This window comes from Grampus griseus, assembly GCF_964374135.1.
Source record: "Grampus griseus genome assembly, chromosome: 1".
NCBI classification, from domain to species: domain Eukaryota; kingdom Metazoa; phylum Chordata; class Mammalia; order Artiodactyla; family Delphinidae; genus Grampus; species Grampus griseus.
Window position 1 is genome coordinate 38,925,328 of NC_139017.1, and position 72,089 is coordinate 38,997,416.

Consider the following 72,089-nt stretch of genomic DNA (forward strand, 5'->3'; position numbering starts at 1 on the left):
AGAGTTTTACTTTTTCTTTTCCAAATTGTATTACTTTTATTTCTTTTTCTTCTCTGATTGCCTTGACCAGGACTTCCAAAACTGTGTTGAATAATAGTGGTGAGAGTGGACATCCTTGTCTTGTTCCTGATCGTAGAGGAAATGCTTCCAGTTTTTCACCATTGATAATGATGTTTGCTGTAGGTTTGTCATATATGGCCTTTATTACTGAGGTATGTTCCCTCTATGCCCAGTTTCTGGAGAATTTTTATCATGAATGGGTTTTGAATTTTGTCAAAAGCTTTTTCTGCATCTATTGAGATGATCATATGGTTTTTATTCTTCAATTTGTTAATATGGTGTATCACATTGATTGATTGGCATATATTGAGGAATCCTTGCATCCTTGGGATAAAGCCCACTTGATCAGGGTGTATGATCTTTTAATATGTTGTTGGATTCTGTTTGCTAGTATTTTGTTGAGGATTTTTGCATCTATATTCATCAGTGATATTTGTCTGTAATTTTCTTTTTTTGGAGTATCTTTGTTTTGTTTTGGTATCAGGGTGATGGTGGATTCATGAGTTTGGGAGTGTTCTTTCCTCTGCAATTTTTGGAAGACTTTGAGAAGGATGGGCATTAGCTCTTCTCTAAATGTTTGATAGAATTCACCTGTGAAACCATCTAGTCCTGGACTTTTGTTTGTTGGAAGATTTTTAATCCCAGTTTCAATTTCATTACTTGTGATTGGTCTGTTCATATTTTCTATTTCTTTCTGGTTCAGTCTTGGAAGGTTATACCTTTCTAAGAATTTGTCCATTTCTTCCAGGTTGTCCATTTATTGGCCTAGAGTTGCTTGTAGTAGTGTCTTAGGATGCTTTGCATTTCTGTGGTGTATGTTGGAACTTCTCCTTTTTCATTTCTAATTTTATTGATTTTGGGCCTCTCCCTCTTGATGAGTCTGGCTAATGGTTTATCAACTTTGTTTATCTTCTCAAAGAACCAGATTTTAGTTTTATTGATCTTTGCTGTTGTTTTCTTTGTTTCTATGTCATTTATTTCTGCTCTGAGCTTTATGATTTCTTTCCTTCTGCTAACTTTGGGTTTTGTTTGTTCTTCTTTCTCTAGTTCCTTTAGGTGTAAGGTTAGATTGTTTATTTGAGATTTTTCTTGTTTCTTGAAGTAGGCTTGTATAGCTATAAACTTCCCTCTTAGAACTGCTTTTGCTGCATTGCATAGATTTTGGATCATCATGTTTTCATTGGCACTTGTCCCTAGGTATTTTTTGATCTTTGATTTCTTAGTGATCTCTTGGTTATTTAGTAGCGTATTGTTTAGCCTCCATGTGTTTGTGTTTTTTACTTATTTTTTTTCCCTGTAATTGATTTCTAATCTCTTAGCATTGTGGTCAGAAAAGATGCTTGGTATGATTCCAATTTTCTTAAATTTACTGAGGCTTGATTTGTGACCCAAGATGCGACGTATCCTGGAGAATATTCCATGCTCATTTGAGAAGAAAGTGTAATCTGTTTCTGGATAGAATGTCCTATAAATATCAATTAATGTATCTGGTCTATTATGACATTTAAAGCTTGTGTTTCCTTATTAATTTTCTGTTTGGATGATCTTTCCATTGGTGTAAGTGAGGTGTTAAAATCCCCGACTCTTACTGTGTTACTGTCAATTTCCTCTTACAGCTGTTTGCATTTGCCTTATGTACTGAGGTGCTCCTATGTTGGGTGCATATATATTTATAACTGTTATATCTTCTTCTTGGATTGATCCCTGGATCATTATGTAGTGTCCTTCCTTGTCTCTTGTAACATTCATTTTAAAGTCTATTTTACCTGATATGAGTATTGCTACTCCAGCTTTCTTTTGATTTCCATTTGCATGGAATATCTTTTACCATCCCCTCACTTTCAGTCTGTATGTGTCCATAGGTCTGAAGTGGGTCTCTTGTAGACAACATATATATGGGTCTTGTTTTTGTATCCATTCAGCGAGCCTATGTCTTGTGTTTGGAGCATTTAATCCATTCATGTTTAAGGTAGTTATCAATATGTATGTTCCTATTACCATTTTCTTAATTGTTTTGGATTGATTTTTGTAGGTCCTTTTCTTCTCTTGTGTTTCCCACTTAGAGAAGTTCCTTTAGCATTTGTTGTAGAGCTGGTTTGGTGGTGCTGAATTCTCTTAGCTTTTCTTCTTTGTAAAGGTTTTAATTTCTCCATGGAATCTGAATGAGATCCTTGCTGGGTAAAGTAATCTTGGTTGTAGGTTCTTCCCTTTCATCACTTTAAGTATATCATGCCACTCCCTTCTGGCTTGTAGAGTTTCTGCTGAGATACCAGCTGTTAACCTTACGGAAGTTCCCTTGTATGTTATTTGTCATTTTTCCCTTGCTGCTTTCAATAACTTTTGTCTTTAGTTTTTGCCAATTTGATTACTACGTGTCTTGGTGTGTTTCTCCTTGGGTTTATCCTGTATGGGACTCTCTGCACTTACTGGACTTGGGTGGCTATTTCCTTTCCCATGTTAGGGAAGTTTTCAATTAGAATCACTTCATATATTTCCTTGGGTCCTTTCTCTCTCTCTTCTCCTTCTGGTACCCCTATAATGCTAATGTTGTTGCATTTAATGTTGTCCCACAAGTCTCTTAGGCTGTCTTCATTTCTTTTCATTCTTTTTTCTTTATTCTGTTCCAAAGCAGTGACTTCCACCATTCTGTCTTCCAGGTCACTTATCTGTTCTTCTGCCTCAGTTATTCTGCTATTGATTCCTTCTAGTGTATTTTTTTCATTTCAGTTATTGTATTGTTCATCTCTGTTTGTTTGTTCTTTAATTCTTCTAGATCTTTGTTAAACATTTCTTGTATCTTCTCGATCTTTGCCTCCATTCTTTTTCTGAGGTCCTGGATCATCTTCACTATCATTATTCTGAATTCTTTTTCTGGAAGGTTGCCTATCTACATTTAGTTGTTTTACTGGGATTTTTTCTTGTTCTTTTATCTGGTACATAGCCCTCTGCCTTTTCCTCTTGTCTGTCTTTCTGTGAATGTGGTTGTTGTTCCACAGCCGGCAGGGATGTAGTTCTTCTTCCTTCTGCTATCTGCCCTCTGGTGGATGAGGCTATCTAAGAGGCTTGTGCAAGTTTTCTGATGGGAGGGACTGGTGGTGGGAAGAGGTGGCTGTTGCTGTGGTGGGCAGAGCTCAGTAAAACTTTAATCCACTTCTCTGCTGATAGTTGGGGCTGGGTTCCCTCCCTGTTGGTTGTTTGGCCTAAAGTGACCCAACACTGGAGCCTACCCGGCCTGTTTGGTGGGGCTAATGGCAGACTCGACTCTGGGAGGGCTCACACCGAGGAGTACTTCCCAGAACTTCTGCTGCCAGTGTCCTTGTCCTCACGGTGAGACACAGCCACCCCCCACCTCTGCAGGAGACCCTCCAACACTAGCAGTTAGGTCTGGTTCAGTCCTCTATGGGGTCACTTCTCCTTCCTCTGGGTCCCAATATGCACACTACTTTGTGAGTGCTCTCCAAGAGTGGAGTCCCTGTTTTCCCCAGTCCTGTCGAAATCCTGCAATCAAATCCCTCTAGCCTTCAAAGTCTGATTCTCTAGGAATTCCTCCTCCCGTTGCCGGACCTCCAGGTTGGGAAGCCTGACGTGGGGCTCAGAACCTTCACTCCAGTGGGTGGACTTCTGTGACATAAGTGTTCTCCAGTTTGTGTCACCCACCCAGCAGTTATGGGATTTGATTTTATTGTGATTGTGCCCCTCCTACCTTCTCATTGTGGCTTCTCCTTTGTCTTTGGATGTGGGATATCTGTTTTGGTGAGTTCCAGTGTCTTCCTGTCAATGATTGTTCAGTAGTTAGTTGTGATTCCAGTGTTCCTGCAGGAGGGAGTGAGAGCATGTCCTTCTACTCCGCCATCTTGAACCAATCTGCTGGATATATATTTTGACTGTCCGTGTTTTCATGGGTGCATACATCTTTCAAAACTTATCTGATTGTACAATGTAAATGGATTCAGTTTATTGTATGGAAATTATACCCCAATAAAATTGAATTTAAAGTGATAAAATAGGTGGCTAAACACATACTGAAACCTCATTCATGGTTAAAAAAAGTGAAGTTCAAAAACAAGAAAAGAGAGTCTTCTTATATTAGAAATGGAGAAATCTAAACAACAGACAAATAAAACCAGGACAGAAACAGCTGGAACCCATAATGGTAATCAACCGACAAGGACAGTGGTTCAAAGCCAGCAGGAACCTATACTTGATGAATGCCAGTCATGTAACATCAGCAGTCACTCTTCCTAGGCTGAGAATCAGTTGAAGTGTGAATTTGTAACAGCACGTGAAAAGGAGCCAGCAGTAGTTACCTGGGAACAACCACACCCAGCTACTCAAGTTTGCAGCAAGATATAAGGCTCCATTGTACTGCAGGGAGCAGGAGCGGTATCACCTCTGCCTAAGTGGGACTTGGGGCTGTGCTGCAGGTGCAGGTGTAGGACCCAGAATTGCATCGCCAGCAAGGAGCTAGCACTGTAAGCATGGGTACCCAGAACATGTCTGGTTTGGATCAGTGTCCCAAGCAGACTACAAGACCCACTTATAGGACAGCTACAAATGTGGAGGGGATTTCCAAAATAACTATAATTTTTAAAGGTACAGAATGAAAGTACACAAGACTACCCCTAGGTATAGGGATGGTAATGAAGTGGATCCCTTAAAGAAGAGGAAGAAATGACCTTCCAAAATTATGGAGGAAATGAAAGTACTAATGAGTTAAAAATAAACTAAAGAGAGAATTTGTTAAGAAAGAAAAGACTGGCCAGATATTCATGTTTTCCTGGACTCAGAATTGAGTAATTTTCTGTATCTAATATCCATCTATAAGGTATGTTCTCTATTAATATATCTTTATTACCATCTGCATAATGAGGATGTACATATACATAAATTTATATATATATATATGTTTATATATAAGTAAATTCCCATATTTATATCTGGCTTTTCCTCTGAGCACCAGACATTATTTCTGACTGCTGACCTGTGAAGTACATGTGGATATCCTAGAGATGTTTCAAACTTGCTATGTTCAAGACTAAACACTTGAGTCCTCCTACCACCATTACCCCCACCATTCTTGCCCTTCCCTATCTTAGCATGTCACCACCACTTACAAGTTTTGGAGCCCAAAATGTAAGTGTCCTCCTTGATTCACCTCTTCATTTCACCACCACCGCTACATTAATTCAACCATAAGTGATTTGAATCTATCTGCAAAATGCATCCACATTCATCCATCTCCACTGCCATGACCTGTTTTAAGCCACCATCTCTTGACTTGACTCTTAGTCTTCTCACTAGTCTTCCAGTTTCCACTCTTGTATCCTACAATTCTCAACACAGCAGCCAGAGAGGCCCTTTAACAACATTAATCAGATATTCTCTCTTTCAGGCATATGATCCTGTCTTATTTAGTGAACATTTCCTATGGAGAAGTAATTCATTTTGAGTGTAGGAAGGTACTAACTAGCTCTCAGAAGATGAAACAAAGTAAAATTATACAAAGTAAATCCATTAGATTGAACTCAAGACTTTGAAGTAATATTCTAAAATAGCCATTTTTATATGTATGAATAGCAGTTTGGGGTTATGTGAGGTAACCAGTAGAATAGCTTTTTCTGCTGTCTCTTTTGGGATTTTGGACAGGACAGGGTGGTGGGGGTGGGGGTCGTATTACTACCATTGAAAGCCCAAGTTAGAGAGTGTAGGTGGCGGTTGATTTCCCGTTTTCACTTGGCGCCAAATTCCTCTGGGTTTGATTCGATCAAAAGGGCAAGTAACTTCAGTTGAGTGATAAGGTTAGCTGAGCAGGAAAGAGAAAAGGGAAGGTAGAGGTACCATCAACTTGTGTGTTTTTGGTTTTCTGGCAAATATAGCTGTCAGAATATTTATTAGACTAAATGTTTTATTTTTGGTGTTCTTAGTATTTGTAGTGGCTCCATTAGATTCGCTCAGATCTCTGGAATTTTGTGAGAGCTTTTAGTTGTGATTTACTTCTTTACAAGTTCAAGAGTGATAGGTCAATATGTCATAAAGCAGAAGACAGTTTGGTCGAATTATTCACTTTTTGTGTTGTGACATAAGAAAAGTGTCATTTAGGGGCAGTTCATTATCCAGGAGATGCTGTTATAGGAGATTGAAGGGGAAAAAAACTAAGTGTGGTGAACTGATTGCAATAAAGGCTTCAGGATTTTAACTCCCCTTGCCCTTCGGCAGCACCCTCCTATAATGACTTATGTGACTTGTTTTGACCAATGGGACAGTAGAAAGTATGACACAAAAAAAGACTTGAAAAACACAGCCTTGCCGTTCTTAAATCCTGCCACCATATGAGCATGCCCAGGTTAGCTTCCTGGAGATCAAGAGATCTTGTGAAGGAGATTCCAAGTGCCCTACCCAACAATTAGCCAGCCTCCAGCCTAACCAGAAACTAACAGCTGACTGCAAACACATGAGTGACTTAGATCGGCAAAATTGCAGAGCTGACCCCATCCCAAATTGTTGATCTGTGGAACTGTGCATGATGATAAATAGATGGTTTAGCTGTTTCTATTTAATCTGGGGTGGTTTTTTATGTAGCAAAAACTAGCTATTACACTAAGATAAAGATAACAGATTCATTCTAAGGAGAGGAAAAGAAACCAAGATCCATAGAATGTTTCATCTGATATTGCAAACCGTCAGATTAGTAGCCATCCTGTGAATTGGGAACCAGATTTGTCTTTAAGAACATTTCAGTGCTTAGGTATTATTGTACTTCCTTCTGCAGGAGTGCTCACTAAACACCTGTTATTGACTGTGCCTGATGCAAAGGAGCAGGATAATTTCAAGGCTGTTTTAATTAAAGTGTCTTTGTTCTTTTGAAGTTTAGTGGAAGGCTATTTACTACCACCAGGCTCTTTCCATTGTGATGTAATTCTTGTGTGGCCTATTTTCCATAACAGTATTAGAAAGACTCCCTAGGAGACCCACTACAGATTGCAGAGATAGCTTCTACTGAGAAGAGGAATTGTTGAATTATAGCTTAGAATTTGCTGCAGTATTTACCAAGGGCCATCACTTTGTGTGTGTGTGTGTGTGTGTGGTACACGGGCCTCTCACTGTTGTGGCCTCTCCCGTTGCGGAGCACAGGCTCCGGACGCGCAGGCTCAGCGGCCATGGCTCATGGGCCCAGCTGCTCCACGGCTCCCGGACCAGGGCACGAACCCATGTCCCCCGCATCGGCAGGCGGACTCTCAACCACTGAGCTACCAGGGAAGCCCCATCACATTTTTTTAAGTTCAAGAAGCCAGGTATGAGGTTATGAAGATAACTGGAGCCTAGAAAGAAAATTTTATTGCCTTTTTGAAATTGCAAGTACCTTGAAGCGTGCCTTCTGACAACACAGCAGAGTAAGGACTGCTGGGAGAAAATGGGCTGACAGATCAGCCTGGCACCCAATAAAAAGGAATCCCACAAAAAGGAAGTAATATTCCTGAGGAAGCACTTTGGGCGAGCCACAGTAATTTTGTTTTCCCGTGGAATAAAATATAATAAAAAGTTTTAAAAGAGTTGTAAAATTCATTTAATGGCATCACACCCAAGAGAGATGTTGGAGACATAAGACGCTATACAGCATACACTTTACACAGTGCATAGAAGGTAATCCGGAAGTGACTAATGGTTAGTATCCATTAACCCCAAAACAGAGCCTAAGAGAAGATCAAAATAGCAGAAGGCACTGCAATAGCATCTGCTGTACAAAACACAGAACTAAACGTATGTGAGCCCATGAGCCTTTTCATCCACATCTGCATACACTGACTGGGTAAAAGAAAAATGTGTTAGGAAATTCAGATAATTATTCAGATAATTATTCTATCTGGCAACTGTCTAGATGGTGAGTAATATGATACAGGAAATGGTGCAACTATCTTATAGTCAACCTTTCTGTGGAATGATTCTTCAAATCCAGACTTTTATGTTGAAAAGCTTCAGTTTCAGAGATACCGTAATGATGCAAATCATGTCTATCCTTCTTTCAGGGCATAAAAAATCGCTAGGATTCATTGCGTTCATACCATTTGTTTAGGTGTTGTTTTAAGCCTCATGTGTGAAGCGAATAATACACTTTAAAGAGCGATGCCATCCACACTGTTAACCACTGAGCATTTCATTTTTAGTATTCCTTTTTCTTTAGGTGAGTTTTATTTTTCCAAACAATTTCTCAGCTGTTGTTGTTTACTTTTGCTGTCTTTTGTTTTAATAATGCAGAATAGAGAGAATGGACAAAAAGAGGGTAGAAAACAGTAGTGCTTATCCTTGTTTGCTTACTGGATTAGATCTAAAGCCCTCTCTCTCTCTCTCTCTCTCTCTCTCTCTCAATAACTGTAGGCCCTGATTGAGTTTATAATTTGATTATTTAACCCAGTAAACTATTAACATACTCCCTGGAGCACAAAACAAATTAATTCCTAATCTCAGATAAGAAGGAATATATGACAGTGAATTTACCCCAGTCAAGTCTATGTTCTGTCTCCACTGGCTTAACCCCATTGAAATTGGAATCCACTTTCACACATGCTCATCAGGTACTTGCTGACATAGATTGGTAATGTCTTGTAGTCATATTGATGTAAAGATTGTTTCCTTCTAAAATAGGCCTATCACTCAGTCTGGGCTATGTCTTATAGATTAGAGGCAATGAAAGGTGTTAAGATGTGCCCAGACGAGAACAGGCATCAACTTGAGAGTCAACCATTCAGATATTATTTTTTTCAGAGGAGGACAGTTGGGAGAGAATTTCTTTACTGGCAAAGGATATTAAGAGAAATTTTGAAGTTCAAATTTCTCAGTCTCAACTTCTGGTCATGATGGGGTAACAGTGATTGTATTTATCCACCAGCTAAAAACTGGACAAAGTTATGAAACCATGGTTTTCAAGATATTGTACATCAGAAAGCAACTGGGATTGTTGAGATGAGAAACAAATAAAGTGAGTCCTATGATTGCCCAGTGTATTGCCTAGAGAATGTTTCCAGCCCAGATGTGTGGGAAAAGACCCCAGGAAGAGCCTAGTGACCTCTCAGAGATTAGAAGAGGAGCTAGGAGCACAGAAGAACAAGTCAGCCAGAGTACACAAGAGCAGAGTACCAGAGAGGAGAGAGCTACATAGAGAAATAACTCTGGAAGTCTACAAAGGCCTCCTTGAATTAAACTAAAATCAGTTTAATAGGGATCAACATATGCGGATAAGGACACTACCCAAGGCTAAGGAATACATGCTGATAGTAAATTCTTTCAGCTTTTGTTTGTCTCACAGTATTTATTTCACCTTTGTTTTTGAAAGACATTTTTGCTGGGTAAGGAATTCTAGATTGACAGTTTTTTTTCTTGTGTCTTCTTCGAGTTTGCTTTGTTTCTAATGAAAAGTCTGCTGTCATCCTTATCATTGTTCCTCTGCACATGATCTGTCTCTTCGCTGGCTGCTTAAAAAATTTTTTTTCATGTTCCAGTGAGTTATTAAAATTTTTTAAAATTGAAATATAGTTGATTTACAATAGTATATTTATTTCAGGTGAACAACATAGTGATTCAATTTTTTTATAGACTATACTCATTTTAAAGTTATTGCAACGTAATGGCTATATTTCCCTGTGCTGTACAATATATCCTTGTTGCTTATTGATTTTATACATAGTATTTTGTATATCTTAATCCCATACCCCTGTGTGCCTCTCACCCTTTCCCTCTCTCTACTGGTAACCACTAGATTGCTCTCTATATCTGTGAGTCTGTTTTTTTGTATACATTTGTTTGTTTTATTTTTTAGATCCCACATATAAGTGGTAACAGAGTATTTACCTTTCTCTGGCTGATTTATTTCACTAAGGATAATATCCTCTAGGTCCATCTACATTGTTGGAAATGGCAGAATTTTATTTTTTTTATGGCTGACTAATATTTCATTATATATATGTAGATATATAGATACACACCACATCTTTATCCCTTCATTTTGATGGATACCTAGGTTGTTTCTGTATCTTGGCTATTGTTAGTAATGCTGCTGTAAACATTGGTGTGCTTGTATCTTTCAAAATGCATGTTTTCATTTTCTTCAGATAAATACCCAGATGTGGAATTGCTGGGTCATACGGTAGTTCTAATTTAATTTTTTGAGGAAGCTCCACACTGTTTTTCATAGTGGTTGCACCAGTTTACATTTCCACCAACAGTGCATAAGGGTTCCTTTTTCACCACATACTTGCCAACACTTGTTATTTGTTGTCTTTTTGAGAATAGCCATTCTGACAGGTGTGAGGTGACATGTCATTTTGTTTCTGAATTTCATTTCCCTACTGATTAGTGATGCTGAACATCTTTTCATGTGTCTGTTGGCCATCCATATATCTTCCTTGGAAAAGATGTCTATTCAAATCCTCTACCCATGTTTTTAATTTGGGTTTTTAAAATTTTTTTGATATCAAATTGAGTTCTTTATATTTTGAATATTAAACCTTTATCAGATATATCATTTGTAAATATCTTCTCCCATTCAGTAAGTTGCCTCTTTATTTTGCTGATGATTTCCTTCACTGTGCAAAAGCCTTTTAGTTTGATGTAGCACCATTTGTTTATTTTTTGCTTTTGCTGCCCTTTCCTGAGGAGAACTATGTGCAAAGAGTATTGCTAAGAGTAATGCCAAAGAACATTACTGCCTGTATTTTCTTCTAGGAGTTTTATAATTTCAGGTTTTACATTTAAGTCTTCAATCCATTTTGATTTATTTTTGTATATGGTGCCGAAAGTGGCCCAGTTTCATTCTTTTGAATGTAGCTGCGTCCGGTTCTGCCAACACCATTTATTGAAGAGGCTTTTTCCCTACTGCATATTTTTAGCCCCTTTATTGTATATAAGTATGAGTTTATTTTATGTGAGTTTATTTTAGAGCTCTCTATTTTTTTTCTATTGATCTATGTGCCTGTTTTTGTGCCAGTATAATACAGTTTTGATCACTTTAGTTTTGTAGTATACTTTGAAATCAGGGAACATGATACCTCCAGTTTAGTTCTCTTTTAAGATTGCTTTAGCTAGTCAGGGTCTTTGTGGTTCCATACAAATTTTAGAATTATGTTACAGTTCTGTGAAAAATGCCATTGGTATTTTGATAGGGATTACATTAAATCTGTAGATTTCTTTGTGTAGAATGGACATTTTAACAATATTAATTTTGTTCAGTCCATGAGCATGGTATATGGTATATCTTTCCATTTATTTGTGTCATTTTCAATTTCTTTCATCAATGTCTTATAGTTTTCAGAGTACAAGTCTTTCAACTCCTTGGTTAAATTTATTCATAGCTATTTTATTCTTTTTAATGCAATTATAAATGAGATTGTTTTCTTAATTTCTCTTTCTGATAGTTCATTATTAGTGTATAGAAACACTACATATTTCTGTGTGTTGACTTTGTATTCTGAAACATTACTGAATTCATTTATTAGTTCTAATAGTTTTTTGATGAAGTCTTTAGGGTTTTCTATATATAATATCATGTTATCTGCAAATAGTGACAGTTTTACTTCTTCCCTTCCAATTTGGATGCTTTTTTTTTTTCTTCTCTGATTGCTGTGGCTAGAAATTCCAAATAGTGTTAAATAGAAGTGGTAAGAGTGGGCATCCTTGTCTTTTTTCTGATCTTAGAGGAAATGCTTCCAGATTTTCTCCATTGAATATGATGTTAGCTGTAGGCTTGTCATATATGACCTTTATTATGTTGAGGTATGTTCTCTCCATACCCACTCTGTGGACAGTTTTTATCATAAATAGATGTTGAATTTTGTCAAATTTTTTTTGTGTATCTATTAAGATGATCATATATTTTTAGCCTTCGTTTTGTTCATGTGGTGATCGTGTTGAAGGATTAACAATATTGAACCATCCTTGCATCACTGGAATAAATATCATTTGATTATAGTACATAGACTTTTTAATGTATTGTTGAATTCTGTTTGCTAATATTTTGCTGAGGATTTTTGTATATATTCATCAAAGATATTGGTCTGTAATTTTCTCTCTCTCTTTCTCGCTCTTCTTTTTTTTGTCGTGTTGATCTGGTTTTCCTATCAGAGTACTGCTGTCCTCATAGAATGAGTTTAAAAGTGTTCCTTCCTCTTAAATTTTTTGGAGTTTGAGAAGGATAGGTATTAGCTCTTCTTAAATGTTTGGTAGAATTTTCCTGTGACTGTATCTGGCCCTGAACTTTTGTTTGTTGGACACTTTTTGATTACTGATTCAAGTTCATTACTAGTGATAGGCCTGTTCTGATTTTCTATTTCTTCATAATTCAGTCTTGGATGATTGTATGTTTCTAGGAATTTATCCATTTTTTCTTGGTTGTCCAATTTGTTGGCATATAATTCTTCATATTAATTGCTTATGATCCTTTGTTATTTCTGCGGTGGAAGTTTAACTTCTCCTTTTTTCATTTTTGATTTTATTTATTTGGGCCCACTCTTTTTTTCTTAATGAGTCTGGCTAAAAATTTATAGATTTTGTTTTATCTTTTCAAAGAATGAGCTCTAGTTTTATTGATCTTTTCTATTTTAAAAAAGTCTATTTTATTTATTTCCACTCTGATTTTTGTTATTTCCTTACTTCTACTAAATTTGGGCTTAGTTTGTTCCTCTTTTTCTGGTTTCTTTAGATGTAACCTTAGATTGTTTATTTAAGATTTTTCTTGTTTTTTGAGGTAGGCCTGTATTGCTACTAAATTCCCCCTTAGAAGTGCTCTTGCTGCAACCTATAGATTCTGGACGTTGTGTTTTCATTTTCATTTGTCTCGAGGTATTTTTTAAATTTTCCTCTTAGATTTCTTCAATGATCCATTAATTGTTCACTAGATTTTATTTAGCCTCCATGTATTTGTGGGTGTTTTCAGTTTTCATCTTGTAATTGATTTTTAGCTTTCATACCATTGAAGTTGAAAAAGATGCTTGATATCACTTAAATCATCTTAAATTTATTGAGACTTGTTTTGTGTCCTAATATGTTGTGTCCTAACTTGTGATCTATTCTGGAGAATATTCCATGTGCATTTGAAATGAATGTGTATTCTGCTGCTTTTGGATGGAATGTTCTGTAATAATCTATTAAGTGTATCTGGTCTAATGTGTTGTTTAAGGCCAATGTTTTCTTATTGATTTTCTTTTAAAAAAAACATTAATTTTCTTAACCATTGATGTAAGTAGGGTGTTAAAGTCCCCTACTATTATTGTATTACTGTCAATGTCAATTCTTCCTTTATGTTTGTTAGTATTTCCTTTATGTGTTTAGGTTCTACTATGTTGGGTGCATAGATATTTATTGGATTGATCCCTTTATCATTCTATAATGGCCTTCTTTGTCTTTTTTATAGACTTTATTTTAAAGTCTATTTTGTCTGGTATAAATATCACTTCCCCAGCTTTCTTTTCATTTCCATTTTCATGAAATATGTACTCTCAGTCTGTGTGTCTTTAGATCTGAAATGAGTCTCTTGTAGGCAGAATATAATGAGTCTTTTTTTAAAATCCATTTAGTTATAGTATGTCTTTGATTGGAATATTTAGTCCATTTACACTTAAAGAGATTATTGACAGATATACCCTTCTTGTGACTTTGTTAATTGTTTTATGGTTGTTTTTGTACTTCTTCTCTGTTCCTTTCTTCTTCTCTTCCCTTGTGATTTGATGATTTTCTTTAGTGTTATTTGTGTATTCTTTTATCTTTATTTTTAATTGCATGTTCACAGTTTTTAATTTCTCTTTCTTTCCCCTATGCACAACCATTAGGGCCTTGAGTGGAAGATAGGTTACTCCACAATCCGTTGCCATAGAAGGTACATACATGCCGCAGTCATTAGTTCTTCTTGCACTCTTCTCTCTATTTGCATTTCATCTCGTGTTACAACAGTAACACTTTGAGTAATTGGGAAGCTGATGTGGCAGTCGAGACTCTTGGGTAAGTTACTATAATAATTGTTTAATCCAGCTACTTTCTGAGGTGTCCACCTGATCAATGGGATTTTCACAAATATAGAGGGGCTAAATTGCTAAACTTAGAGTGCTATTCTTAAATTTAATCAAAAACGAAAAGGTGAAAATTTAATCTAATTATAAGATATTTTTATTTATTTACCCGGAACTATTTAATAGCAGCAGTGGGATCAAATAATTTTAAAGTAAACAGTTATAAACTATCTGAAATTTTAAACAGCTTTGTCTTATAAAAATAAGTTAAAAAGGAGCACAGAAGGTGAGTGAAACAAAACATTTAGTAAGTAAAACATAGTTATACTTAACAGTCTTTCCCATCTCACTCCCAAGAAAAAATGATTCTGGACAACATGGATCATGAGATGATTCAGGCAATGTCTTAAATGTTACTTCCACAGACAAATCTGGGGCTCCTTTTAAGCATTGTTACAATAAGGGCAACTGGAGATGAATGTCAGGAGGAAGCATTGCTTTCCAGAGTAATGAAAACAGAAACTCAAATCCCAGATGTTTCTGGAAAGCTAGATAAAGATCACAGATTTTGTGGTTACGAAAGTGTTGCTCAGCCTCTGGTTTTGTGCTTTGCTTGTAAAAAGAAGACATCCATGTGTTCAAACATACAACTTTAGTAACTGGCTCCAAATCAAAAGGAAATGTTTTCATTAATGTGTGTTCTCACTGAAGGCAAAGATTAGGCCATCTTCTTTGGCTAGGAGAATTCTCAAGATGCCTAGAATTTCACCAGGAATATAATGGGTTTTTAATAAATAAAGACAGAGTTGATAAGGATGGCAGGCTGAGTAGAGAGATAGTTCTTGGACTTGCACTTGAGAACTCCTAGATAGTTCAAGTGACTGTGCTGACTCCTCATGTTTTCTCTATTATGTGCTTTCCCCTCCTGGTGTTCAGGTTTTTGTGAGGATCGTTCATCTCCACCCGGCAAAGGAATTTCAGACACCTTTAAGTCCTTAGCACAAATTAGCTCACAATTATGTCTCTAGTCCAGTGAAAGCCTAATAATGCTCGCCCATCCCTCTATCCCATCTACTCCCTTTCTATCAGAACTTATTTAATTCATATACCCCTGTAGTTCCTACTGCCTGTTGCTCATCCTGTTAGTCATGCCTTCCTACTTTCTCACCCACTTAGCATTTTCAGTTTGATCTTCTACTTTCCATTATAAACTCTCTAACTCATTAAATGGGCCACAGTGGAGGAAGTTCACAGTCCTGACCTATATAACCTGCTACAGCTATTATTACCCACTTGATTTGAATTTAAAATGTGTTCATTGAATTCTCTGGTCATTTCTTGACTTCTCTCAGATTTGGATCTGTAATATGTTACTCCTCTTCCATCTACTTCCTTTATCTTGGCACTTCTTAGGCTACCATTTACTAGCTATGTATCTTGGGAAAGCCACTGCAGTCTCTGTAGCTTCATCAGTAAAATGGGGACAATAATACCATCTATCTCATAAAATTGTTTTGAGGATTAAATGTGTCAATATATGTAAAATTCTTAGAAAATTGCTTGCTATAGAGTGCTATATAAATATTAACTACATGTAAAAATTATAAAAAATAATATATGCATACACACACCTATGTATATATACATAGATGTGCATATGTGTGTATCTGTCTATCATGTATCTATCCATCTATCCCTGTCTTATTTAGCCCTCTCGTCTTGGTTATTGGGGTTTTTTTCATTCTTTTTTCCCTTTGCATTTCAGTTTAAGAAGTTTCTACTAACATATCTTTAAACTAGCTAATTCTTTCTTTGGCCATGGCTAGCGTAAAGATGAGCCCATTAAAAGCATTCTTCATTTCAGTTATAATGTTTTTAAATTCCAGCATTTCTTTTTATTCTTTCTTAGAGTTTCCATTTCTCTGCTTCCATTACCTATCTGATCTTGCATGTTGTCTACTTTTTCCATTAGAGCCCTTGACATGTTAATTATAGTTACCTTACATTTCCTGTCCAGTAATTCCAAATTTTTGTCATATCTACATCTGGATCTGATGCTTTCTTTGTCTCTTCATACTGTATTTTTACTTGCCTTTTAGTATGCTTTGTAATTTTTTACTGAAAGCTGGACATGATTGATCAGGTAATATGGTAACTGAGGTAAACAGTCCTTTAATGTGAAGTTTTATGATAATCTGGCCAGGAATTGGGCTGTTTAATTTTTGTTGCAGCTGTAGATGTCTGAGACTTCAAATTGTTCTGGTGTTCTTGTGTTTTATTTCCCCTGTTGTTTATGAGTTTCTCTAAAAACTCCTCCTTAGGTAATGTATTGATGCTCTTTTAGCTGTAATCCAGTGTTATTATAGTAGAGCCTTATTGATGTGGTATAAGGTGTGGGAAAGGGGAAGTGTTCTGGTCAATAATCTTGTAATTCAACCTCAGGAGTTCAACCTCAGTCTTTCAGTGGGCCTGTGTCCCTGGGCCTGTGTCCCTGGGCTGTGTCAGTGGGCCTGTGTCCCTGGGCTGTGACCTCCAGAAGCCTTTTTTTTTTTTTTTTTTAATCTCCCCCTCTTCCTTAGAAGAAACATGAAGGCCACAGGGAGCTGGAGTTGGGTAACTACCCTTCCCCCAGGTGGGATAAGACTCTCATAACATCTTTTCCCCTGTATGGTAGGCCTTGATTATGGCAAATGCTATGGGTATATTTCAAATATGGGATGGATTTTCCCCTCCCCTTGCCAGAAACACAAGAGAATTTTTCTTGGATCTTCATCATGAGCTCCTAATGGGATTCCTGTATGTAAAACCCATGAAAATATGCAAGGCCCCTACAACTGTGGCCCCCAGGAGTTTCTCATTCTCACACCAGCTTCTCATTCTCAGCCTCTAACAGTTCAGTAAAATTACCATTAAGGTATTTCTACCAGTTTATACCTCCTGTAGATTTTGCTCCAAGTATACAGATCTCAGCTGTGATCCTTTCTATTCTGTCTCCCCAGATTTCAGGATGGCAGTTTGTCCTGTGATCTCTGTTCTCTAGTAGGTCCAAGAAAAGACATTGGTTTTTGGCCTGTTAATTTTTTACTAGTTGTAAGGACAGGAGTGACAACTTCCAAGATATTGATGTGTCAGAACTTGGTAAATGAGAATGCCATGTCAATAGAGCTTGGAGGGCTCGCTCCCTCCCCTTGTTCTCAGTTTAGTGTTTCAGTCTTTTGTGATCCCTCTTCAATAATAATACCATAGTCAGTCCAACCCAGGTTTGCTTTTTTTTTTCCCCTCAGTAAGTATTTACTGAACGTCTACGGCATTCCAGGCACTGTACTAGGTTATGGAGATACAGTGTGAACAAACTGGTGAGATCATCTATTTTTCCTTTCGGTTAGAATTCTTACATAGCCCTGCTCTCTACCAGCTCCTTTAGGTTAAGATCTTGCCACACTGTCACAAAAAATATATCACTTGTTCCTATAATCTCCGTCCACCACAGAAGTTCCTTTCCTATAATCTTTACATTCCACATAGCCCTTGGTACGCAATTCAGAACCTACATTCTCCAAGAAAACAGAATTTTTCTATTTATACAGGCATGCCTGTTTTATTGCACTTTGCAGGTATAATGTGTTTTATAAATTGAAAGTTTGTGGCAGCCCTGTGTTGTCAGATGATGGTTAGCATTTTTAGCAATAAAGCATTTTTTTAGTTAAGGAATGTATCTTGTTTTTTTTTTTTTCAACATAATGCTATTGCACACTTAGTAGACTACAGTATCATGGAAATATAACTTCTATGTGCACTGGAAAACCAAAAAATTTATTGTGATATTTGCTTTATGGCAGGGGTCTGGAACCAAATCCTCAGTATCTCTAAAGTATGCCTGTAGTGACATTTTCCCCCATTGAATACTTACCACTTTGTGTTTGTTTTAAGCACATCAGTGGGGGCAAGATAGAGGGATGTTTGTTGAGGTCTTAATAACATAATACCTTGAATTGGAAGTTACCATTTTTAACATCACCTATATTTCAGTTTTCACATAATTTGTAACCAATTAGGATGCAAGAACCTGGTTGTCTTGTTCCTTGTTCATGTATCAGTTGACAGCTTTCATTAGTACAGAGGACACGATGGAGTACTACTGAAGAATTCAGTCACATCCATCACTACAACATAAAAAGACCAAAAACAAGAGCAAATACTTACTCTAGTAGGATCTATGCTGCGTGCTGATGGGCATAAAAGGGTGTAGCCAATTTCTCAAACACATTTGATTTCTCCACAAGCATGAGTCTCTCATTTTTCTTTGAGAGCATGTACTTTTTCAGAAACCAAGTGTAAAAGATCTTTTTGTGCAATTCCTACTCCTTTGCCACATACAATAAGCAGTTGACGGTGAAGCTATCAGATAATATCTGAAAGTGTGGGTTGTGTTACAATCAGTCATTTCATTTGTAAGGCTATTTATGCATCTGCGCTAAACAACTTCAACTCTTTCTTGTTAAAAATAACTGCGTGTTTCATAGGCATTTCTATAAATACATCCAATTTTTACAATGCTTCCTGTAAATAACCAATGTGGTTTCTGCGCTATCCGTCATGGAGACACATATGTGTCCTATACCATTGGCTTGGATTTGCCAAGAAGTGTTCTTGATGCATGTGTGGAATGCCCTTTTTCCAGAGTCAAACATCTGGTTTTGGCACCAGTTTTCAAGCCAGCCCCATGCTCAGCACAAAAACGGAATGTACTGGATTTGCTTGGGTAGAAGGTGCTCACGCAACCCACATTTCCAAATGCCAAAGCTATTGCAAAATTCATTTAAGTTGATTTTAGGTATGACATGGAATCAAGAACAACACTCCTTACTTGCTCTAGATTTTTGCTAGTGCTACTATCCCATATAAATCATTGTGTTACAAGTTTCCGTGTTAAGGGGAAGACCTAGTTTACCACCAATATCACATAGGAGCTAACCAGTAATTTCCACATCAACAATCAAGAGAATACCTACAGATTTAAAAAATTGCAGCAGCAGCTAAGTTTGTTTGTTTGTTTGTTTGTTTGCAGTACGCGGGCCTCTCACTGTTGTGGCCTCTCCCGTTGCGGAGCACAGGCTCCGGACGCGCAGGCTCAGCGGCCATGGCTCACGGGCCCAGCCGCTCCGCGGCATGTGGGATCTTCCCGGACCGGGGCACGAACCCGTGTCCCCTGCATCGTCAGGTGGACTCTCAACCACTGCGCCACCAGGGAAGCCCAGCAACAGCTAAGTTTCAAAGTTTTTATTGTTGATTTGTGTTCAGAGGTAAACATGGAATAGGCAACATTTGGGGTTTATGCTATAATAGACAATTGTTCACACAAACCCTAACATTATTAAACCTTTGGATTATACTATATTATGGCACTGAACTTGAGTCTCTGGAGGAGAGCTTCTGTCATATTCTAGAGTCCTGCCGTATCCATTAGTGTCATCTTCTCTTTTTTCACAAATATTTATCGAGGACTAACTATATGTCAGTCACTGTAGCAAGTGCTAAGAATATAGCCATGAATAGAAGAAAGCCCTTATAAAAAATGAACAGGAGTGGGTAGAGATGATAAAAAATACATGAACAGATAAATATATAATAAAGAAGTAATGTGAATCAAATTAGAGTGAGAGGATAGTGACAGGTAGGGTGACTTCTGAGTACACCTCTGAATCAAGTGAGGGAGTGAGCCAGTCATGCAAATATCTGGGAGAAGTGTGATCTGGATGGAGAAGGGGGGAGAGTGCAGAACAAATGCCCTAAAGCAGAAGCTTGTCCAACCTGTTCCACCAGAGGCCAGGAGAGCAGTAAGGTTGCAGCAGAGTGAACAGGGGTAAAGGTGGTAATGAAAGAGGCAGCAGTGGTGAGATTCTTTTAGATCAAAGTAAGGACTTGGATTGTTCCTAAGTGTGATGGGAAGATATTGGGGGCTCCACCCCTAGAGCCTGGCAGAGCCCAGCAGAGTCAGCCTCATGGTAAGTGTTTGTTGAATGAAAAAAAGATGAAAAACTTAATTACACACTGTATTCAATTCAACCATCAACAAAGACTTTAGCAAAACAAAATGAATACGATTATAATATCTCATTCATTACCCTAAATCCTCTGCATCTATTTTTTTTAACATCTTTATTGGAGTATAATTGCTTTACAACGGTGTGTTAGTTTCTGCTTTATAACAAAGTGAATCAGCTATACATATACATATATTCCCATATCCCCTCCCTCTTGCTTCTCCCTCCCACCCTCCCTATCCCACCCCTCTAGGTGGTCACAAAGCACCAAGCTGATCTCCCTGTGCTATGCGGCTGCTTCCCACTAGCTATTTTATTTTGAATATGTTTTTGCTCCTTTTATATTTCTAGTAATTTTCCTTGTCTGAATAGTCACATTACTTATTCCATCAGCTACAACAGAAGGACACAGATTTCATCTGTACCCCTCTGACTGATTTGCTATGGAAGAGCTTGGACTCTATTTCCACGTATATGTGCTTGACACTGTCTTGTTGTTTGAGCCCATTATTCCTTGTTGTTCTCTAGGACACAGCAAAAGCTCTCTGGGGTCAAAGAGAGAGCAAGCTGTCCCCTTGCCTAAACCAGAGTGTTTGCCTGTTTCCTTCATGGAATCAAAGTTGGTTTTTGAGTTTTAATTTCATTCTGGGTCTCTGAAACAGAGCAGGTAGCCAAAACATATTTTGACATCCCTACCCAACCTAGAGGGAAAAACGTAGGCTTAGAATTTAGACAGACATAGGCTGTAGTTCTGAATCATGGCCCTGGTGTGTGGGGAGGCAGTAAGTGTGCAGGATCTGCAGTTACACACTGCTGCTTGCTTTATGTGACTTTGGGAGCACTGCTTACATGCTCTGTGCTCTAGCTTCCCTACTGGCAAAACATGGAAAATAAAAGTATTTTCTTCACAGACTTAATGTAATGATTAATGAGCTAATGCTATATATATAAAGTGCTTAGGAAATGCCTGAAATACAGTAAGCACAAAATAAATATTAGTTATTACTCTTATTATACTCACTGTGTACATATAGAAATTACTGTGTCTATGACCCTCATCTGAAAATAAGGAATTGTTGATACCTACATTACAATAGTCATAAGAGAAACAAAAGAAATATGTAAAATACCTAGCATAGTACCTGACACATCATGGTAATGGTAATACTGAAATTGTTATTATTTGAGGTGCTTTTTTAGAGACTGATATTCAGGACATGGTTCTTGTGGCTCCATATACAACAGTAAAGTTCTTCTGACTTATGATTTCTGCTTTTGAATATGATTAAATACTAGATTCTACAACCCTCACCATGGTCCGTTGTCCCCTTTTAGTAAAATATATGTTGACATGGTGACCCCCAAAGCATTTGTTTGCAATTTTAAAATATCTGTTTCAGTAAAAAAGCTATTACCCTCCCCGAATTGGCCATCCACAGGGGAGGTGGGGTTCAGCATTACTGTATTCTCTAGCTAAGGAAATTATCAGAGATTCAGGGTCCTTCTCTGCTCCACTTGAGTTTTTGCCAGATTTGCCCTCAGGTCAGTTATCCTCATGGTTAGAAGAGGTGTCATATCTAGGCCAGGCAATGTCCAGAGGCAAAAAACAGAGCTGGGAAATATATCTCAGAAGTCCCCAACAGACTTTCCTTTACATCTCATTGGCTGGAACCAGGTCACATGCCCTCTTATAAACTCAACACGAGCAAAAGGAAAGGGCCCACCTTGACTGGTTTATACCAACCAGGATTTACCTCTGAGGTAAGGGTAGGGTTATTCTCCACTGAGTTCTGTGGGGAAGTTGTGAACCCCAGAACAAAACCAGGACTCTGCCCACAAAGAAGAAAGAATAGGATGCAGGGTTGACAACAGTGTCTGCTATAAATGACCAGCAAACCATGTAAAACTACTTGTACTATCCTCTAAAATGCACTCATGCTTAGATCGTCTGTTTTTATGAGTTCTAAGGACTGACTGACTGCTCGGGCAGTAGCTACACTCATGTTTCTCACCCCAGACTATTACATAAGAGATGGTTTCCAAGCCTTGGCTATTTTCAAAACAACCTTGTCTTTTTACATACTCAAAGACAACCAGAAGTTGCAAAAAATCTCCCATGAACATTTCAAGAGTTCTGGGTCAGAGACTTTCTTATTGCCAGTTGAGTTGAATTTTGCCCTCAAACCAAGTTTCCACATTCCAGGATGCCAGTGGAATGTGGGATGGCCAATGTAGAAGGGAGAATTTGTTCTGAAGCTTGTCTTTTTTGTGTTTGTAGTAATACTGTTACTGCTTTAAGAGGGCAGGAAAATGCTAGCTTTTCTCCTTGTTTATTGAATACAGCCTGCCATAAACTTTATTTGCCTCATAGGTGTGTTTTATTTTCATCTGTGTTGATGCCTCAAATAAATGTCTGGCAGGACCAGCTGGCGAGGATTTGATACCAACAGGAATCACTTTCTAAAAGAGTAGTTGAATGTAGGAGTAATGAAAAAGTTAAAAATTAAACAGCAGGGAACTCTTCTTACTGAAAGTACAAACTGTACCATCAGCACTGACCATGCACTGGCCACAAGGACAGATTTAGCAAGTGAAAGAGAACCTCTAGTTGAAATTTCCATTACAGAATCTTTTACAAAAGGTGTTAACGAAGATGCTGAAGAAGACCCACCTCAAATAAGTGAGTTTGAATACTTAATACTGAAGTATTGAGTAATGGGTATTGATACTTAATACTTGCTTACATGGACTTAAATTCTGTAGAAGGAGAAACTCATTCTTCCTTATCTACTGTAACTTTTCTTCTGCTATCAACACTCCAGTGTCTCTAATCATCCATTATTCATCACCAAATGTATTAATCTTTTCCCTATTATCTTTCTCAACCTCTCTGTGGTATTTGACTTACTCATTCCATTTGTTAACTATTCTCCCCTCTTGGGATCCAGACTAAATATATTCAAACTAAAAATGTCAACTCTGCATCCTAAATGAAGAGCTGGAGCCAGTGGCCACCAGAAGCCAGTAGAGGGGCAGAAATAAGGGGTAATTGTTAATTTACATATGAGCATAAATAATGTGAGTCAGTCATTGTGTCCATGGTCCTAAGAGACAGACTCTCTTAGCTCAGAGGTCTAGGCAGCTGGTCTGGAATTTTGTTGGGCTCAATCCAGAGAGAAACAAATGGATCAATGTATGCATCAAGTCACCAGAGTGAAGGGTTGGAGGACGGAGGGAATGAACAGTGTCCGCCAAACTGAGAAGGCATCTTGAGACCGAAAAACAAGGCAGGCAGCTCCACATAATCAATGGATCAGTTTATTATAGGGTAACTTACAGGGTGGGATGGGTATTGGGCAGACAGTGATCCAGAATCATTTGCAGCTGCACTCCACACTTCTGAGGGGCCACTGGGACAATTTTATTGTTACCCTAGTGTATGGGGGGGTAGGTGCTTGGAAACAGGATGTGCATTCCTAAGTCAAGATGTACAAATGGGTAACTAGTCTAGTGAGTGCCAGGAATACATCAGGGAAGATTTTCATCATTGGTGACTAACGGCATATAAGCTACCTGGTCCTACTGATTATTAAGCAATATCTATTAACTACAAAGCCCCTGATGACAGAGAAGCAATTCATTGTCCAGTATAGTCCTGGGTAGGGTCAGTGAAAGGACAGGAGAAACTGTTAGGACCCAAGATGGCACAAGTTATGCTAACAGCCATATGTGAAGACACAAGAAGGATGAGGAAAGTAGATGAACCAGGGGAACTAGAGGGTAATCAGTAAAAACAGAGAGCTCTCCCCATGCAACACAGCTAGAAAGAGACATTGGGGAATTATGGTCAGAGTCCATTTAATCATCATCATAATTAATTTTCAAGAGCCAGAACCAGTCTGGTGTTTGAAAGAAAGAAAATCTTCCATCATAGTCCAAGAGTGTCCTTTCTGTTTATAAAATTGATAGCTCAGGTGAATAGGAAAGATCTGAAGAGTCCTCTTCCTGGGAAGCATAACTGGTGGAGGGGAACAGGCACAGGAGTTGTGCCACAGGGGTCATGGGGTACTGGCCTCTCCTGTTTTACTGTTCTTACCTTTCTTGAGGATTCTTCATTTTCTGTACCCTGATTTGTCTCACCTTCTGTCTTGTATGACATAACAGTAGGTCTTTTCCCATCTTCTCTCCTTGGCAGTTTCATTCACTTTTCTGATTTCAGATCTACATCTCTGGTCCCACCCTCACACCTAAGCTCCTAAACCACTTGTCAAATATCTCCACTGAACTGTATCTAGATGTCACCAGCAAGCATCTCAAGGTGAACCCCTCTTCTTTGTCAGAGCTAAACTTGCTGATTTCCCTTTTCTTTTGTGGGCATTGCCCTCTCAGACACTGTGTCTCAAAACCTCACTAGTTTTGGAATATACCTTTATCCTTACTCTTCACGAGATCCTGCTAAATTCTAGACATTCTAACTTTTTCCATTTTCCACATCCATTTTCTCCTCCATTCCCATGGCCATTACCCTTATTCTGGCCCTTACTTCTCATGTAGTCTACTATTCCAGGTTCCATTTGCTTTCCTTTCCATTCTGTCCTATACAGTACTATGATATTAAATTTCCTAAAGTATATTTCTGTTCATTTCCACTACTGTTCAAAAACCTTCACTGTTTCCCCATCACCACTGCCAATACTGTAGTCCAGGCCATCATCAATTTCTCACCTAGATTACTGCAATAGACTTTTGATAGACTATTTACCATTCCAGTTACCCTGCCTCTAATCAAGTTGGTAATGTGTTGCCAGAGTGATTGTCTCTAAAATCAAGTGTGAACTCATTAGTTCCCTGCTTATAGCACTTCACTATTCCTTTAAAATTGTTTTGAAGGCCTTTCAAGATCTAGCCCCTATTTTTATCTCTGATCTCACCTCTTGCTATCAGTTGCCAACCGCTCCACCCCTCCACCCCTCTACCCCTCTTAGGATACAAAACAAAGAAGTAATTAATAGCAGATTTTCCTCTTATCAGACAGGGCAGCTCATGTGGGTAGACACCAGTTTACTTTATAGCAATTGGCTTGAGGCCACTGTGTAAACAAAGCCTGATGCTTTTTTTCCATGATGCCAGAAACCATGTTGGTTGAAAATGAAAAATTCAGTCAATCATCTGGAGGCATCCCAAATATCCAGATGTTTGGCATCATGTAGACAAAATAGTCAGATGATTCAAAAAGAAATTTTCACTCTTCCACTTAAAGTATGTTTTGGTCTCCAGTAGTTATCAAAGGGGCAAACATGCTCAAGTGACTTTCCTGAGAAAATGAGTTCCAGGTGGAATTAAAAACTCCAAAAGACAAAGGAGGAGTGAGGACCATGGTTATTGCACTTGTAAGACTCTAAGGACAATAAAATCGTTTGAATTGTTGCAAATTGTTGTTAACAATAATCTACCTTGTTATGACCCGATGCTTCCAACTTTAACTGTGGCAATGGCTTGCTTCCATATCAAGAACTTCCACAGGTACTCTGATGTGCATTAGGCATGAGTCCACATATATTACTCTAAAATGACTTGAGTGCCTTTTGTGTACAAGCCAATTTAGTTACCTGAAAGAATTAGCATTATATTAAGGGTTTTTGTGACTGAAGCTAACATTTCTGAAGGTGTACCTCAGAGCCAACACAACCTGAAGAACTGAAGAAAAACTAATCTAATGGCATACTTAATTATATAGGTTTTTCAGTCAATTGAAGAAGAAAAATAAGCAATGATTTAATTTACCTATCAAATTAATAACAAAGCAAGAGAATGTGCTTCCATTACTCTGAGTATTGTAGGGAAGAGGCTTAAAAATTGTATCAAGTGAATTTATCTAGCCCAGAAAACACTGAGAAGTTAAATGTGAACAACCCCAAGGAAAACCAATGAAGACAGTTTAGAATTTGTGTCTCAATCTATTAAAAATAAAGTTCATTTAAAATTTAAGTTTACAAAGTCTGTTGGACATACTATAGATATTTGTTAGTGATTTAATTTTATCTAGGCAAATACACACTCATAAGGGAATCAGTTGTAACCATTTGTGACCTGGAGAACCCTTGGTTTAAAAATGGCTACTGTCGTAGATGCATGCTCTCCAGGCAATGTGTGTGCAATTGCTCAATGTTTAAATATGAAAAATTTACATTGCAAAATTTATCACCAGTTGGTTGAAGTTCATGGAGAGATTATTTTTGTCAAGCAGCAAATTGATGGGAAAATTTTCAAGGTAGGAGGTTAGTGATGCACATAGTGTTGAAGATCAGCAAACATGACCAGAAGAACCTATATTATAGTTGAACAGCAGTGATAACAGCAACCAAAAAAAACCTCATCTCAAAGTAGAATATAATCTAAGCAGAAAAGTGGTAACTCATTATATTTTTTCTACTGTATAAATGCTTTATCTTGTTAGGTTGTGTAGGAAGTCACATTATTGTGTTGTTTAGATGAAATTAATATTTATTTCTCTCATAGGAAAATTGATTGAGCAAAAATATCTTGTGTATTCATTGCACCAATTGAATTTGTAGCAACATTAGTCATCTATCTTTTGGCATTCACCTGGCTAATAACAAAGGACCTTTAGATATTCCTTCAGCTTTACAATTGCATAATATGATGGAGAATTGTCAGGTGTGTCTAGTCAATATACAGGAAAGAGCTAGGCTTCATGGGAACAGAATCCTTGGTTTTTAAATCATGACAGCCTTGACGGTCTTGAAGAATTTTGTAAATTCTAAGAAACAATATGGGGCTCTGCTTCTTAGAGGCCGATGAGGGTATTTTATTGTTTTAGAGGGAAGGCAAAAGTTGATGACTTCCTGTGGGTATAAGTTATTCCTTGAGAATCAGGATGTAACTCAGAGCCCTGTTAATTTCCATAGCTATATACATCCTGTCCACTCATGCACATGCATAGGAGTAATTAAGGTTTTGAGTGGAAAACTTTTCACCACATGGGATGAAAATATGATGTTGAGACCAAGGATATGGAATGCACACTCCAACATTTGGTTATGATTAGCCCCAGCTAGTATACAATAAAAATACATTCAAAAAAACTAGGGTGCGTGCTGAGCAGAAGGCTGATAGTTCTTTAAAGTTCTGTTCTATTATTAAATTTCTTCTGCTTTCATATTAAACTTCAGTTAAATAGTCTCATCGGTTCATTGGAGTAGGTTTCCATTCAAAATGAACATTTGTCAACAGATGCATTTATAAACAGCTGTGGTTTTCTTTGGGTATATACAGTGTTATTATCCAGACCATCTGGCCATTTTACTGATGGTGTTTCTTATTTGGGCTCTGTTTCTGACATAATAATTTATTATCTTTAATCTGCTTGATTTCTTCAGAGAGCTTTTCCTTCTCTCACACCTCATGAACCAACACCCCCCCACCCCGCAAAGAAAAACCAAAAATTAAAAAAAAAAGAAGTAAACTAACAAATGAAAAAGCTTACAGGGAGTGAATAGATCTTTCTAAAGGTCATGGCTTGGCCTAGTTATTTTCTTTTCTCTTTTTACTATAAAATGTAGTCTGATTAGAAAGAAAGATCAATTTAAAAACAATAATGCTACATTAATATTTTAAAAATAAGTTGCTTCCAAATATAAATATTTTCTGGGATTTATTTGTTTGATTTATTGTTTCTTTAATTTTAGAAACTTTGGCCACTTCACAAATGATTAAGAAACAACAGCTTTATTTTTCCAGGGCTTATCATGCTAGCCCATGCTTTTCTTACCAGCATTTTTAGTCAGAACAATATAATCATGGGGAAAAAAAAAAAAGAGGAGAATAAATGTGTTTGCTTTAAAATACATCCATCCATGAGCAGCATAGGAACCTAAAAATATGTACCCTTTTCTTATTCAGGTATAAGATGTAAATTTTAAAAATTCAGAAAGGTATAAGGAAGTGGCCCTTTGCATTATGTGAGCCAAATATGTAATGAGTATATTGGTAGTCAAAAAATGTAAGTCACATTTTTATAATTACCTTATTATAAATATATAAATTATTAAACTTTGATATTAAATTCATGTATAAATTTTAGGCAAAACTATATTGGAAAGAAAAATATTGAATATGGAATAAGAATTTGTAATTTCCAAAGTAAGGACTGAGTCTATTAATGACCTAGAAAATGCAGCAGGATAGCTTGATATTGTAAAAAAAAAAAAAAAAAATGTAAATAAGAACATTTATTCTCTATAGGCAAATCATTCTCTGACATAAATCACAGTAATGTTTTCTTAGGTCAGTCTCCCAAGGCAATAGAAATAAAAGCAAAAATAAACAAATGGGACCTAATCAAATGTATATGGTTTTGCACAACAAAGGCAACCATAAACAAAAGAAAAAGACAACCAGCAGACTGGGAGAAAATATTTGTAAGTGATGCGACCAACCAGGGCTTAATTTCCAAAATAAACAGCCCATACAGCTCAATATCAAAAAAGCAAACAACCCAATCAAAAAATGGGCAGAAGACTTAAATAGACATTTCTCCAAAGAAGACATACAGATGGCCAATAGACACATGGAAAGATGCCCAAAAATTCTACAAATAATAAATACTGAAGAGAGTGTGGAGAAAAGGAAACCATCCTACGCTGTTGGTGGGAATGTAAATTGGTGCAGCCACTGTGGAAAACAGTTCAGAGGTTCCTTAAAAAACTAAAAATAGAGTTACCATATGATCCTGCAATCCCACTCCTGGGCATATATCTGGAGAAAACTCTAATTTGAAAAGCTACATTCACCCCAGTGTTCATTGCAGCACTATTTCAAATAGCCAAGACATGGAAGCAACCTAAATGTCCGTCAAAAGATGAATGGATAAAGAAGATGTGGTATATATATATAATGGAATACTACTCAGTCATAAAAAAGAATGAAATAATGCCATTTGCAGCAACATGGATGGACCTAGAAATTATCATACTAAGTGAAGTAAGTCAGGCAAAGACAAATAACATATGATACCATTTATATGTGGAATCTAAACTGTGATACAAATGAGCTTATTTACAAAACAGAAACAGACTTACAGACATAAAAAACAAACTTATGGTTACCAAAGCGGAAAGGGATAGGGAGGGATAAATTAGGAGTTTGGGATTAGCAGATACAAACTACTATATGTAAAATAGATAAAGAAAAAGGTCCTACTGTATAGCACAGGAAACTATATTCAGCATTTTATAATAACCTATAATGTAAAAGAATGTATATATAACTTGAAAAAGAATATATATATAACTTGGACAAAACCATTTCTTAGAACTGACTGGTGTTAGACTTGTAGGCTGTTTAAGCTGTTTGAGCTGTTTAAGCTGTTTGAGCTGTTTAAAATTTTTTCTTTTACTCTAGAGAAAAATCTCTAAGAAATGGGATCCCACTTATCTAAATATTTTGAGAGTGACTCCCCCCATAACCCCCCTCCCCACAGGGACCCTAGCAGATTTTATTGTGTAAGAATGACAGTCCTTCCTCTTGAGCATTTCTAACTAAATGGACCAACCTCACCAAAGGCAATTTAGAACATCAGTGGCCATTATGGGGAACTTTTGAAATCCCCCCAATTTTACTTTTCCTAAAACTGAATTGGCAGAAGACCTAAATAGACATTTCTCCAAAGAAGACATACAGATAATGAACAAACACATGAAAAGCTGCTCAACATCACTAATTATTAGAGAAATGCAAATAAAAACTGCCATGAGGTATTACCTCACACCAGTTAGAATGGGCATCATCAGAAAACCTACAAACAACAAATGCTGGAGAGGGTGTGAACAGGGAACCCTCTTGCACTGTTGGTGGGAATGTAAATTGATACAGCCACGGTGGAGAACGGTATGGAGGTTCCTTAAAAAACTAAAAATAGAACTACCATATGACCCAGCAACCCCACTACTGGGCATATACCCAGAGAAAACCATAATTCAAAAAGACACATGCACCCCAATGTTCATTGCAGCACTGTTTACAATAGCCAGGTCATGGAAGCAACCTAAATGCCCATCGACAGATGAATGGATAAAGAAGATGTGGTACATATATACAATGGAATATTACTCAGCCATAAAAAGGAACGAAATTGGGTCATTTGTAGAGACGTGGATGGATCTAGAGACTGTCATACAGAGTGAAGTAAGTCAGAAAGAGAAAAACAAATATCGTATATTAATGCATGTATGTGGAACCTAGAAAAATGGTACAGATGAACCGGTTTGCAGGGCAGAAACTGAGACACAGATGTAGAGAGCAAACGTATGGACACCAAGGGGGGAAAGTGGCAGGGGTGGTGGTAGTGTGATGAATTGGGAGATTGGGATTGAAATATGTACACTAATATGTATAAAATAGATAACTAATAAGAACCTGCTGTATAAAAAAAAAATAAAATAAAATTCAAAAAAAAACTGAATTGAAAAATCGTAGCTTTAAAATTTCCCAAACTGAATGAAGCACCTATTTCAGTTGGTATTTTGAGGTTTCCAGATGCTGTCAGGAGCTTAAAATGACCTCTCTGCAAAATAAGATTTTAAGATTAACTGAGGCAAACAAATGATTAAAGAAAGATAAAATGGCTTCTGAAACCTCACGCTCCTCTTGCCTGTCTTCTTTGTCTCAGGCTCTGCCTCTGGTGCCATCTTCATTGTTTCCTTAGATGCCACCTACACCTTCTTTGTACCCTCAGTTCCCCCATACTAATTCTCTCACCAAACTTCCCTTTTTGCCTGAAACTCTCCCCACCTCCTTTTCTTCTATCAGAACCTTGTCCTTTAAAATTAAGCCTTCTGAGGATCTAGAGGCTAAACTCTTAATTTCTTATATTCCCTGGACTGAACTGTGAGCCACAGTCAAAGATTTTCCCAAACGAACTGAAGATCCTCACAGATTTTCTGGAGAATTGAATGTAGTCATTCAGATTTATCACCTTGGTTTCCCTGACTTACATCAGCTAATTCGCATGCTTATTGGTGAAGACCAGGCCCAACACTGGATGGAAATCACTAATTTGGAAAAACCTGACAAGTTTTCTAGGATTACAACTGGCCAGCCTGACATATTATATGATCAGGATCTGGGTATCACTAGGTGACTTCATCAGGCAATTCCTAGGGCTTTTCCACAGCCTGTTGATTGGAACAAAATTTAGCCTTGCACACAAAAATCTGATGAACCTGTTCATGACTATTACAATCAACTTCAGATCATTTTAAAAGAAAATTCTGGTCTTCTTTGGATATTAATTTCACCCGGGTAGCTTTTAACTCTGTTTATTAATGGGCTAATCTGAGATCTTTCTTTTCTAGTAAAAAGGACCAAAATGGAATGGGAAACTATGTCCACTCCAGGTTTGGTTAATCTAGTAAACCAGCTCTCTCATACTCTAGATGAGCCACCTAAAAGGAAGACCGCTAAAATTTTTAATCTTCACCTCTACCAAATGAAGGCCCCTAAATGAAACCAAAACCCTCCTATTTTCTGCTGTTATTGCAGAGATCCAGGACATTGGAAAAGAGGTCATTACAAATTTAAGTGCTTCAGGTGCCTCCAGTGCTCTAACCAGCCTTTCCATCGTCCTCCCAATTCTCAACTACAGAGGCTCTTCCCAATCCTCCCTCTTAATCAGCTGGAGAAATACCCCTTCCTATTTTCTTTTCCCCTCTTTAAAAGATTTCTCCACTCCTATCTGCAGAGGGAATGGCACATGACTCTTCATGGCTGCAGACCCCAAATTGCAATTCTTTGCTCATTCTGAATAAACCCTTTCTTGCTGGAGAAATAACTGGCAGTCTATTTGTTATAGGTGAACAAAGCAAAAAGGAAACTATAATAAAATTATAAGATAATTGGGTATATAAGGATAATAAGGATTAATTAGTTTTGTTAGATGCAGTAATAGCATTGTGATCATATATTTTTTAAAAGTCCATATTTTTTAGAGATGCATACTGAAGTATTTAGGGATAAAATAATACGGTGTCTAAAATTTTCTTTAATTTGTGGTGGGGAAGAGATAAAAGAAGATTGGCCATAAGTTGATACTATTCTCTCTACTTTTATATATGGAGGATATTCTCTATAATAAAATGTTTTATAAAAAAGAAATGATTAGTCATATAAGAGAAATACTGTTATACCATATGCTCTTCAACATAGAGTATATTTTTAATAACGTAATAATTTAATATACAGTTAAATTGTATTCTATCAAAACAGTATTACATTGTAATTTTAATGACCTTGTAGGAAGAGAATTTGCTCCCTTCCTCAGAGAACCAGTACATGACTTGCCTTCTATGTGCACCACAGTGGTTCAACAAGTAAGGCAAATGCCATGAATATGAAAGCTGCAGTTTGCAATATGTCACATCTAGAACCCAGGGAAGATGAATTAGACAAAAGTGATAGTCATTCAATTACACAATCCTGACAAGTTGGTTTGCAGCAACAAAACTGTCCATTTAAGTTTCTTTTTTCTTTTTAAATTTTTTTTAACATCTTTATTGGAGTATAATTGCTTTACAATGGTGTGTTAGTTTCTGCTTTATAACAAAGTGAATCAGCTATACATATACATATATCCCCATATCCCTTCCCTCCTGTGTCTCCCTCCCTCCCACACTCCCTATCCCACCCCTCTAGGTGGTCACAAAGCACTGAGCTGATCTCCATGTGCTATGTGGCTGCTTCCCACTAGCTATCGGTTTTACATTTGGTAGTGTATATATGTCCATGCCACTCTCTCACTTAGGTTCCATGTTGTCTTCAGTCTTTTCATTGTGTTTTGCATAAAATCCATCACAGAATGAGAACTTTGGACCTCCAACAATGTTAGTACAAAGCTTTATCTCCCAAATCCTCCATGTCAAAAGCATGTATTATCTTGGGGTTGTCTTTCTGGATGTGAAGGTTTACCATAGATTTGCTGTGATGATTTAACATAAAATCTTTTGTAAGTTAGATAACCAACTGCAGCTGTCCCAGCAGCAATGGGCACTGCTGCAATCCATTTTACATTGAAATAATGACAAATACTAAAAATGTAAAAAAAAAAAATTTGTTTTGTTGTTATTGATGTAAAAAAATTAATAGAAAGTTAACAAAAAGTAAAGTGACATGGACCAATAGTAATTTAATTATCTTCTATTCAAACAATAAATCTTAAATGGGAGAAAACCTTTTTGCTCACTAAGGCTATAACTCTGTACATAACTGAATCATTCTTGTCAGGTAAGGCTCTCTCCTGATATGAGGAAATCATGAGCTGAGGAAATGATCTGAAAACTTTTTAAATGTCTCCAGGATGTTTCCATCTAGACTCTTTGTGACATTGTGATATATAATACAGAATACGTATGTAGTCTTTTCCCATTTCTGGCACAGAACTCCTGAAACCTTTGGAATTTGCAAGGGATGAGAGCAATCAAGGTGTGTTATGTTAATGAGGTGACTTCTGCGAAGCACCTCAGGATGGGTGCCAGTTGCCAGGAGGAAAAGCCTTGTGATTAGAGAGTTGGAACTTTCAGTCCCACGTCCTGATCTCTGGGGAGAGGAGAAGGGGTGAAGATCAAGTTCAATTACAAATGGATGATGGTCTAATCAATTTTGTCTGTGTAATGAAGCCTCTACAAAAATCCAAAAGGGAGGGGTTCAGAGAGCTCCTGGGTTGCTGAACATGTGGAGATTTGGAAAGAGTGGTGCACGCAGAGAGAGCCTGGAAGCTCTGGGTCCTTTCGCAATACTTTGCCCTATGCATCACGTCCATCTGGCTGTTCCCAAGTTATACCCGTTTATAATAAACCAGTAGTCTAGTGAGTCAGTTGGTTTCTTGAGTCCTGTAAACCACTGTAGCAAATTAAGTGAACCCAAGGAGGGGCTGTGGGAACCTTTGGTTTATAGCTGGTGGGCCAGAAGCATAGGTGACAGCCTGGGCTTTCAAGTGGCATCTGAAGTAGAGGGCAGGCTTGTGGGACTGAGCCCTTAACCTGGCAGAACCTCCAGGTAGATAGTGTCAGGATGGAGTTGAATTGTAGGTCTCCCAGGTGCTGCCAGAGAAATCTCGGTGGTGTGGGGAACACCCCTGATCAGAACTGGAGTGAGAATCATTGCTCCTTAAAGTTTGTTTCTAATGCTCCTGTTCTATCAATGACACCATCAGTCTCTTAGTCCCACACACTTCAAATTGTGCTATAATTTTTCATCCTTTCTTTCATTGCAGTTGCAGTCAGTTAACAAGTCTTGATGAATCTTGTTTGTCAATGTGTCATGTATTGCCTTCTCCCAACTTTAATTTCCAAACCTCACATCTGAGTCCTGCTTAATAGCTGAATTTTTATACTACTGACATACTACCTCCTAAACTGCTAGTTTTGTCACATCATCCTATACTAAAGAACCTCCAATCGTCCCTTATTGTTTGATGTCAACCTTTATTTCTTTGCCTAACAGTCTGCATTCTCCTTTGTCCCCACATAATCTATAGCTATTCCTTCCTTCCCACCATGAGGTTTTGCTCTGTATCCAGCTCCATTCTTCAGCTGCCTCCACTCTGTCCTCAAAGACTACCTTACATAATTCCTTGTCCTCTAACTGTTAGGCTTGGTCAATAGGGAGTACTATTAAGGGATTTATGGGTTGAATAAAACCTAAAAGAGTTTAAAAGAATTTTTTCTTTAAGATAAAGTGGGAAAAATATCCCAAACAAAATTATTTTCTCTCCATCTTAATCAGAATCATAGTAAATTATATAGAATCTCAGAGTAAAAAGAGATCATAAAATTTATATACTCCAACCCCCTTCCAAAGCCAAAGTATTCTATAGAGTAGTCCATAGCTTATGTTCCCTCTTTTCCAAGAAATTCTTTCCAGCCTTTGAAAGCTTTCACTTTTAGAAAGTTCTTTCTTATAACAAACTTTCTATCTCCTCAGAGTTAACATCCATTGACCCTATCTACTACAATTAACCTTTAAAGATAAACACCCAGTGTCCATCCATGATAGCACTTCAACTATTTTATGATAGCTGTCACTTTGTGTACTCTTCCCTAAGCTGGAAATTTCCAATTTTAAAAACTGTGCATGAGAGAACGTGTTTTTAAGATCCACAGAGCCTGTTGACTAAGTCTTCCTTGTGGCACTCACTACCTTAAGAGAACTCATTTTTGGCAGACACCTGTGCTACTGTCTTAGATGACTGACTTTTCTGTCATAGGTGAGCTCCCTAGAATCAGTGGCTGTGTCATATTCATCCTGTATTCCCAGCGCCTTGCCCAGTTATTACCACTTTCATTTTTAAACAAACAGATAGATGGATTCACTTATTCCCCTTTAATGCTTCAAGTGTGCCTCTCCCTCTCAGAAACAGACTCAATAGTTCAAACGAGGTCTGATTAATATAGAGAGGATTAAAGCCATACTTGTTCAAATAGAATATCATACTTCCTATAATGCAGCTTGAGATTACATTAGCATCTTTTTTCCCCCTCAACTATATACACTATTGACTCATATCAAGTGCATTTTAAATTAAACTCAACATTTTTTACATATTACATCCAAATCATATCTTCTAGCAAGTATTGGTGCAGTACATTTCTTTTCCTTATCTAAATATAAGAATAGTGTTTATCCAATAAACATAATTTATTCTTGCTGAACCTATCAAACTGTACTTTGAGATCATCTGGAATTCTGATACTATCATCCATTATTTTTGTTATCCCTCCTACTTTTTCTTTGTTAATTATGATAATGTCTTCATAGTTCTTTCTTCCATGTATTGATAAAAGTATCAATTTATTCATTCATTTATTCAATGACTATTAATTGAGCATCTAATAAATGCAAGCACTTATTCAAGGTGCTGGAGATGAAGCTTATATTCTAGGGCAGTGATTTTCCAAATTTAGCATACATCAGAATAACCGGAAGGGCTTCTTAAAATACAGATTATTTTAATGGTCACCAACCCCAAAGTTTCTGACTTAATAGGTCTGGTGTATGTGTGGCAGGGGAGAGATTTTGCATTTCTAACAAGTTCCTAGATGCTGCTGATGCTGCTGTCCAGGGCCCACACTTTGAGAATCACTCTTCTAAGGAGAGACACACATTTAAATGCTAAGGACTTCATATTATGCAAATATGAGTTCACAGGACTGAGGCTAGATCCTTGCCTATAGAATACTCCAAGATTTATTTTATTTTATATGTTGCTTGTAAATATAACAAAACAATAGGTTGACAATTAATTATGGTAAAAGAGATTTTCCAATATTTGGGGGATGAGTAAAGAGCATACTAATAGAAAATCAAGCTGCTCTTTTATAAATTACTCAGTTAATTCATTTGAAATAAAATATTTAATATCATACTCAGAGTCCATTTTTAAAATAGTTACTATTACATTATATTAAATAATATTCTCCCAGGTATTTTGTTCAGAAACTAGTAAATTTCTAACGTTCTATTAATATAACTATGAATGAATGAATAAATGATAATAAGAATGTTAAGAGATTTTTCAGGTAAGTGATCCATAAATAAGTGGCAGAATCTGGACTTGAACTCAGCTCTCCAAAGGGGAACACAGTCAACAGTATATTTAGAGCAGTAAAAACTTATTTCTAAGTCAGTGTCAATCCCAGATAAATATATGAGTTGCCTAAAGTTTGAGCACTTATTTTCATGTGTGATTATGCTTAGGCATCTTGTGAGATGCAGACAATGATTTGTCTGAATCTCTTGGGAATCTCCCCTAATCACAGATCCTTAACTATTTCTTGGAATAAAGCCAAAGAATTGTACAAACTATACTGTTAACAGCTGTGATCTGGCAGACTGACTTTAAGGAAAATTCAAGGGCTGGGACCTATTTGCCTATTGAATGTATTTCCCCCCTGAATGTATTGAACCATCCAGACACTTTAACTTGTCTCAGTGGTGTAAAATACTCAACATAAAATCGATTGCAGTTCACTTTCATTTAAATAATATAAAATATGAAGCCTCACGGGGCCTATTTGCCCCAGTTGAAATGTGTGCCGAATGCCCAGCTGGAATAGGGCATTGAAGAGATGGATCGTGGCTTTTAAAGGTTGTAATACAGGGCTCTTCCTGTAGCCTGTAACCAGGTACCCTGATTCCAAAGTGGTAACTACACCATAGACCCACTACAATGGTTTGTTTGAGCCATCCCTTGTGCTGTTCTGGGAATAAACCTAATAATGTATGAATCATGCTTACTACTGAACTAAAACGTGCCTACACACTATCAACATTTTTAGCATTTAAAAGCTCATCAGATGGACAGTTCAGCTCACAAACACCCAAATGGTTTCGCTTTCATTGTGTCAATGACTGCAAACTTTTTGAGGTAGAAATATCATGTTTGTGTTTGTTTTAGTCTTTGCCTATTTTGAGTCCACTAATAGCTCCTACTCTATTATTTTATAGGTATTTACCTACCATGTTAGTCATTAATTTCCACAAAGATGGAGGCTTCATATTTTATATGATTTAAATTAAAGTGAACTGCAATCGATTTTATGTTGAGAATTTTACACCACTAACTGAGACAATTTAAAGTGTCTGGATGGTTCAATACATTCAGAGGGGAAAGTAATGGTTTATATGCACAGTGACAAAGCAGGCTGCTATGGACTGAATTATGTTCCTTCTAAATTCATATGTTGAAGTCCTATCCCCAATATGGTGGTATTTGGAGATGGGGCCTTTGGAAGATAATTAGGTTTAGAGAAGTTCATGAGGTAGTAGGGGGGTGACCCTCATGATGAGATTAATCCTTTTATAAATGGAGACACCAAAGAGTTTGCTCTTTCCCTCTCCCCATCAAGTGAGGACACAGCAAGAAGATGGCTGTCTACAAGCCAGAAAGGGAACTCTCACTAAAACCTGACCATGCTGGCACCTCGATCATAGGCTTCTAGCCTCCAGAACTGTGAGAATTCAAACTTCTGTTGTTTAAGCCACCCAGTCTGTGATATTTTGTTATGGCAGCCCAAGTTGACTAAGACACACAGTGTTTTAAATGAAACTTCTAAATGAATTAAACCATCTCCACTAATAACACTCAGAATTAGTCTGCAAATGAAACAGACTTAGTTGGAGTTTTTAAAGACTAATTGTACTGGAACTTTGAACATTACAAAGACATGACCTGATTGTTAATTTTCATTGTATATCATTGAAGATATAACCTGTTAGAAAATAACAAGATGACTCTTAAATGACTTTTGATGCAGTGTACAAACTCATCAGCTATGAAAAAAACAGTGGAAAAATATGCCTTTCTCCTTCCTTTTGCAAGAAAATCATTGACATTCAGAACAATGCCCAGAATCATAACTAATTTACTTGAACATGCCATTCTTGGGGTATATAATTTGAAATGCCACATGCACCCTCTTGAACTACAACTGTATCTTAATAGAACATGATAGCAGGCTAAGTTGTATAAGAGATTCTGAGGGCTGAGGAGGATACTGATTGGTAGAGAACCAAACAAAGCCATCCTCTGAGTCAGTCAGATGTTCAGATTTCCAGTAAAGGTCCCACAAACAACTACCTCAAGTTCATTGACAGTCAACTGCCAGAACAACAGCTTCTCTGTTTTCCAAAGCAGTACATGTATACGATCCATAAACAAACTGTCAAGGACATTGTACATCTGGACAACACAGTTGCAAGGTTAATTTTGGTTGGAAGAAAACTGTGCCCCTGGTTTTAATTTGGATGGAATTTTGATGAGGGAAAGAATCCTATCATGGGCATTTCTGATGTTTCTATGCTATGAGCTGCCAAACATAGAAGATTCTGGTCAATAAAACTAGCACTTTGAGTGAAGTCAGGGAGTGTCTGAAGGCTTTGTCTCATGGACCAGCAACCTGGTCATTCATTATCATATTATAGGCTTGGAATTTCAAGATTCATACTATCAAAATAGCACTAAATAGTGAATAGTGAAAACCACTAAACAGTTTCTCGTGTCTCACAGGACTATGGTGAGTTTCCCACTATTAGAAAGGGGCACCAATCATCATCAAAATGGTCAAGGTCCTCTTATACCTTTACTTACTCAGAGCATTTGGAGTTGTCTACCCAATCCTTCTCTTATTTCCAATATTATTGAGGTCCATATAAATCCAGGGTTTCTCATCAGTAATATAAGAGAACCAAGTATCTCTTTTCATCCCAATCTTTTTTTAAAATAAGCATATTTGTAATGACAGGACTCATTGGAGAATCTTTGTAAGCACGGGTAAGGAAGAGTGAGTAACTTTCATGATGTTGCATAAGTGAACCCGTACAAAAGTCAGATTCTTTTTACCATGCTCTCAATCTTTTCTGCTTCTCCCCTGAGTAGGACATGGTCAGCTGCATCATACAGCTGCCTTCTGTTCTGTTGTCACAATGGACTCTTGATAGTTTCCATCTGCGGTTAGGACCACCTCTGAAGTCTACTCAGTTCAGATTACCACTAGAGGAAGCGTCTGAGGAGCATTCAACACTCAACTATCAGGTGTCACCCCTGAACACCTGTCTTAGGAGCTTTCATCACCATTCTGACAGAAGTGGCCTTCCACTTGCATGTGACTAGGCTAAAATGTTTTAATAACCTGGGCTTAAGATGTTGGCTTTTTAAATTTAAGAAAAGCCAACATACAAAATTCAAAATTATAAATAGATGCATTTGAGAAACTATTCATTTTTATAAGGAAAATTTGGCCAAATGATTATCACAGTTACCCTAGATAATGACAGTTCCCAGTATTAAATGTACTAGTATATAGAACTTGTTTTACCTGCAACTGCACAGGAACACAAAAATATCATTTTTGTGTCAGTACTTCATACACTCCATGTATTGATTCATATTATCTTAATAACAATTTTATAAACAATATAGAACAACAATGGTGTCAATTTTGTAGTTGCAGAACCTGAGAGAAATTAAATAAGTATAAGGTCGCATGGATTGGGAATTAAAATCAAAATTCAGACTTCAATTTCAAGCCCCATGTGCTTTCTATACTACAGTGTCTACCTCTGAACCTTGGCACCTAATAGAAACATTCAGGTATATTAACACATGGTATCTACTGCTATTTAAAGACTAAGGATCAGGAATCTGAAGTATTAAGGATTATGCATATTAATTTAAAATTAACAGTAATGGTGCATCTGTGATATACATATTTTTTCAACATCATCATAACTGTTTTTTGACCTCTACGTGTCTTCACTATACCAGCACAGGGGCTGGCTCCATCCCCAAATAGGAAATATAATAGCCTATAGATTTTATGGTGAATCAGGAGGCAAAATTTGCTGTTAATCTCATATCAACCTGCCACTCATTTCTGATAACTGGGCTTCTTAATAAATTCCATTCCTAACCCATGTTCCAAATCTCTTCCCTCTTGCCTCAGTTTCTGTCTTAATTCAATGCCAGGCACTTTGGTTCCTTTGGTTTGAAGGATTTTTCCTATCCTGATAGGTCTTGTTTCTTCCAACAGCACTCATCACCCCATGCCCAAGAACTTTCACTCTTGTAGCAACACTTTCTCAATACTGACGTTAGTATTCTGGGATCAGGAGGGCTGCCTGGTGGAGATGCCATGGATTTTGAAGTCTGATCATGGTGGGTCTGAATCACTCATTCTTCACTTTTAGCCATTAACTTTAATCTCTGCAACTACTCCATGAAGTCGTTTTTCAATTCCCATTTTATAAATTATAAAACAAAGGCAAGTCACTTAACCTCCTGAAGTCTCGGCTTCAAAATTCATAAAATGTGACCATTACTATTATTACTTAACCAGGGCCTCTCTAATACTGACCAGAAATTGAACTGCCCTCCATCATTGCTTTTCCGGCTTTGTGGATTCCCTACAGACCCTGAAGTATGTGTCGAGGCTCCAGGTCCCCTTTCTTCCTGGTCAGCTCTATTTTATGACAATCTGGGCTTCCAGATACCCCAGGAACAAATACAAGTTGACAAAGCAAAGTACTGAAATTTAGATGAACACTTCTTGTTGTGAGTTTGACAGCAAGCAGATGTCATATACTATGAAATATGAAACTGTTATCCACTTAAGTTCAGTTCAGATTTCTATGTGTCATTGCCCCCTTTGTACTTGGAACAGTCACATATTCACTTTATCTTGTCTCTGGTATTTTGCTGTAGATCTGTTTGCTTGCTGTCAGGTTACTCCTCATGAACAAAGCCTCATCTTCATGCAAGGAAGGTTGACTATGTTGTTCATGTCTTTTTCTCTAGCACATAGAAGAGTGCTTGGCACACAATAGTTCCTCAATAATATGTGTTAATAAGAAAGCAAAAAAGGAAAGAAGGAGGACAAGGAAAGAAGGAAGGGAATAAGGGAGGGAGGAAGGAAGGAGGAAAGGGAGGGAAGAAGAAGCATACTTGGGGTAAGGTTGGAAAGATAAAAATTTTAATACTTTTGATAATAATATCTAAGACTTATTGAGTGCTTACTCTATGTCCTGTTCTAAGAAATTGATATGTGTTAATTAATCTACTGGTACAAATACATATTAAGAGGTAGGTAAGATTGGGAAACTGGGACAAAGAGGTTAAATAACTCGTTCATGGCCACAAAGCTCGTAATAGTGGAGTTAGGCTTCAAACCCAGGAAATTTAAGTCCAGATTCTATGCTCTTAATCTCCATGATGTATTGCTTTTTTTTAGAGTGTATAATTGATTCATGGAATAAAAAAATAGGGCTGAACATTGACTGCTCTTAAAGCAAGTGACTTAAAAGAAGGGGCTCTAAGAAGGTTCTCAGTAATTGGTATTAAATTTTGTAAACTCAAAAAAAAATCCTTCTTACTTAGGCAAATTTACAGCAAACAGTTGAGATAAGAGAACTTCAAGAGAGAGAAGGACCAGACTGGATCACACATTTCTTGTCCAGACCCAGTACAGATTAATAAATCACAAACAATTCAGAGAACATCTTCATGCAATTCTGAAGGTATTTCAAGGAACCTTCCCATCTGGAATCTCTGCTGATTCTTTTCATATTGTATTTCCCTAAGGATGACTCACAGGAAATTGAGGTTTCAGAAATATGTTGTGTTTTTTATGGCATTTCTCTACCTTCACTGCAGAAGTTTCAAAGATAAGTGATTTTGTGGTTGTGTTTTTTCGCATTAAGTTTAAAGAAAGAAACTCACTACGTTTCAACTATTTTTTATAATTTCTCTAATCATAATAGCATTTATGCTTATGTGACAATAGTGATGATAGTGATGAAAATCCTGCTGACTGTGGTACAAATATTCCAGTAAGTGAGGGTATGAAGAGGGTGAAGAAAAAAAAAACCCTGGATAATAGATAAAATTGCAGCCAAAAAATAGTTGTTGGATAACCACTATGTGTATTGAGCTATGCTACATATCATGAGGGGTACGACGATATATGGCCTCAAACCTGCCTCAAAGAATACAGTCTGTTAGAAGTGTCAGAGGTAGACCAAATGTCTCCAGCAGGGGATGAAGGCAGTGTGAAATAGACACAAAATACAGTGATCACACATTTACTGGCATATGATTAATTCCAGCTGGAGGATCCTTAGAGCCTTGTGGAAGGGTGGTATTTGAAATAGGTCTTGAGAGATTGTAGAATTTCTTTAAAAACACCATGAAGAGTAAGGAAGAAATTTGTAAAGGTGGAGATGGCAGAGGATGGTGTGGGGAGAAAGCAGCCAGCTCAGTAGTCTTTCTTCCTTCTTTTCTCCCTCCTTCCCTCCCTCCCTCCCTCCCAACAGCTATCCACCACTAAATAGGTAATAGTCCAGAGTAGAGGTTCACAAATCTTCCCCCAGTATGAGGGGCAATGCCTGATGCATGTGATACTTGATAAATATTATTGAAAAAAATTGGGTATATTGTGTACAAATGGGAGCTCAGATAGGCGAACAATTCTAATTTGCAGATTAAGGAAACAATTTTGTGCTGTATCACTTATCACATGGAAGTCAGTTTTAAAAATTTATGAGTGTCTATATGAACCACACATTATATAACTTCAGGAGAGGTAAAAGAATGAACAAAAATTCAAAGAGTAAAGTTAGTTTTCTGACTATCTCTTAATAGACTCTGGAGACATCTAGAATGAGAACCATATCTTTATTCATTTAATAGGTATTTTATTTGATACCTACAATGTGTCAGCTGCTGTGTTAAGTATTGTGGTACAAAAATGAAAGATATGGTCCCTGCCAATGCTGTGCTTACAATTGATGGGGGAGAAAGCAAATACAAGGCATATGCTGCTGGTGATTTTTAGATAATATCAATTCCAGGCACTATGATGGGCAGTGAGGGCTAATACATTATTTATTTGGTGTACCCACCCTCTTGGGCAGATATTATCTCCATTATACAGATGAGGATTTAAAGCTTAGATAGGATAAGTAACTTGCCCGAGGCTACATAGTTGTTGTAAGTGTTAGAGCTGAGATTAAGATGTTCAGACTCCAAAACCTGTGCTGTTATCTGTTTATTACAGAACTTTAGGGGTTGGCAGTACAGTTGACCCTTGAACAATGTGGGGATTAATTCCCCTATAATTTAGAGTCAACCTCAGTAACGGGGACTCCTCCACATCTATGGATTTAACCAAGTACGGATTGTGTAGTACAGTAGTATTTGCGATTGGAAAATATCCGCATATAAGTGGACCCGCACAGTTCAAACCCATGTTGTTCCAGGGTCAACTATAGTCACTTCCCAAATCGGTGTCTATGTTGAGTCTTAGAAAATGATTTTGGATTTGTAAGGAAGAGAAGTGGTGGGGAGAACATTAGAGGCAAGAAAGCAAGTGCTTATTAAGACTAGGGCAGGTGGCGTATTATGAGAAAGGTGTTGAACATGTGGTTAGAGAAATAGAACCGAGACAGTTTATAAGAAGCACTGGATACTTTGGCAGTAGCTCCCCTTGGCTGAACATTAGAATCAACTGGGGAATGTTTGAAACATATCAAAGCCTGGACACCTGTCCAGACCAGTTTAAATGAAGCCTTTAGAGGGGGGGTCAGGCATCTGTAGTTTTAAAAGTTCCTCTGGTGATCCTGGCACAGTTTCGGGTGAAAACCACCAAGCTGAAGGAAACACTGAGGGACTTTACACAGGGAAGTGGGGTAGATGGATTAGGGTAGAGGCAGGGAAGTGAGTTAGGAGGGGGTATTGAGTAATGATGATCGTCTAAATAGTGTTAGGGGCAAAACGAAAGGAAGTGAGGGAAGATACGTGAGAGAGAATGATTAGGGAGGAAGTAGAATACACAGATCTTGTTATCCTTCTGGATGCTCAGGCTGGAAAAGATGGGGAATGACTTCAGTTTCTAGCTTAGGTGACCATATAGAAGTTAATGCCGTTTATCGAGGCAAATACAGGGGGAAGGGCAGGTTTGGGAAAGATACGGTGAAGCCAAAAGGCTGTGAGTGAGATTTGATAGAAGTCAGAGAAGCCTGAGAAGAGCCAGGGGACATTCATACCACAAGAGTCAGGAGAAGAGGAGCAGGTTGTCAGTAGTACCAAATGCCTCTGGAATCGGGAGCCACGTGATTTATCTACCTTCTAAACAGATCCCTGCTTTGGATTCATAAAGCCAATGGACATAAGAGCAGAACTAGGAGAATCCTGTGTCAATTAAGTCATTGTCCTCAGCTCCAGACTCACCCTTCTCTACTCTGCTTTGTGATTGCCAGGGCCGAACCCTGCAAACCACGCTGGCTTTGCCAGCTGCTCCCTACTAAACCCTGCCAAGAAGCGGTGCTAAAGGGAGACTGCAAGGCTGCAGGAGGAACAAGCAACACTCTTTATTGCTCCTGAGGGCAGTAGCTATGAACATCACTTCAGACTTGTTTTTTCAGCCTGTAGCAAGTTTCTTTCTTTCCCGTGGCAGCAACTGAAACCAATTCGTAGTTTTTCTTCCACTTGCAGAAGCAGCTTCCTCATGTCCTCCATCCAGAAACACCAGCAAGAACTGTCTGACGCACCTCCCCTCCAGAGACTTGGGTCCCAAGCCCACATGTCCCTGTCTCTGAGCTCAGATACACCAGCTCTAGCTGAACAACATCTCCTCCTCAAATGTCTGCATTTCAGCTCCACAGAGCCCCTATCTAAGTTTTAAATTTTAATAATTCCAGCCTCTTCTCACTGCCACCTCAGCCCTAAGGGTGGCAGCCACTTTCTGCAGCTGGTGTCTTAGATATCTTAGCATTATATTGCTATGCTTTTCTTTATCTATTTAAGAACTTTATAACTAGTTAATCATTATTTATATTAAAATTTTTGTTCAAATAGGTAGTGTCATGTCCATTTTGAGACTGAGCCCTTACTTACTTACACAGAAATTACTAGTTCCAGGGGTCATTTTATGACACAGATCCTCAAAGTTATTTTGGGATTAGTTTGGCCATGTTCTTGAGCTCCTTGCCAATGGGAAATGAGATTCTAATAACCCGTGGCAAGTAGTCTCATTACAATTAATCAAGTTACTACTTACAATCAACCGTTATGAAGTATTTACTGAATCAAGGGTCTCAGGGACTCAAGTGGCTACTGCACTTGACTGTTGTGGGAATAAGGATGCCTATAAAGACTGTGGTATGGGTTGGGTTTTCATGAGTGCATTGGAATGCTTATAGAATGGAAATGACAAATACACATCTTTAAATTTCCAGTTCAAGTCATGGTCTCATTTAGAGGACCATGAAGCTTCCATGCCTACCCTAAATGAGTCTCTCTCTCTCTCTGTTTTTTTTTTTTGTAGGCACAGCACCAGTATTTCAAAAAGCTAAACTCAAAATATTGTGTGTTGCAGAATTACAATATGTGTTGAATTCACAGCCTTACCAAGTGTCTCACAAGAAAGTTGGGGCCTTCAGGAAGAAGAAGGGCTCAGATATTTGAAATGGACACACCAAGTTAGAGGCAGATGAAGCTGAGAATCTTAGACCCAAGTCACTCTGAGTATCCCTTGTCAGTAGGAGCTGATTGCCTGTCTGTGTCTGAAAAGATAAGCCTTCCTTTGCTTGAAAACCTTGCAGACATCTAGCCAGGGGCAGTTGCTTTGCAAGTGGAGTTCTCTTTGCTCACGATTAATCTCCACCGTCTCTTGTTGCCACTAGACTTAAGCTAGGGTCAGATCTCAGTACGCTCCATAGGTCAAGTACAAAATCTGACCCAGAGGGAAGTAGTTTATACACCAAAATAATTGTCAGATTTTGCCAAAAATCTATTGATAGAAACCTAGGCAATATGTGTGGAAGTCAGGTCTAAGGGGGAGCTAGAGTAAGGAAAATGGGATATAAAACAATATCAGACCTAACTTCCTGACATGAGCACAATCCTACATTTAGTTTTTTAAAATTGTTAATATGATTTTTAAAGGTTACACTCCATTTACAGTTATTATAAAACATTGGCTGTATTCCCGTGTTGTACAATACATCCCTGTAGCTTATCTTACACCCAATAGTTTGTACCTCCCACTCCACCACCCCTCTATTACCCCCACACTGGTAACCACTAGTTTGTTCTCTATATCTCTGAGTCTGCTTCTTTTTTGTTATATTCACTAGTTTCTTGACACTTTTAGATTCCACATATAAGTGATATCATACAATATTCGTCTTTGTGTGACTAATTTCACTTAGCATAATGCCCTCCAAGTCCATCCATGTTGTTGCAAATGGCAAAATTTCATTCTTTTTTTATGACTGAGTAGTATTCTATTGTATATATACCACAGCTTCTTTTTTTTTTTTTTTTTTTTTTTTGCGGTACGTGGGCCTCTCACTGTTGTGGCCTCTCCCATTGCGGAGCACAGGCTCTGGACGTGCAGGCTCAGCGGCCATGGCTCACGGGCCCAGCCGCTCCGCGGCATGTGTGATTTTCCCAGACCGGGGCATGAACCCGTGTCCCCTGCATCGGCAGGCGGACTCTCAACCACTGCACCACCAGGGAAGCCCCACCACAGCTTCTTTATTCATTCATCTGTTGATGGACACTTAGGTTGCTTCCATATCTTGGCAGTTGTAAATAATGCTGCTGTGAACATTGGGAGGCATGTATCTTTTCAAGTGAGTATTTTTGGGTTTTTTTGGATATATACCTAGGAGTGGAATTGCTGGGTCATATGGTAGTTCTATTTTTAGTTTTTTACAAAACTCCATACGGTTTTCCACAGTGGCTGCACCAATTTACATTCCCACCAACAGTGTACAACGGTGCCCTTTTCTCCACATGCTCCCCAGCATTTGTTATTTGTGGTCTTTTTGATGATAGTCATTCTGACAGGTGTGAGGTGATATCTCATTGTATTACAGTTTTGATTTGCATTTCCCTGATGATTAGTGATGTTGAGCATCTTTTCATGTGCCTGTTGGCCATCTTCATTTCCTCTTTGGAAAAAAATGTCTGTTCAGTTCTTCTGCCCATTTTTAAATTGGGTTGTTTATTTTTTTGATGTTGAGTTGTATGAGCTGTTTATATATGTTGAATATTAATCCCTTATCGGTCATATCATTTATCAGTCATATCATATTTTCTCCCATTCAGTAGGTTGTCTTTTCATTTTCTTGATGGTTTCCTTTGATGTGCAAAAGCTTTTAAGTTTAGTTAGGTCCCGTTTGCTTATTTTTGCCTTTATTTCCTTTACTTTAGGAGATGAACCCCAAAAAATATTGCTGTGATTTATGACAGAGTGTTCTGCCTATGTTTTCTCTAGGAGTTTTATAGCATATGGTCTTACATTTAGGTCTTTAATCCATTTTGAGTTTATTTTGTATACGGTGTTAGAGAATGTTCTAATTTCATTCTTTTACATGTAGCTGTCCAGTTTTCCCAGCGCCACTTATTGAAGAGACTGTCTTTTCTCCATTGTATATTCTTGCTTCCTTTGTTGTAGATTAATTGACCATAAGTGCATGGGTTTATTTCTGGGCTTGATATGGGTACAGTTTTAAAAGATTCTGGATTTAGTGTGTTAAGCCATAAAGCTAGAACTGATTCTAGCAGTTTTTTTGGTTTGTTGACTGAATTTGAACTTAACAGTGCCATATATAATTAGGTGGAATTGGCAAAACTTTCATGGCAATATGTAGTGGAAGGAATCCAAAGGCTTCTATTACAAAGATGTAGTAGAAGGAATTCAAAGGCTTAGGGAGATATGAATGTTGGAGAAATTATATCATATGCAAACTGTACATCAGTACTTTAACAACATCTCACAACAGGGCTCAGAAGACAATCCCTTCACTAAGCTATTGAGAAACACATGCATGTGTAAAGTACCTGTAACTTCGTAAAGCTCTGTGATGACTCTCTTCTGTAAACCAGCTATGAAAATAGGAAATACCATTTTTGAGATGGAATTCCTGACTTCATTGCCACTGATGGCATTTTGCTGATTGGATCTAATTTGCGTAAGTAACAAGAATTTGAGATGCTTACTCATATGTGAACATGAGACTGGCAGATAAACGAAGTGAAGTCAGGTATATGCCCCCTCAAGTGAAGTGGTCTGGAGACTATCACGTTAGCTCTCGACCGTGACAATCAAGTTGCTGCTCTTTGTACACCTACCAGTAAAAATTAAAAGGCACAATGCTTGATGACCTTGTTTGTTTGTTTTGTTTTTGAAGCAACATATATCAAATTTGAGTATGTTAGTTTGAAGTTTAAAACGGTGCCTTTTTTGGAGAAGGGACTGGAGTTTAGAGAAGCCTTGGCGCTGTACAGTGCAAACCAGCTCTTCCACTTTTACCTCATGACCCAGCAGATCCAATGATACTTGAAGAGTCAGGGCAAATAGGGATGCTGTATAGAGCCTCTGATAAACACCAATAGGATAATTGCAGTGTTCACCTTAAGGATTTTGTAGAAAATCTATATCCTCTTTTGCTGATAACTATTTTTCTTTTGAGAAACCGCTTCTGACTTACTACTGAACCAGGGGTAGAGACTGAACATGGAACCATGGGACTCTGGCCATGCAACCTGAGATCTCCTTTATAATGAGGTGCTACTTGACTCACTAAGACATAAGTGAAGCAATCAGTTGGTAATGGCATATATGAGATTGCTCTTGAGCAGGTTCAAAAGACAAGCAAGTTGTATGAGCAGGTGCTTCATGCTTCTTTGACACTGACTTCTGCTGCATTGTCTTCTCATTTAAGGTCCCATAATTTTATAACAGGTGAGTGAGGAAAGAAAAAAACACTTAGTCCTAGTCTACAGATAGTTCTGCACAATATGCAGACCCCACTGAAAGTGGACAGATGCAGCATTATAGCATCATTCAAGAGGAGCCCTGAAGAGCTGACAAAGCATAAACCACACAGTGGTCAAACACTGAGTGGTATATTTGGTTGTCCACTTTCTCTGGACTTAGAGATAATCAGAAGGATGGATCTACACTGATTCATGGACAGTTGCTAATGGTTGAGTTGTATGGTCACAGCATTGAGGAAAAAAACCCCATAAAATTGGAATATGAATGACAAGTCTGGGAAAGAGGTCTTTAGATGAACTTCTCAGAATGGGCACAGAGTATAAAAATATTCATGTTACGTGTGACTACTCACCAAAGAACATCTATAACAAAGGTGAGCAAAATGATACATTCTATGGATGTCATTCAGCCTCTATCCCAAGGATGACCATGGATGCACACAGCAGCCAATTAGCCAATTATGGCAATGGTGATAGGGATGGAGACAGTGCATGGCCTCAACAACATGGACTTCTCCTCACCAAGGCTAGATGCCTAACCTGCCCAAAGCAGAGACCAGAAGGACTATCGAGCTACCTGATAACAGACTCATGACATTTTACTTCTTCCTACATGGCTACAGATTTGTCCTCACTGGAACAGATGCATATTCTGAACATTGATTTTCTTTGCTGCACATCATGTTTTTCCCCGAACCACATTTCACGGACTTGCAAAAGGGTTTTTATTTTTTTCATCTGTCATCATATTTCATACAGCATTTCTACAGAAATAAAGGTTAATGGAAAATTACTGCAACAACAACAAAAGACAAACTCACTAAGGATTCAGATCCTTCAGGAATGAATTTGAGATCCCTAACCAGGTAAATAACCTTGACCAAATAAGCCGAAACAAACAAAAAAATATGGAATGGGTATTGCAAGAAGAAAGTTACATATGTATCTTCTGTGGCTTTTGACCAGTTACAAAATTAAAAATAGTAGCCAACATGCATATTTTCTTCTTTGCTTTACTGTGTGTGTGTATTTTTATATATATATATATATATATATATATCTTTGTGTGTTTATGTGTTTGTACAGATTAACTGTTTTCTTCTCCATCATTAATTTATACAAGTCTTGTTGGAGGTTAGCTTTACTATTTAGTCTTTAAGTAACAGAATATTTGGACATGATTGTGACTGAATTTAAGGAGTAATATATATAGCCCCAAGATGTATACACTGGTTATTAGACTTTGTAACTCCTCCTTTTTGGAGAGAGGGTGATAATGTCTTCATTTGTGAAGATAGTTGCATCATCTTAGGTGGAAACAGCATATTTTGTTGTACGAAAGACCTGCGTGGATGTTAAGTAGCCAAAGGGGCAGACTCTTCCAGTTACTACATTACTGCTCCCAACTTCACATACACACTTGTGTAATCTGTTTTGTGATGCTGGGCATGGGCTTCTGTGAACTCCATTTTGGCTTTGCCAGATGGCTCTCTGCTAAGCTCTCTCCAGTAGAGGGCACCAGAGGTAGATTATACAATTGGATAACAAGATGGAAGAGACTTGCTCCTTCCCATCTGCTTCCTGTGAGCTTTCTTTGCTTGCCATTTCTGTGAGAGTCACTGCAGCAAAATTCCTTATTTCAAAGAGGGAGTTCCTTCCTAGAGCAGTAGCTGAACGCAGTTTTCAGTTTTCTCGAGGCCTGCAGAACTGGTCATTAAACTCTAGCACCTGCCAACCAGCACTTCCTCCTCAGAGGTCAGAGTTTAACTGCATGGAGCTCCTTCCCTGGGTTTCTAAATGTTAATAATTCCACCATGATCCCTTTTCTATGTCAGTGCTGAAGGAAGAGTGAATTTTTGTGGTTGCTATCTCTACAATATCCTAAAGTTCTCTTTTTACCCTTTCATTTTTTCCTAGTTAACAATTTACATTCTTTTTGCTCTTGTTTTTTTCTCTTGAGTGGACCTCTGCTAATACAAAACCTTAAAAAGTCTGCAGTGTATTTTATTAGGAAGGGCAGGGAACCATTGGAAGAAAAAAAAAGAAAAAGAAAATAAGGTAGGAGAAGCAGAGAGAGAGGAAGAAATGTATTGGGAGAAATTAGGGTAGTTGGAAGAGAGAAAGAATTGTAGGCATGGGGGGTGGTGGATGTCATACTGTGATAAAAAGACCTTTGAGGAAGTGGGTGAATTTATGTGGTTTTGCTGAATGGCATGACATGAAATTCCTCTCCTTTCCCTGTCACGTAAGATTTAAATTGCTTTACATTCATTTTGGACATTTGGATGTATACTTCCTCTGAATGCAACACTTAGCTGAGACTGAACAGAAGGCACAGCTCTATACTGGTTATTTTTTGGAGCTACTACGTGGAAGTTGGACCCCAAGTCTAGTGTCTGTAGCATCCCAGGCACAACAGTGACTCCAGAACTGAGCCAAGAGTGAACTTTAACTTTCACTATGACTCTCTGGCTCCTTGCCTTTTGGTGTACGGAATCAAGAATTGCCTCGGCATAAAATGGGGTGGTCCTCTAAATGCTAGAGGCACATTGTAAAGGCTGCATTATTGTAAGTCAGCGGTTACATGACCCGGTAAGGGTGTACAGAGAATTTGACTTGTTTCGTGTTATGTGTGAGTTCAGGAAATTAATCAACTTTCAAAAGTCTGATGTCAATTTTGTGGTTAGTTTTTTCACGCAGTTTCAACAGATTTATCAATTCGTTAAGAAATCAGTCCTCTCTGGAGGGGAAGAGAAGGTTTGTGGCAAACATGTTTCAATTAAGTAATTTTGAGATTATTTTTTCCTTTTTCTACCAAGTGAAAATGTATCCCCTTGATTTGTACAGCTAGTTTAGAGCATGCTGTGGATCCAACTTCGGATTCACTGGTAGAGGATACTGGTTACCAAAACCTGACAAATGTGGGAGGGATACAACATGAGATGTAAGCAGAAGATTGAAAAGTTACATAATGGTACAAGAACCGTGAGGTTCTATTACCACAGCACTTCAGTGGAGTGTTTCAGTGTCCAGCATTAGGAATTATCTGAGCCTTCAAAGCCATAAAAATCTCTATGTCTGTGGTGGCTGGTATGACTGTCCTTGGAAGAGCCTAGCGCTGAGTAGAGAGTTCATAATTACACGTTGAAAGAGACAGAGATGGTCTACAAATTTCTTCCAGCATAAAGGAATTTTGGAGAGGCACATGTAACAGGAAGCCAGTCATGATGGCCAGCATTGTGTAACATGGCCACATCGATGGAATATTCTGATTGGAGGCACAAACACAATCACTTGGAATGGGGGAGGAATATTTCTCCAAAGAAAATTGGGGTGCTGTCATGAGAGGAAGGGTGGGAAAGTTGCAGAACAGACAAAATAATGGATAGCTCCCACAAAATTGCATTAAAGCAATTATAAAATATTCCCAGTTGCCTTGCAGCTGACTTTTTCATACAAGCAACAAAGAAAAGTCGTATATTATAGGTTTGTAAGCTTTTTTATTTATTTGTTTAATAAGTCATTAGAGAAGAGTAATTTCCGGAATATTTCTTAACTCAGTGCTGTATATTTAAAAATATACTTGTTTTACTGTATTCTTAATTGTTCTGACATTTTCTGAATAAATAGTGTATTACCAAAGTAACCCTCTTAGGCCCAACAGAACCTAGCCTAGAGTTAACTGTAACTAGTAATTCAGAGTTTTCAGGTATAACCTTTGGAATAAACAAGAAGAAATCTAATTATTAGAATTTTGTTTATACATTGACTTACAGCAATAGTTTTTAAAAATTCACACTCCTTGAGACCTTTTAAGATTAAACTTGTAAACAGAGTGGTTAAAGCTTCCCTAACATCAGGCAGTTTCTGTGAGGAGGCACTCTAACCCGACTGCAGGACACCCGGCAGGGCAGAAAATATCCACTAGTGATAACCCTTAAGTATCCAGACACCTTTGGAGAGAGTAACTGTAAAACAAATTAAAGAGGAAACAAGGTGCCAGTAGTAGCCTGCTCACTTTCCAGATGCAGACCTCAAGCTAAACATAATTTGGAAAGAGAATTTGTCTGGAAATCTGGATGTCTGCACACATGCTAACCATAAGACTTCTGAGGTGCTCCAAGATGCAGGAAATAAATGATTATTTGTAAATACATTAAGGTGAGAGAAGAATGTAATACTGGTATCAGAGTTTAATAGTTCATTTTGAGTCTCTAATGAATGTGTAACTGAATGGTCTTTAATTAAGTTATAATCATACATTCAGACAGGTCATGTGTATAAAATTGATTTCCTTTCTCCTTGAAGTGCTATATTAAGAAAACAACAATGGCCAAAATACCATTAAATATCAAACATTGTCTACTGAGCCCAAACTGGGGTCCACCCCATGGCGAGAACCTCATTAACAAAGTCTCTCTGTTCTTCAGAAACTACCCTCCTTTGGAGGAACTCCAGGATGGCTATTTATTCTTAAGTCTTTCTTTAATCAGAGTTTGCAGTACATTCTTCCTTAACTGAAGGCCTTATTTGTAAAAAGAAAAATGAGTCATGAGCATAGACAACAGACTTATGGTTGCCAGGGAGGAGAGGGAGAGCGGGAGGGATGGATCAGGAGTTTGGGATTAGCAGATGCAAACTATTATGTATATGTCTAACTGAATCACTTTGCTGTATACCAGAAACTAACACAACATTGTAAATCAACTGGACTTCAATAAAATAAAAATTTTAAAAAAGAGAAAAAAATGCTAAAAATGAGTCATGAGAAAGGGAGCTCCTGTCTTCTGCATACATTCCCCTACCCCAAACATACTACCCACAACTTGTCCTAAAACTTACACTTCACTTAAGGTTGCTACAGGTGCCACCTACAGTGGTCACTGAGTATAATCCCAGGGAACAAAATGATGATATTGACCTCCTACTACACCCATGGAAACCGATGTGCTTTCCTCCAAAGAATCCCATGCAGTTGCCAATGGCGGCACATAGCAATCCTGGACATGGACCACTTGGAGGTATCTGCAATTCTAGCTCCCAAAAAGTCACATTTAGCTTGGTTCACAAAATACGCTTAGCTTCTGGATGAGTCAGAGTACTTGGATATGCAAAAATAGATTGGCTCCAAGGCGATAGGAAGGCTGAGTTTGAAGTCACATATATCAGTGTAATAAGGAGGAATTGAGGACAACCTATGACAGGATCAGCTACAGAAAACTGGAAAATTGACATCATAATAGAACCAGGGAAGGACCAGACCTTAAAAAAAAAAGCATCTCATTAATGCTTCGCTCTACATTTCTTCTTCCAGATTGCGATACTTAAAAAAGTCTAAATTTCAGATAAATATATAATATATATGCATACACAAAATTAATACGGAATAAAAATGGAGAAATACAATTCTTTTCTTTTTAGCAGAGAAAAGTTGAACGATTCTAACATAGAGATTACTTATACAGTAAGTAGAAACACTAAAACTCCAGTAGATAAATGGGGGAAAGCCATTAACCGAGAAGTCACAAGAAGCTAATGCAATGTAGATAAGCAGTGTGAACTCATGGAGCCAGATTAACCTCTCAAAGGTACAAAGTTTACACCTTTAAAATGTACCACTTAAAAATGTACAAATAATGAGGCTCAGCTCTTCTGGCTGTACCAACCGTCTGCATTTTCATTATCTCCTTATATTTGTTCACTTTCCATGGATCCCCAAAGAAACGTGTTCTTTCTGCTTCTTCTCTGGCTCAGTTCCCAGCAGCTATCATTCCTAAGGCTCCACAAGGATGTTCTACTTACTGAATACCATGGCTTTTTTCTTCCTCAACCTCCTTAGTGAAATACAATTCTTATTAGCCTATGGGTAGTTAGTGGGCATAAAGTTGATTCTTATCTCAACCAATGCTCAAACTATATTTTGTTTGAAACACAGCGGGTAGTGAAAGGAGCACACATCTTACAGTCCAAGGGCACTGGGATAGAATCTCAGTTCTTTCATTTATTATGTATATTACCTTAAGTAAATTAATTAGGGTGACTAAGAGACATAGTTTCTTTATATGCAAAAGGAGAAAAATAAAATCCACCTTCTTGAATTCTCGGGATGCTTAAATGTCAATATTCATAAAGCCTCTGATAGTGCCTAATACATAAGTGCCCAATAAAATTTACTGCCTCTCTCTGGGTACAGAGGGAAACAAATAAGTCTAACATGTCCCAATCTTTCCAGGCAGCCTATTCACAAATTTTTGCAATTGGTCAAGGGAGTAAGATTGTGTATGTCTGCCAACTCACTGTGAAAACTGTGTAAATTTGAGTTTTGGCTATAATCTAATTCTTCTGTTACATGTGAGCTTCCTCAATATTTTTGGAACATAATTTAAATTTGAGTATAAATTAAAACATGGGGAAAATGACAATCAAAATGAATTTTCTACAAAATTGTTATCCCTCCTTAGTGTAATTGCTGAGACTGGTATCTGCTGGAAATGCAAGGTTTCAAAATTCAAGCAACTTTCATGTAATAATTACTGTAAGAAAAGCAAATGCCTCACTATCGAGGTTAAACAACGTGTAGCTTAGTATGTATACTCTTGAAAAAATATATTTTAATAATTAAGAGGTAACTAGTCACTTCACCTCTATTCAGTAGTTGTTAAAATCTTCCATCTGTTTGGTTTTCACTCATATTTATTCTCTGACAACCATTTGATTACTTGGGTCCAGTAGGGCCTGTGGTCTTTCTTGACTCTAAACTTCTAATCTGCTTCTGAGACACTATGGTTAGAATTGCCTTGGAGACAGATAAATAGCTACTGTATGGGAAATTAGAGGAACAAATGTCCCACTTGGCAGCATGCCAGCATGCTTTCTCAAGCTCTTCTATAGGAAAGTGACAACTAAGACATGTCAAACATGTTTACAATTTCTACTGAATGGAATGCCACTCAAAATAGAACAAAAGTCATGACACCTTTTGTCCCAAATATTAATGATCAGAGTGCCCTGGATTTTTCTCTCACAGCCTTGAATGGAAGGATCTTGCTGGCCTGAAATAAGGTTGGAAATGAAAATAACTGAGTTCTCTGATGTCAGGATGAACTAAGCACTCATTCCTTCCATGGGTGATAGGAGTCCATGCTACTTTTCATCTCTGAATGGCTGAATTGGTCTGCCTTTGGTTCTTCTCCATTTGCATTTCTAATTCTCATCATGAAAGGTAGATCTTAATGACTCAGGAGTTTACAAAAGAAGGCACCTTGACCTTGAAGGCATTATAATATCAGAAATTTTAATCTTAAAGGGATTAGTCAATCACAGCCCTGTATTTGCAGGATGGGGAAACTGAAGCTCACCTTGCTTGTCATCACATAGGCAGTGGCAGGATTAAGACTAGAACCAAGACTGGGACACTTTCCATTCCACCATGAATCATTCTTCTTAAGTTTAACTTAAGTACCCATTTTTCTGTGCCAATATCCCATGTGACAAATTCCAGCAAAGACTATCACTAGACAGATTTCCTAGATTAAAAGAAATAGTAACTTTCTAATTTAATATACATCAATTTCAATTTAATAAACATCGTTTAAAGACCAAGATGTCAAGCATATCATACAGAGTCTGGTTCAGAAATGATTACCTTAATTATCTTTGACTAGATCCACATAAGAAGATAACAGATTATCTTTGGCCAGTTAAAAGGCCTGGGGGTTGGTTTATTGTGTGCAAAGGGCCAGAACATGTGCTAGCCTCCATTCTGGGTCTTAAAATTGTGACGACCTGCTATTATATTTGACTCCTTCAAGCAGTCAAAATACTTCCTAGGTCAGAAGCCTCTCCCAGCTCTTTACTGTTCAGAAACAATCATCAGTCAAAAGCTGTATAGGTGTCAGCTTGCCGAGCCACCACAGATATGCCTTGTACCTGCACAAAATAAAGAGTTTGGACAAAAATAGAGCAAAGAAGAAACTGCTATATAATTTAGATATCACTTCAACCACCTTTTAATTTGAGGAGAAAGCTCAGTCTTTTTTTTTTTTTTACAGAAATTCAAGGGTCTACCTATTCTGGCCTCCAATATATTTGCCAGAGTGTATTTGTGTTTGGGGGGTGAGTTGGAAACTGGGTTGTGGGTGATGATGAGTTTGCAGGAGGAAGATCACACCTTGCTGCTCCCCAGATACACATCCTGGTTACTACTATGTCTGATACCCCAGCTGATGATAGGTGATGAGATGGATCTGGGATTAAAAGAAAAGATGATCTCAGAGTTCAAGGCTGACTTGAAAATTGGGCTTCTTCCTTGACCTAGGGCAGGATTAGAAAGTGGCAGTAAAGCCACATGGTCTGTGTTGAGTGGTCCTTACATATCTGGAAAAGCCAGAGCTACCCTCCAATGTCAGGTAGTACACAGTATGCTAACATAGAAGGAATCTTGGCTCAGAAAGGAGCTGGGTGTTTCCCCAGGGTAGTTCCTCTGAGGCATTTTTGTAAGAAAAGTATTGCTGGCACCCACTGAGACTGTAACTTACCACGGCAGCCCTGTGACTCTAGGCAATAGGGCTTCCTAGGATATAGCTTACATAGTGGGAAAACCAGCTGCTGTGGAGACTGACAGATCTGACTTTGGTATGTGGTTCTCCTGGTATATTTTAAGCATTAAATGGCTGTTATGAATATGATGGTAGCTATTCTAATGATAGAATGTAGTCCTGGGTGAAGAGAGGCAAGATAGCCTTCACCCAGGTATGGCTTACCAAGGAACCTGACCTGTAGAATCTGATGCTCATTTGTAAACTGGAGTTTCTGAGAAAATACTAAACCTGGCAGGCACTTGAGGACAACATGGTGCAGACCCCTTCCAAAGCCTCTTAAGTATAACAAAATTACAAACTTGCGTCACAACCTTCTCCTGCCGCGTTACTTTTCAAAAGTCTGCTCCTCCCTCCCTCCTGTACTTCCTCCACCTGCCTGCCTCCCTCTCTTCCCTGCCCCCCACAAACGTACTTTCCACATGTAAAAGCTTAAGCCACTGTGCACTGTAGATGAACAGAGTAAAACAAAACAAAAAAGTACCCGTCTTCAAGGTACAGTAATTCCACACCCTAAGAAAATATGTATTATAAAAATGATACATGAACTCCCAAGTAGAGAAAAATATGTTTTCTATGAGAGGATTAGAAGATATTCCTATCTCAGGCCATCACAGGATATATATCAGCAGACCACTGTTGTCTAAGATCTTTTTTTCCTTTCCTCTTTGTATACCTCGAATAGAAATATCTCTTATTCCCAACGATCAATGGCTTACACACAGGAAATGCAAGCAGTCTTTTGACTCTGTTCTTAGACAGGGTTTGAGGAGTCACTACTAAGTATACTCAGATCTTAAGGCTGACTCCAGGGCATTCTGATAAGCACATCTCTTTCACTTGAAGATGGGGTCACTAACACGTAATTGCTATACTTATTTTTAGCTTACCAACTTTTCCGTTCAACAGCCTTGGACCAGCTTTAGGTTTCTCCCTAGATTTTCGAAAAGATTTTAGGAAGTCTTGTAACCCTGAAAATCCATGAACGAAGATAAGTTGTTGCAGTTAATCAGAAGTACGCTTAGGGATTTTTCTCTTACTTTTCCTATCTGAACATTCACTGGAGATTGTGACTTAAGCCATACCTTTGTGGTTTACTCTAATGTTGTTTATTAAATATAATTGCATAATTGCCATATGCTGTACAGATGAGCATATGAGCATACAGGTGTTTTCAGGGAGAAGAGTTAAAGAATTGAGACGCTCTGAGAGTTTAAATGAGTTCAGAGCAAGCACAAAAATCAATGTAGTTTTATAAGTTTGCTTTAGCTGCTGAATAAAGCCCCTGGACACTTCATAATGACACTCTAGGAAGAAACAAATACTGAAGCTCGAGTCAACCCAAAGCAAAAGCAAAAGGGAACTAATGTACCCCTGGCACCCTCCTTCCATGAGTCAAGATTTCAGCTGCCCCAGGGTCATACCCCAGTGTGGTCTCCCACCTTGGCCACTGCGCCCCCCATTCTCTGGACCGGAATTACTTTCCAGGCCCTGAGACCATTTCTTTCTTCCCTCCCTTTCTCTTGGGATCTTACTGAACTTTAGTGAACTGTTCAAGTGTCGGTGGGTTACTGTACGTTTCTCTCTGCTCCACACAATAATTTTGAGAAGTGCATAATTTTTCTTATATATATAGTATAGTATAATATAGTATAATATATATGTACAATATATATAATACATATGTACAATGCACTATATATGCTGTTGTATGGCTTGTTTTTTCACATATGCTTATTACTATAATCTTTGGGTATATAAAATGGGATTGCTAAGTAATTTTTTATACCTAACATTAGAGTCTATACATTTCCATATCTCCCCATATATTTGCAGTGCTTTAATATTTAGCATTTATAATATTCACATTTGACTGAATTTTTCATTTTATAATCTACTGAGAATTCACTTTGTTTCTAGTTTTTTGATAATGGAAATGTAGCAAAGATTTAAATTTGAGCCTCAATTGAAATTTAGATAGATCTAGTCATGTCTTGCTAACTGATATCCCATGCCCAACAGAAGCCTGTCTGGATGCGAACCTGGAAAAGAGGGACAGCGTGATGATTTTAGCATAGCAACAATACACCAGGATCAGAAAGGAATACTGATTTTCAGTTCAGCATGGCAGCTGCCACTCAAAATCCTAACGCAGTTCAGCCATATGGACTCATTTCTATATATGGGAGGTAAAGGGCTGTAAGTAGAAACTAACATAATTTTTTAAAAATTCAATTTCTCAGTATTGAATTGAGTACTATTGAGGTCATGAAGCAAAATTGCTTTGGGATACTCTTCATTTTGCCACCATCAGTGGCCGAGCTTAAGCAATGGAAGAGTCACAGATTTCTCAGGTGGAGTGTTTCATAAGAGCAGTAGAGGCAACAGCTGATGGGAGAGGCAGTGCCTGGGGGGAGACACAAAGCAAGAATGATGCTCCCCAGGAGACTTGCTTGTGGGCATATGGGAGACACTTCTGGGGATGCCTAGGAATACCTGGGGGAAGAGCATTTGCCAGAAGGTGAGAAAAAGACCCAAGAACTTCAAGTTCTTACTAACAGTGTGACCCCATCAGTTCTTGTGATCTAATGATATAACTGGGGAATCTAGTTGTATAATCAACACTTCTAAAACATCTTCGAATTTATAGATTTTTTTCCTGCCTAAACTTACTTCCTCAGGACAATATCCCAGAAGTGAGAAGGATTTTTAAATACTGGGTAATATTTATATCTCTTTTGAAATTACATTTGAGACTTCTTGCAAATGAGTCTCTGCAAATGAGACTTCTGAAATCCCTAATACTCCAGGCTATATTAATCTTCATAGTCTTCATTCTCAGAGGGCTGGCACTAATTAAAGTCTCCCTTTAGTAACTTTAATTGATCAAAGAAAGAAATACTGCTTCCGAATAGATGTAATTGGATATGCTGTAATTATACCAACCCATTTGACATGATTACACCTAATCTAGTTTCAGAGTCATTAGACATACAGATTTGTTTAAAAGGTAAAGGAAGGTTTCCTGGTATATTTGGCTTATGGCCAGCATCATCCCTGGGATATTCCAGAAACTTTCCTGCCTCTGGGTCAGTCCTGACTTGTATAGTTGTTTTTTTTTTTTTTTTTCCTTATCTAATAATCTACTCCCTTAAGATCTGAAAGGTAAATAATTCCTTTCTTGCAACTGGGCAATGAAATCGAATAGAATATGTTTACCTGGAGAAATGATTTTTGGCACCAGAAGCAAAACTCTACAAATAACACACAGAGATTTTCACCCAGATGCACTTTAAAAAACAGTAGGTAATGAAAATATTTATATTTTCTTTCATATTTAGTATTCTTTTAAAAAAGAGTAGACATCATTTGTACTTTTACTTCCACAGTGAGGAGCAGTTACGATTTCTTGCCTGTAGTGAAAGGACTCCTTTTCACTGAAACCATAATAAATATTCCATAACAATTTGTAAACAGAATGAAAGTCCAAGAACCACAGTCTTAAGGTGTCCATGATCTAGCCACAGTTATCTTTAAAACTTTCTCACTCACTTTTTTCCTTCATATCAAATTATTAACTTTGTCACAAATACATTTTGGATCATAGATGTCAAGACAAGAGTCTATATGGGATCAGGACTAAGGCCAGGTCAAAATAAAAGTGGGAGAGTCTGGATTTTCTAAGAATGAGAACACAAGTTCTTGTCACCATATTAACTACATTCAATTCAATAAGTCAGTGAAGATCTGGACAAAACCAAGGAACAAGGAACCATTTGATATCTTTACTGGTGCTTGTCCTCTTGCCCACTTTCCCACTCTCCCAGTTTCCCCCGCAGGGTTTGTAAACTACCTGTGTCTGTCATGGAGGTGCCGCATTTGGATCTCACTTCAAGAAAACCTGCTGCACAGTGTATAGCTGATTGGCAGCGTCTAGTTTACACATTTTTGGATCTACCACCTAGTTCACTCAAGGCTTTGCTTTTGTAGGGCTGCTCCCAACCAGGAGCTGAAGACAATAGGGATATTAGGACCAGACCATTCCTGCCTGAAGTGGATTCCTCCAATGGTAGCAATGGTCCAGGGTTTCCTACTCCTACAAATATTCCCAGCCAATATCTGTATTTAGTGGGGTTACTAGAACAAGGTCATTTCTGCCTGAGGTGGGATTTTTTAATAGCAAACTTTGGGAATTCCCCATCAGCGTGGCCAGAACTTTTTAAAAACTGTATTGTGATTTGAATTTCTTCCTACCCAATTTGTCCTTCCTTCCTCCTTTCATAGGTATCAGACTCACATTGAAATCAGAAGACACTCTTTGAACACTCCTGCTCCCTCTCCATTTATATTTCCTAAGTGTTGTTATAGGTTGAATGGTGTCCCCTCAAAAGATACGTTGGAGTTCTAACCCCTGGTACCTGTAAATATTATCTTATTTTGAAATTGGGTCTTTGAAGATATAATCAAGTTAGGATGAGGTCATTAGGGTGGGTCCTTAATCCAATAAGACTGCTGTCCTTATAAGAAGAGGGAAATTTGGAAGACAAAGAGGGAAGAAAGTCACATAAAGACAGAAACAGGGATTGGAGTTATGATACCACAAGCTAAGGAAACACTGGGGCTACCCAAAGCAGGAAGAGATGAGGAAGGGTTCTCCCCTGAAGGCCTTGGAGGAAGCATGGCCTTACCAATGCCTTGATTTCAGACTTCTAGCCTTCAGAACTGTGAGACAATGAATATGTTGTTTTAAGCCACCCAGTTTGTGATACGTCATTATGGGAGTCCTAGGAAACTAACACAAGTATTTCCCCCCAAATAAATGTCTTGCATATCTAGCCCTATTTGGGGGCTATATCTGATTCCTGGGGTTCCCTAACTGTGACACATATATTGTTAGGGGATAGAAACAATCTGACATGATGACCTATGGAAGTGGGGGGAGAGGTAAGGGGGAGAAGTGAAAAGACTCCAAAGATTTTCACTTATTCTTAATGTCAAAACTTGTTCTTCCATGAGGTCTTCTGTGAACCTTGAGATGAATGAGATCTTACCTCCCCCAAATCTAGCCAGTGTCTTTATAACTCTGGAGGCATACACCATTTTATATCTTGAATTTTTTTGTACATATCTTAATGAAATTCCAATTCAAAACTTGTACGTGTTATTTCAAAAGTGATATTATGTACTTACGTGAATCAGTAGATCTGATTCTTTAAAATATTTGCTTTAGAACTTAATGTGTGACATCCAGCAAAAGCGAGTTTTATCTGTTTTCAAATAAATGAGAATGGCATTAATATGGGATTCTGAGATTCTGGCCTGATGAGTTGTGAGATCTTGGAACAATCTGTTTTAATTTGTGGTATGATGTAGTGCATTAGATACATTAGGATATGGGGTGATAAATTTATAGATTCTTTAAAATAAAGCATAAGGAATACATAAAACTAATGTTTCTCTCTTATCCAGTCCAGTTACAACTTGTGGTTTTTTATTGAGCTATCTACATTCTCTCACGTCATTTGTTAATTATTTCAAGCAAACATCTTTAAAATGACTGGTGAGGAACACTGGACTGTGCCCATGGAATAGAGGACAACTCTTTGGCAATTAGGGACATTTGCATTGTCATCATTAGTATGCTTTGCATGTGAGCAAATACACCCAAACAAAAATTAGGCTAATCATTCTTAGCCATTGTCACATATTCACCTGTAACATATACTACTATTTGGATCTACAATAGATTTGTCAGGGTTTTCACTTAAGACGCGTACTAATGTCCAACTCTCACAGGGCAATTGATACCCATTTCTTGTTAGAAATATTGTTCATATGAAAAATATTTTCTGCTAATAAAGTATTTGTATATATTACCATATACCATATAGACATATACCACATATATATAGGCATGTAATAAAGGCATATTTATGTAATGTAATAAAGGCATACTTAATTGTGCATCAAGATGGAATGTACTTCACGTATGGAGAACCAGTATAACCTATATCTCTAATAACCAAAGAATTCTTTGATGCTCCCTTCAAAGTGCTCCCTAATTCCCTTTTCTTAGCATGTTAGCTTGACTTAGTGATTCACTTCTAACCTATAGAATAAAAATGGAAGTGACCATGTATGATTTCAAAAACCAGCTCATAAAAAGTACTGTAGCTTCCTGCTTGCTCTCTCTTTTTCATTCTGTGGGAAAAGCTGCCATGTCAGGAGGACACTCAGAAGTGCTGTGGAGAGGTATACATGGTAAAGACCTGAGACCTTCTGCCAACAGCCATGTGAGTGAGTCATCTTTGACATAGATCTCCCTGCCCCAGTCAAGCCTTCATATGACTGCAGCCCTGGCCAACAGCTTGACTTCAACCTCACAAAAGACCCTGAGCCAGACCACCCAGCTAAGTCATTCCAGGACTCCTGATCTTTTAAAACTTTGTGAGATAATAAACATCTGTTTTAAGTAGCTACATTTGGAGGTAATTAATACTGATTTGTTACTACAGGATTTCCCAAAGCCTTCAGCTTGCTGATGTTATTTGTGGATCTGTAAGGAACAGGATATACTATACAGTGTATCCCCAATTTTTTGACCACAAAATATTCTTTTTTTCCCTGAAAATCCTGAAGGGTAGTGTTTCGCTAAATATTTTGGGGAAGGTTGACATAGAGCCTGATTCTTCACAGTCACATTAACAAGAGATCAGATCCACCTAATTAGGTAACATTTTCAGAGCAGTCAATGAAGAGAAATTTGGAAAAGCCCAGACGCACTTGGCTAAGTAGAGCACAGAAGTCAAAGCATTCCAAATCTCTGTTCTTTGGTGCATTTCCTGTGCAGAGGGCATTGCAACACTTAATTGGCAGAAGTTTATCAGGATCTGATGAAATAGATACCTTTCTGCTAAGAGCCGTTGCCAAAATAATTCACAAAAATTAGAGTCCCTTGTTGTAACGTTGGTCATGTTCCATAGCTGATCATAAGAAATTAGCAAACTGCAAATGTTAAACCTTTAAAATTCAGCTCTGCCATGGGGAGAGCATTCACACATGAGTAGGAAATGCATTTTTTAATTCCTACACTGAAACTCAAAAAGATCCTTGTTTTGCTGAAGGAAATTGCTACTGGGATTCAGATGAGAGTAAGACCTTTACAAGGGAGTCTACACCACTGCAGTGGACTTCCTTAGACAACATGTGGAGGAAATGTTCAAAGAGGATTTACATGACTCTTGGGGGAAAAGCGTTTTGAGAAAGGCTTATTCCCAGGCTACTAACCTCCAAAATGCAGACCTAGCTTATGCAGGCTTTGGCAAGCACAGCAGATGGAACTGCTTACCACTTATCTGACCACTTCCCTTGGTTATAATGGCTGCCCATGGATGGGCAATGTGAGAATTTCAGACCACAATGTCAAAATCGTTTTAATTCCGCTTAATCTAAACCTAATCAAGGGAACTCTCTGTTTAGCACTTGAGTCAAGTAGACTCAGAAGGAATTGCAGGCAACTTGGCTAGCTCCCTTCATTCATTGGTTTCACTCCTTTGGTTTGAACAAATTTTCAGTCTGAACCAGTTCTCTAACAACATTCCTTAGTTTGTATCTCTCAATTGCATATATTTAATTAGCTGTCCACCTATTTCTCTTGCTAGAGTATTTCTTTTCCTCTTGGTTGATGTTACTAAACTCCTTACTATAATATATACAACTGTGTAGTTCAGTGATTCTCAATTAGGAGTAATTTTGCCCCAAGGGGACACCCTGTAACTGGGTAGGAACCTATGGAACCTTTCCAGGACAGACCCCACCCCCCAAGTCTTCCACCTGCCTCTTGTTTGTAGAAAAACTTTAGCCTCCTAGGCCTTCCCTGAGTTCCAAAGAACAATTTTAATGAGACAAATGAGAAAATGTAGGAAAACAGTCAGCAAGACAATAATAGTTTAGCCATTAAACAAAGTCAAGGACTTTTAGTTCCTTCCCAGGGGCTATAGATAATATTCTCAGCCATATCCTTGAGCTATTTTGCAGATACTGAAACACCCAGCAGGTGGAAGAAGTTAACTGCATGCTGACCACAAGCAAGTAGACCCCAGAATGGTTGGAACCAGAAGGTTGATAATGTTGACTCCAATTACCTCACCACTAACCAATCAGAAGAATGTCCACTAGCTGATCATGTACCTGTAACCCTCTACCTCACCCTGTCTTTAAAAACCCTTCCCTGAAAGCCATTGGAGAGTTCAGGTCTTCTGAGCATTTGCCCCACCGTACTCCTTACTTGGCCTTGTAATAAAGGCTGCACTTTCCTTCACCACAACCCAGAGAGTGGACCCAAGTTTGGTTTGGTAACAATATGGCAATGTTCAAGGACATTTTTGGTTGTCAAAATTTTGGGGATACTACTGGTATCTCATGAGCAGAGGCCACTGATGCTGCCAAACATCCTACAATGTACAGAATAGCTCCCACAACAAAGAAGCATTCAGTCTAAAATATCAAGAGCAGAGAAGTTGAGAAACTCTGATCAATTAGAAGCCATATTGTTTTATTTTTCTAAGTTGTTGTATTTAGCTGTTAATCTCTCCCTCAATCACAGTTAATACGTGGTTGAACTTCACTAATTTAGCTATTTTATGACTGGCTTACCAAGCTTGCTTCACTTTTCAAACTCTGTTGAAGCTAAGTGAAAAACTTTAAATCTCTCCAGCCTATACCACAGCTATATCACTTCAACACATCTGATAATTCTGTCTTTTTTTTCCCCATTTTAATTTTTATTTATTTATTTTTAACATCTTTATTGGAGTATAATTGCTTTACAATGGTGTGTTAGTTTCTGCTTTATAACAAAGTGAATCAGTTATACATATACATATGTTCCCATATCTCTTCCCTCTTGCGTCTCCCTCCCTCACACCCTCCCTATCAAACCCCGCTAGGTGGTCACAAACCACTGAGCTGATCTCCCTGTGCTATGCGGCAGCTTCCCACTAGATATCTATTTTACATTTGGTAGTGTATATATGTCCATGCCACACTCTCACTTTGCACAGCTTACCCTTCTCCCCTCCCCATATCCTCAACTCCATTCTCTGGTAGGTCTATAATATTTATTCCCATCTTACCCCTAGGTTCTTCATGACCTTTTTTTTTTTTCTTCTTAGATTCCATATACGTGTGTTAGCATACGGTATTTGTTTTTCTCTTTCTGATTTAGTTCACTCTGTATGACAGACTCTAGATCCATCCACCTCAATTCAAACAACTCAATTTCGTTTCTTTTTATGACTAATATTCCATTGTATATATGTGCCTCATCTTCTTTATCCCTTCATCTGTTGATGGACACTTAGGTTGCTTCCATGTCCTGGCTATTGTAAATAGAGCTGCAAAGAACATTTTGGTACATGACTCTTTTTGAATTATGGTTTTCTCAGGGTATATGGCCAGTAGTGGGATTGCTGGGTCGTATGGTAGTTCTATTTGTAGTTTTTTAAGGAACCCCCATACTGTTCTCCATAGTGGCTGTATCAATTTACATTCCCACCAACAGTGCAAGAGGGTTCCCTTTTCTCCACACCCTCTCCAGCATTTATTGTTTCTAGATTTTTTGATGATGGCCATTCTGACTGGTGTGAGATGATATCTCATTGTAGTTAAGATTTGCATTTCTCTAATGATTAATGCTGTTGAGCATTCTATCATGTGTTTGTTGGCAATCTGTATATCTACTTTGGAGAAATTTAGGTCTTCTGCCCATTTTGGGGTTGGGTTGTTTGTTTTTTTGGTATTGAGCTGCATGAGCTGCTTGTAAATTTTGGAGATTAATCCTTTGTCAGTTGCTTCATTTGCAAATATTTTCTCCCATTCTGAGGGTTGTCATTTGGTCTTGTTTATGGTTTCCTTTGCTGTGCAAAAGCTTTGACGTTTCATTAGGTCCCATTTGTTTATTTTTGTTTTTATTTCCATTTCTCTAGGAGATGGGTCAAAAAGGATCTTGCTGTGATTTATGTCATAGAGCGTTCTGCCTGTGTTTTCCTCTAAGAGTTTGATAGTGTTTGGCCTTATATTTAGGCCTTTAATCCATTTTGAGTTTAGTTTTGTGTATGGTGTTAGGGAGTGTTCTAATTTCATTCTTTTATATGTACCTGTCCAGTTTTGCCAGCACCACTTATTGAAGAGGCTGTCTTTTCTCCACTGTATATTCTTGCCTCCTTTATCAAAGATAAGGTGACCATATGTGTGTGGGTTTATCTCTGGGCTTTCTATCCTGTTCCATTGATCTTTCCTTTTTTTGTGCCAGTACCATACTGTCTTGATTACTGTAGCTTTGTAGTATAGTCTGAAGCCAGGGAGCCTGAATCCTCCAGCTCCATTTTTCGTTCTCAAGATTGCTTTGGCTATTTGGGGTGTTTTGTGTTTCCATACAAATTGTGAAATTTTTTGTTCTAGTTCTGTGAAAAATGCCAGTGGTAGTTTGATAGGGATTGCATTGAATCTGTAGATTGCTTTGGGTAGTACAGTCATTTTCACCTTGTTGATTCTTCCAATCCAAGAACATGGTATATCTCTCCATCTATTTCTATCATCTTTAATTTCTGTCATCAGTGTCTTATAATTTTCTGCATACAGGTCTTTTGTCTCCTTAGGTAGGTTTATTCCTAGATATTTTATTCTTTTTGTTGCAATGGTAAATGGGAGTGTTTTCTTAATTTCACTTTCAGATTTTTCATCATTAGTATATAGGAATGCAAGAGATTTCTGTGCATTAATTTTGTATCCTGCTACTTTACCAAATTCATTGATTAGCTCTAGTAGTTTTCTGGTAGCATCTTTAGGATTCTCTATGTATAGTATCATGTCATCTGCAAACAGTGACAGCTTTACGTCTTTTTTTCTGATTTGGATTCCTTTTATTTCTTTTTCCTCTCTGATTGCTGGGGCTAAAACTTCCAAACCTATGTTGAATAATAGTGAAGACAGTAGGCAACCTTGTCTTGTTCCTGATCTTAGTGAAAATGGTTTCAGTTTTTCACCATTGAGGACGATGTTGGCTGTGGGTTTGTCATATATGGCCTTTATTATGTTGAGGAAAGTTCCCTCTATGCCTACTTTTTGCAGGGTTTTTATCATAAATGGGTGTTGAATTTTGTTGAAAGCTTTCTCTGCATCTATTGAGATGATCATATGGTTTTTCTCCTTCAGTTTGTTAATATGGTGTATCACGTTGATTGATTTGTGTATATTGAAGAATCCTTTCATTCCTGGAATAAACCCCACTTGATCATGGGGTATGATTCTTTTAATGTGCGGTTGGATTGTGTTTGCTAGTATTTTGTTGAGGATTTTTGCATCTATGTTCATCAGTGATATTGGCCTGTAGTTTTCTTTGTTTGTTACATATTTGTCTGGTTTTGGTATCAAGGTGATGGTGGCCTCATAGAATGAGTTTGGGAGTGTTCCACCTTCTGCTATATTTTGGGAGAGTTTGAGAAGGATAGGTGTTAGCTCTACTCTAATTGTTTGATAGAATTCACCTGTGAAGCCATCTGGTCCTGGGCTTTTGTTTGTTGAAAGATTTTTAATCACAGTTTCAATTTCAGTGCTTGTGATTGGTCTGTTCATATTTTCTATTTCTTCCTGGTTCAGTCTTGGCAGATTGTGCTTTTCTAAGAATTTGTCCATTTCTTCCAGGTTGTCCAATTTATTGGCATAGTGTTGCCAGTAGTAATCTCTCAGGATCCTTTGTATTTCTGCAGTGTCTGTTGTTACTTCTCCTTTTTCATTTCTAATTCTATTGATTTGAGTCTTCTCCCTTTTTTTTCTTGATGAGTCTGGCTAATGGTTTGTCAATTTTGTTTACCTTCTCAAAGAACCAGCTTTTAGTTTTATTGTTCTTTGCTATCATTTCCTTCATTTCTTTTTCAATATTGCTGATCTGATCTTTATGATTTCTTTCCTTCTGCTAACTTTTGGGGGTTTTTGTTCTTCTTTCTCTAATTGCTTTAGGTGCAAGGTTAGGTTTATTTCAGATGTTTCCTGTTTCTTAAGGTAGGATTGTACTGCTATAAACTTTCCTCTTACAACTGCTTTTGCTGTATCCCGTAGGTTTTGGGTCATTGTGTCTCCATTGTCATTTGTTTCTAGGTATTTTTTGATTTCCTCTTTGATTTCTTCAGTGCTCACTTGGTTATTAAGTAATGTATTGTTTAGCCTCCATGTGTTTGTATTTTTTACAGATTTTTTTCCTGTAATTGATATCTAGTCTCATAGCATTGTGGTCGGAAGAGATACTTGATACGATTTCAATTTTCTTAAATTTACGAAGGCTTGATTTGTGACCCAAGATATGATCTATCCTGGAGAATGTTCCATGAGCACTTGAGAAAAATGTGTATTCTGTTGTTTTTGAATGGAATGTCCTATAAATATCATTTAAGTCCATCTTGTTTAATGTATCATTTAAAGCTTGTGTTTCCTTATTTATTTTCATTTTGGATGATCTGTCCATTGGTGAAAGTGGGGTGTTAAAGTCCCCTACTATGAATGTGTTACTGTCAATTTCCCCTTTTATGGCTGTTAGTATTTGCCTTATGTATTGAGGTGCTCCTATGTTGGGTGCACAAATATTTACAATTGTTATATCTTCATCTTGGATTAATGCCTTGATCGTATGTAGTGTCCTTCTTTGTTTCTTGTAATATTCTTTATTTTAAAGTCTATTTTGTCTTATATGAGAATTGCTACTCCAGCTTTGTTTTGATTTCCATTTTCATGGAATATCTTTTTCCATCCCCTCACTTTCAGTCTGTATGTGTCTCTAGGTCTGAAGTGGGTCTCTTGTAGCCAGCATACATACGGGTCTTGTTTTTGTATCCACTCAACCAGTCTGTGTCTTTTGGTGGGAGCATTTAATCCATTTACATTTAAGGTAATTATCGATATGTATGTTCCTGTTCCCATTTTCTTAATTGTTTTAGGTTTGTTACTGTAGGTCTTTTCCTTCTCTGTGTGTCTTGCCTAGAGAAGTTCCTTTAGCATTTGTTGTAAAGCTGGTTTTGTGGTGCTGAACTCTCTCAGCATTTTCTTGTCTGTAAAGGTTTTAATTTCTCCATCAAATCTGAATGAGATCCTTGCTGGGTAGAGTAATCTTGGTTGTAGGTTTTTCTCCTTCATCACTTTAGATATGTCCTGCCACTCCCTTCTGGCTTGCAGAGTTTCTGCTGAAAGATCAGCTGTTAACCTTATGGGGATTCCCTTGTGTGTTATTTGTTGTTTTTCCCTTGATGCTTTTAATATGTTTTCTTTGTACTTAATTTTTGACAGTTTGATTAATATGTGTCTTGGCATGTTTCTCCTTGGATTTATCCTGTATGGGACTCTCTGTGCTTCCTGGACTTGATTAACTATTTCCCATATTAGGGAGGTTTTCAACTATAATCTATTCAAATATTTTCTCAGTCCCTTTCTTTTTCTTTTCTTCTTCTGGGACCCCTATAATTTGAATGTTGGTGTGTTTAATGTTGTCCCAGAGGTCTCTGAGACTGTCCTCAGTTCTTTTCATTCTTTTTTCTTTATTCTGCTCTGCAGTACTTATTTCCACTATTTTATCTTCCAGGTCACTTATTCCTTCTTCTGCCTCAGTTATTCTGCTATTGATCCCTTCTAGAGTATTTTTAATTTCATTTATTGTGTTGTTCATCATTGCTTGTTTCCTGTTTAGTTCTTCTAGGTCCTTGTTAAATGTTTCTTGCATTTTCTCTTTTCTCCTTCCAAGATTTCTGATCATCTTTACTATCAGTATTCTGAATAATTTTTCAGGTAGACTGCCTATTTCCTCTTCATTTGTTAGGTTTGGTGGCTTTTTACTTTGCTCCATCTGCTGTGTGTTTTTCTGTCTTCTCATTTTGCTTATCTTACTGTGTTTGGGGTCTCCTTTTCGCAGGCTGCAGGTTCGTATTTTCCATTGTTTTGGTGTGTGTCCGCAGTGGCTAAGGTTGGTTTTGTGGGTTGTGTAGGCTTCCTGGTGGAG